Consider the following 67,536-nt stretch of genomic DNA (forward strand, 5'->3'; position numbering starts at 1 on the left):
TTGATTCAGAATGGTCAGATAAGTTCATGCAGCACATACCTTCAAAATCCTCACAACCATGTCCATGGGCCAATAATAAAAAGTCAATTGCTGCTCGGTTTTGTAAAGATGCATGTCTTATACTATCTGTGTCTGTGGCAAGTGAAGATATCACATCTGAAATTATATTTAATTGCTTAGCCGCCCAACATGCCAAATGATGCATATCTGCAAATGCTTTCCCCGCAACTATACTTGATACAAATAGTGCCACCAAAAATCTTGCTGTGTGATTCCATATTCTTAAAGTGGAATCGCAATTCAGGCCTAATTGCCCAATGGATCGTTTGTTCCTGCGGAGGCTGTCCTTCATGTCCTGGACTAAATGCCTTTTGGAGGCTGCAAACAGGGAAAATTTACTTAAATAACATGGTCCTCCAAAGGGTTTGGAAGGAATTCCTGGCCATGCACGGTCTCCACATATCAAGAAATATCCTGGGGGTAGAGCTTTAGGTATTTTATCATTGTATTGTAACATTGGAGATGATCTTAAGCAGTAAGCGGTTATATTATGATACCATGTCTTCCCACTAGTTACCTTGGTCTCAGGGACTTTGCTTGACCATTTATTAAAAGTTATACAGATCTGATTAGTTTTGTCAGATCCCAGGAGTTGGAGTTCTTGCATTGGGATAGTGGAATAATTTAAGTTTTTTATTATTACACCCATTTGGGCTGATGCAACTGTCCAATCGGTCCCTCGAGCTCTCTTGACCATTTTGATCACTGTGGTAAGATTTAGAATCGAGTCATTCCTTACCCATTCCTGAAGATGAAAGGGATTCAAGTATGGTATACCAATTAGGCACGTTTGAAAGGGATTTCCCACCTGTGCCAAGGTCAGACAAAAATCAGTAATCCCAGTCTTGTTTGCCCATGTGAGCCAGACATTCATATTCAACCCCAGTATTGAAGTTTCTTTTTCTATGGCTTGGACCATGGTACAGATATAAAGGATTAATATCAATAATTGCTTCATTTTAACTATTCTACTTAAGTATATATGTCTATTATAACTGGGCCAAGCTTCATACAATATGTGCAGCACTTGCACTACACTACCCTTATAGGTAGTAAGTGATACCCGGATTTATTTGGATTACAATTGCAACATTGTGTTGACGCCCATGGATCACTCTATCTTTTGCAAGTTAGTTTTAATTTCAGTCTGTTATTACCACTTGATGTGATTTTCCAGGGTGCCTTTGGAGCCTTCTTGACTCGAGTATGATGAATCCAGACGTTTTGTTCTCTAATTTTGATAGCTGCAATAGTTGTGAGTAGTACTTGGAACGGCCCTTTCCACCTCGGTTCAAGATCTTCTTCCCCTGTGGGTCTGAAAGATTTTATATACACATAACCTCCAGGTTGTATATTATGTACCGGACTGTCCAGTCCTCTGTTTCGAGTTCCAGCCACATATTTTTCAATTTTCCTGAGTTGTTTTTCTAACTCTATTATATAGTTATTCATAGACTCTTCTCCCACTTGGAGAGATGTTCCCTGTTGGACCCCATATGGTCTTCCATACAGAATTTCGAAAGGACTCAACCCGTCCCGAGCTCTTGGTTTAGTTCGAATTCTCAATAGAGCTAATGGAAGTGTCTGGGGCCAAGGTAGACTGGCCTCCTGACCCAATTTCACAATTTGTTATCTAATTAGATGGCTCATTTTCTCCACCTGACCACTTGATTGAGGGTGGTAGGGAGTATGAAGTTGCCAATCAATACCTAAATGTTTGTTAATTTGTTGTACCACTTTTGAAACAAAATGTGGTCCTTTGTCTGAAGATATAGTGGCTGGAACTCCATATTGTGGTATTATGTCCTGTAACAATATTTTTGTTACCTCCCGGGCTTGTGCGCTTCTAGTTGGAAAGGCTTCTGGCCAACCTGAAAAGGTGTCTGTTAGTACCAACAAATGTCATATAGGGGTCTTACCAGAACACCATAATCATGCATCCAAATTCTGGATCATCCAGTCATTCCCAGGAATGTCTGGAGCTCCTTGATGGTCAACAGTCGTGGAGTTTGACAAATGGCTTCTTTTCTAGCAGTTCCAAGTTCTCTCTGTCCTCCTGTTATTACATAACCTAGGGTTTGGATTAGTTGGGCCTTTTGTCTGGTTACCCAATAACCATTCAGTCCCAGAAAATTCAATAATCCCACCATTCACTGGACATATTCTTCCTTTGTTTCAGTAGCAATTGATGGGTCATCCACATATTGTAACAGAGTCCCCGTCTGAGTGGGTGGTTTCCATGATTCTAGTTCCAGTGCTAAGTGATTTAGAAAAATGGTTGGACTGTTTTAAAACCCTTGAGGTAATACTGTCCAAGTTAATTGCATTTTCCTTACTGTGTCAGGATTTTTCCATTCAAATGCAAAGGTTTTCTGGCTGGCTTCGTGGAGAGGGAGGCAAAAGAAGGCATCCTTTAAATCTAGAATGGTAAACCAAGTTAGCTCTGGTGTTAAGCATGTTAGCAAAGTGTATGGATTTGCTACTACAGGGTAAAGATCCTCAGTTATTTTGTTGACAGCTCGTAAGTCCTGTACCACTCGGTATGACCCGTCAGGTTTCTGAACAGGTAAAATAGGGGTATTGAAATCAGACTGGCACTCCTTTAACAGTCCCGATTGTAGGAAATTCTCAATAATTGAGTAAATTCCTTCTCTATCTTTCTTTTTCAAAGGTACTGTTTAATCCTGACTGGGTGTTTTTCCTCCTTGAGCTTAGTCTGTATAGGGGGTGAATTTTTGGCCCTTCCAGGTAGGTTTGTAGCCCATACCCCTGGGAATACCTGATCCAATACATCTTCCCTGACTTCTTCCACAACATGATTGGCAATTAAAACTAAACTTAACATCTCTATATATTGCTGATCATTTACTTCTAAAGTGATCTCTCCTCCTTTGAAAGTAATAATTGCTCCCAAGTGTTCAAGTAAGTCTCTCCCTAGGAGAGCTTTTGGGGAGTTAGGCATATATAAGAATTTATGAACGCCCCATTGCTTTCCCAATTGATATTTCAATGGTTTACAAAAATACGCCTTCTCACTTTGGCCAGTTGCCCCTTTTACCATAATATAATCATCCCGTAAAGGCATTAAGGCTTTGTTTAAAACGGAATATGTTGCGCCCCTATCGACCAAAAATTCCACTTCCTTCTCCATGTCCCCTAGCTTCATCATAACCAGTGGATCTGCTAGGGAAGATTCCTCTGGTCCCCATCATTCTTCCTTCACGTGCACGACCACACTTCCTTTAGTGGCCCTGTTTGGACGGCGGTTCTTTGTGTTTTCCAGACATTCGTTCTTCCAATGTCCAAACTTTTTACACAGTGCACACTGATCTTTACCCAGTTGGGGTTGTTGTCTTTGCTTTCTTCTTCCCCCTTCTTCCACTACTGCCACCAATCTCCGCATTCCTTGCTTATAACCTTCCTCCTGGTTACTGAATACTCGCCATGCTTCATCCAGCCAAATTTCTAAATTTCTTCCTTCCGCTGGTCGTAACTTTTGGAGTTTCCTCCTAATGTCCCCTGTAGATCATCCTAAAAATATACTAACTGCTGTATTCCTACCTCTGACCCCAGCATTACGGCGCATAGCATCCCTTAATCGATCTAAGAATTCCGATGGTGATTCTGAAGGGCCTTGTTTCACCGCATATAGTGCTGACCAGTTTATGGTCTTTGGTGTTGCTCTCTCAACACCTTTTACAATCCATTCTTGGTAAGTTTATAATTTTGCTAACTGTGCCGAGCAGTTTGGATCCCGGTTTGGATCCCACTTTGGATCCTGAAGTGGAAAAAATTCCCTTACATCTTCTTGTTTTACTTTATAATAGTCCTCAGTCCTCTCCTGCTGTTTTTAATATCAATTATTTTTCTGTTTCCGGCATTGCTTCTAATAGTAACTGCATATCACTCCAATCCAGATTATGGTGCTTTATAATGAACTGCAAATGTTTTGTAGCGCTTAAGGGATCTTTACGATAATCCTTTGCCACCTTTTTCCATGGTTCCAAGTCCAAGGTGGAGAAAGGTACTTTAATCAGCTTTGGAACTCCTTCAGGTCCTACCGCTTCCCAAAGAGGTGCTTGCAGGACATGTTTTTGCTGGTTTTGTCAGGTTCGTGAGGAGACCGGACTCCCCAGGGGAGTAATGGTGTCTTCTGAGTCCATGTCCACCTGTCTCTTTGGTGGAGGCTTAAACACATCTATTAATTCCTGGTGTTGGGGGAGGGGGGCATCATTCCATCCCAACACACCCAATCAGTTGCCAGCACCTATAATAAATGCTCGGAGCAATGTAGAGATATCCCAGCAGCTCCATCCAATGAGCCGGCTTCATTTGGAGCTCGGCTCAGATGCCTCTATACAAATGCCCGTAGCATGGGGAATAAACAAGAGGAATTAGAGATGTGTGCACGTCTACGGAGGTATGATATAATAGGCATCACAGAAAAAAGGTGGGATGGCTCCTATGACTGGAGTGTTGGAATGGAAGGTTACAGGCTTTTTAGAAAAGACAGGCCTGGCAGGCAGGGAGGGGGAGTTGCCCTTTATGTTAGGGATAGGCTGGAGAGTATGGAACTCTGTCTGGGGACAGGTGAGCAGTCAACAGAGAGTTTGTGGGTCAGGGTTAAAGGGAATATAGCTATGGGAGACATTAATGTGGAGATCTGTTACAGACTGCCTGATCAAGGAGAACCTGTGGATTAAGCGCTCCATAGACAGATAGCAAAAGCCTCACACTCACAGGCCCTTGTTCTCATGGGTGACTTCAACCACCCTGACATCTGTTGGAAGGACGGTACGGCCTGGCACAAGCAATCCAAGAGGTTCCTCGATTGTGTGGAAGACAACTTCCTTCTGCAAGTAATAGAGGAGCCGACAAGTAGAGGTGCCATGCTTGACCTCATGCTCACCAACAGGGAAGGGCTCGTCGAAAATGTGATGCTCCAGGGCAGCCTTCAATGCAGCGATCACGAGGTGTTCGAATTTGAGACCTTCAGGACAGTGAGAAGAGTGTGCAGCAAGCTCACTGCCCTGGACTTCAAGAGAGCAGACTTTGGCCTCTTCAGGAACCTGCTCAGTAAGGTTCCATGGGATATAGCCCTAGAGGGCAGGGGGGCCTAAAACTGATGGTAGATATTCAAGACTCACCTGCCACAAGCTCAGAAGTGTTGCATCCCAACTAGAAGGAAGTTCAGCAGGAGGGCCAGGAGACCTCCTTGGATGGATAAGGAGCTGCTGAGGAAAATTCAAATGAAAAAAGAGGCTCATAAAAAGTGGAAGCAAAGACAGGCGGCCCAGGAAGAGTACAAGGATGTTGTCCGGGAAGCTAGGGACCAGGTTAGGAAAGCCAAGGCCCAGTTAGAATTAAACTTTGCTAGGGATGTTAAGGATAACAGGAGTGGATTCTACAGGTACGTAGCCAATAAAAAACAGACTAGGGACAATGTAGGCCCCCTCTGGAAGCTCCTGGGAGAACCGGCTACACAGTATTTGGAGAAGGCTGAGGTTCTGAATTACTTCTTTGCCTCGGTCTTCACAGACAAAGGCTCTGAACGCATCACCCGTGTCTTGGAAGGCAGATGCAGGGACTGTGAGAATGAAGACCTTGGGCCAACAGTAGGAGAGGATCTGGTTCAAGACCATCTTAAAAACCTGAACGTGCACAAGTCCATGGGACCTGATGAAATGCATCCGCTGGTCCTGAAGGAGCTGGCAAATGAAGTTGCTAAGCCACTGTCCATTATATTTGAAAAATCATGGCAGTCAGGTGAAGTTCCTGATGACTGGAAAAAGGGAAATATAACCCCCATTTTCAAGAAGGGGAAAATGGATGACCAGGGAACTACAGACCAGTCAGTCTCACCTCTGTGCCTGGCAAAATCTTGGAGCAGATTCTCCTGGAAGGCATGCTGAGGTACATGAAAAACAACAAGGTGCTTGGTGACAACCAGCATGGCTTCACTAAGGGGAAATCCTGCCTGACCAATTTGGTGGCCTTCTATGATGGGGCTGCAGAACTGATGGACAGGGGTAGAGCAGTTGATGTCATCTACTTGGACTTGTGCAAAGCGTTCAACGTTGTCCCACATGACATCCTTGTGCCTAAATTGGAGAGACATCTGTTTGATAGATGGACCACTCGGTGGATAATTGGCTGGATGGCCGCACACAAAGAGTTGTGGTCAATGGCTCAATGTCTGGCTGGAGACCAGTAACGAGTGTTGTCCCTCAGGGATCGGTGTTGGGACCGGTCTTGTTTAACATCTTCGTCACTGACATGGACAGCGGGATTGAGTGCACCCTCAGCAAGTTTGCTGATGACACCAAGCTGTGTAGTTCAATTGATAGGCTGGAGGGAAGGAATGCCATCCAGAGGGACCTTGACATGCTTGTGAGGTGGGCTGATGCCAACCTCATGAAGTTTAACCATGCCAAGTGCAAGGTACTACACCTGGGTGGGGGCAATCCCAGGCACAGCTACAGGTTGGGCAGAGAAGAGATTCAGAGCAGCCCTGCGGAGAAAGTCTTCAGGGTGTTGGTTGATGAGAAAATGAACATGAGCCAGCAGTGTGCGCTAGCAGCCCAGAAAGCCAACTGTATCTTGGGCTGCATCAAAAGGAGCATGACCAGCAGGTCGAAGGAGGTGATCCTGCCCCTTTGCTCTGTTCTCATGAGACCTCACCTGGAGTATTGTGTGCAGTTCTGGTGTCCTCAACATAAAAAGGACACGGAACTGTTGGAATAAGTCCATTGTAAGCGTATTTTGCAGGTTTTGCCAAAATCTGCTGGTCTTCAGGAAATGATGGATGCATGTTCTAAAGTGGGCACAGCAGAGGAAAAGGCTGGATACATGGCTACTGCCTTCGCCAATGCTGTTAAACCCCTTCTACAACAAAGTCAGGGTGATCGTGGGGGTACTAAAGGTATGAGATGTTATAACTGTGGATGGATGGGACCTTTAAAAAAAAACAAACCCAAACAACAAAAAAAAACAAAAAAACCAAAACAGTGTACTGTAAAGAAAATTAGTTCCACACCCCCCCCCCCAGGGTGTTGTTACTGGTTTTGCAGATAAATGTATTAAATGTGACAAATTTGGCCACAAGACAATTGAATGTCCTTGCTTTGCAACCTGGCATGCATTCAATGATACCTCAGGGTTGGGATTTAATAATAATTGATTTAAAAGACTTTTTTTTCACAATTCCTCTACACCCAAGCGATTGTGAAAAATTCGCTTTGTCTGTCCCTGCAATTAACAAAGGAGAGCCTGCTAAGAGATATGAATGGGTTGTTTTACCTCAAAGTATGAAAAATTCTCCTGTTATTTGTCAACTGTATGTTGCCTGGGCATTGCAACCGATCCGACAAAAACTGCAAAAATGTGTTATCTATCACTATATGGATGATATCCTAATTGCAGGCAAAGATTTAAATAAGGACCATCTGCTCTGCCTGCTACAATCAGAATTAGCAAAAGCAAGACCGGTAATTGCACCAGACAAGGTGCAACGTGAAGCCCCTTGGAAACATCTCGGGTGGCTCATTTCCAGAACTGAAATTAGGCCTCAAAAAGTTAAAATTACCACACAGATAAAAACCCTGTCTGACCTGAAGAAATTGATGGGTGATATCCAATGAGTCTGCCCTTTGTGTGGAATCACAAATGATGATCTGAATGATCTCATGCCCCTTTTAAAGGGTGAGTCAAAGGCAGAACAAAAAAGAGTTCCATCAAAAGCTAAGTATGAGGCCTTAGATCACATCATGACAAAAATCATTACTTCGCATTCTTCTCGATGGAATCCAGATTTACAGGTTATTCTCTTTATTGTCAACAGTGAGTATCATCCATTTAGTCTACTAGCACAGTGGAATCTTCAAAAGACTGATCCTTTATGCATTTTAGAATGGATTTCCCTGCCTTATCAATTACGTAAAACTGTAACTACTCGGTTAGAAGTATTTGCTCTTTTGATTGTACGAGGTCGTTCACGCTTCAGGAAATTATAGGCTGTGATCCATCACAAATTTGTTTGCCACTTCCCAGGGTATGGTTAGACTGGGCACAACAATCTAGCTCTGCTCTGATAGGTTTTGTTGGTCCTCTTAATATGCATTTTCCACCGCATAAGATATTTACAATGCTAAAGAATAATCAGTTTGAAGTTGTTACCTTTTACTCTAGTAAACCTGTTGTAGGATTAACTGTCTTTACAGATGCAAGCAAAATCAATCACACAGCCAGATATGTTTGGCAAACAGATGATGGCTAGAAAGAGCAGAACATACTTGGTCATTTTTCCAATTCACTACAAACACTAGAGCTAAGTGCTGTTATTGCAGTATTTCTGCGATGGCCTGACACCCCTCTTAATATTGTCTGTGATTATTTATATGTTGTAGGCATTGTTCAACGTAGAGAAAGGGCAATTTTACAAGAAGTCGCTAATCACAGGTTGTGGATCTTGTTAAAAACCTTATTACATCTTGTGAATATTCGTAAATGTACATATTTTATTATCCCCAGCATGGGCAGGACCCTCTGTAAATATCTTTCAACAAGCTCGAGCATCCCATGCCTTCTTCCATCAATCAGCAAAAATGTTAGTTTGACAGTTTGGACTGTCCCTAACAGGTGTCTGAGGCATTGTGCAATCTTGTCCCGATTGTCAAGGCCAAGCATTAGGTATAGGCCTTGGAGTCAACCCTCAAGGCCTCCAGCCTCTTCAACTTTGGCAAATGGATGTGACTCATGTACCCTCTTTTGGGAAATTGAAATATGTCCATGATACTATTGACACTATTCTCTTACAGGACAAGCTATCATTGAACAAACACATCAAACTTCGAAACAGTTGTTGGAAAAACAAAAAACAGGGAAGAAGGACTTACACCGGTAGCAAGGATACAGAAAGCTATATATGTTATGAAATTTTTGAGATTGACAGGAGACTTTAATGAGCCCCCTGCTATAATACATGGTCAGGCATTAGGTTCAGGTTATATGACTAAAACTCCGGGTATTCTGGTCCAGTACAAGGATTTGGAAACCAGCATTTTGAAAGGTCCTGCAGAAGTAAAATTAACTGATCGAGGTTATATGTGTGTAATTACAGATTCTGGTCTGCGGTGGGTGCCAGCTTGATGGGTGAAACCCTGGAAAGAATCAGCACTGCCCAAGGGGAGCCAGGACACCCCCCTTGTCAGTGATTGAATGATTTTAAATTTGAGCTTAGGACATCCGTTTTATGGATGTTTTCAGTCCTTCTTAAGGTGAAAGGGAGCAACCTTTTTTATGTTAAAGTAAAAACAAAACAAAACAAAACAGAAACAAACAACAAAAAACAAAAAACCACCCCCACCCCCCGAACCTCCAGGGAAGCGAGACCAGTGTGGGATACAGATGTATTGTGTGCGTTTCCGGTGGTGAGAAAGTCTCTTGTATGCTCTTATCAGGGGTATTGGGCAGACTGTGACAGACCGTGGACTTGAGACCGCATATACAACTCATTTAATACAGTCTCTCTGTGATACTCTGTCCTGGGTTCAGCAGTAGCAGTCATTTTTCTCCTTCTTGGTAGCTGGTGCAGTGCAGTGTTTTGACTTTCATCTCGGGAACAGAGCTGATAGTGATGTTTTGGTTTGGCCAAGGACTTTGTGAGCCTCATGCTCTGCCAGGGAGGAGGGGAAGCCGGGAGGAAGCAGAGACAGGACACCTGACCCAAGCTAGCCAAAGAGGTATTCCATACCGCAGCACGTCATGCCCAGGATGTAACTGGGAGTTAGCCAGAAGGGCTGGGAGACTGCAGGGTTGGAGGAGGTATGGGTTGGTGCTTGGTTGGGCTGGGGGGAGCGAGTTATCGGTTGGCTGGTGGTGAGGTGATGTATTCTCTTCCCTTGTTATTTCCTTTATCATTGTTATTATTGGTAGTAGCAGTAGTGATTTGTGTTATACCTTAGTTACTAAACTGTTCTTATCTCAACCCGTGGGAGTTGCATTCTTTTTGACTCTCCTCTCTTTCCCTCCGGGAGTAGGGGGAGGGAAAGAAGGGGGGGAGTGAGTGAACAAGTTACCTGACTGGGTTTAAGCCACAGCATACTCATGTACTAGAAGTTGGTAAATATAAGTATGTCCATGTTTCTATCGACCTTTGGAGACCTTTATAGATATTGCTGGCCACTTCTTCCAACATAGGCTGGCCACCTGTGTCGGAATGAGTGTGCCTTGGTCAGTATAAAAGCTCACTCCTCACACTATATGTACTGTTAAAAAGAAATCCTCCTTCTTTAGAATGGACTGATTCAGCAGAGGAGGCTTTTAGAAATTCAAAAACAGAACTGATGAGAGCTCCAGCTCTGGGACTTCCAGATGTAAACAAGCTCTTTTGGCTTATTAAAAACAAGAAATAGCCTTGGGGGTCCTCGCTCAGAAACTAGGACCCTTCAGAAGGGCAGTGACATATTTTTCAAAACAGCTGGATGAAGCGAGCAAAGGATGGCCCAGATGCCTAAGAGCTGTGGCGGCAGTTGTCATGAATATTGAAGAGGCTCGCAAATTCACCTTGGGACAAAAGATTACTGTGATAATGTCCCATGTTGTATCAGCAGTCCTAGAACAGAAAGGAGCCCACTCGTTATCTCCTTCACGTTTTTTTTTAAATACCAGGCCACCCTTGTGGAACAAGATGATATAGAAATTGTGCTCACTAATGTTGTGAATCCAGCATCCTTTTTGCAGGAACAATTGACAGAACCACTGACACATGACTGCTTGGCCACCATAGAGACTGTATATTCGAGCTGACTGGACTTGAAAGAAAAATCTCTGGAACATGCTGATTCTTGGTTTATTGATGGTAGTAGCTTCATGAAAAAGGTGAACAAAAGGCAGGATATGCCATTACCACCACTTCACAGGTAATAGAAGCTAAACCTTTACCCACGAACACCTCTGCCCAGAAGGCAGAAATAATAGCATTAATGAGAGCCCTGGAATTGGCTAAAGACAAAAGGATAAATATTTGGACTGATTCTAAATATGTATTTGGTGTGGTCCATGCACATGGTGCCATCTGGAAAGAACGAGGACTTTTCAACATATAAGGGAAACTGCTGCTCAGCTACCTGAGGAAGTAGTTATTATATATTGTAGAGGGCATCAACAAGGTGACCCTAATCAGAAAATTGGAAATCATTCGGCCGATTTTGAAGCCAAACGAGCATGTGAACAATCTAAAATCATGTCCTTAATCCCTGATGGCAAACTAACAATAGAGAAATCTCAACCTAGATATTCAAAAGAGGATAAAAAGTTGATTGAAGATCTGAAAAGACAGGAAAACAAAGAGGGTTGGGTTCAGATACCTGATGGGCAAATTGTAATTCCCTATAATCAACTCTGGAAGCTAGTTCAGGAGGAACATAATAAAACTCATTGGGTAGCAACTCTTTGTATACAAATTATAGGAAGGAACCTATATACCATAATTCAATTAGTGACAAAAAAATGTCAGCTCTGTCTTAAGAATAATCCTAAAACTGAAAATAGAAATCAAATTGGGACAATTGGTGTAGGAAGTTATCTGGGACAGCAGTGGCAAATAGATTTTTCTGAATTACTGAGAAAAGGAGGTTATTGATATTTGTTGGTGTTAAAAAGAATATTAGGGACAAGAGCTGGCCCCCACGGAGACCGGACCTGGGAGGAGAATGTGGAGGAAGCTGTGGGGGCTAACCAATACTGTTGTGCCAAGGAGGAGTGGCTGAATACCACTCCTATATATGTGTGAACTGCGTCACAAATAAAGTAGAAGTTGCTTATCACCCATATTGGGTTGGCCTGTCTGCTTCTCCTCGCCGCTTACAAATGGCGCCCGAACAGGGACGCGGACTACAGGGCCCTGGTCGCTGGGGACCCGGATTACAGGGCCCCGGTCGCTGGGGACCCGGATTACAGGGCCCCGGTCGACGGGGACCCGGATACAGGGCCCCGACTAGCGGGGACCCGGATACAGGGCCCCCCGACGGGGACCCGGATTACAGGGCCCCGGACCGGGGACCCGGACGGGGACCCAGATACAGGGCCCCGGTTTAACGGGGACCAGGGATACAGGGCTCCGGCCGACGGGGACCCAGGATACAGGGCCCCGGTCGACGGGGACCCGGATACAGGGCCCTGACTAGCAGGGACCCTGATACAGGGCCCTGGTCGATGGGGACCCGGATACAGGGCCCTGACTAGCAGGGACCCGGGATACAGGGCCCCGGTCGACGGGGACCCGGAACGGCGAGTGAGCGGCGCCGGCGGCAGCGGCCGGGAAGCGCGGGCAATGCTGCTGCGGTGGCGTGACGGACCCGGGTGCTTGGACTAACCGAAAGAATCCGCCGCTGGGGCGAACCAGACACTGCTGCGTCGGGAGGCCGATCCGGAGACCGAGGTTACAGGACGACCCAGAAGAAGACGATCCGGAAAAGGCTGGCCATGAAAATGGACCGAGAGGTAGCCCTGGACTTATTACAGTGCTTCTTATAAAAGCGGGGAACTGAGCCCTGAACTTTTTACAGTGCTTTTTATAAAAGCGGGGAATTGAGCCTGAGACTCTAAAGCAGCTAGCAGGTCTAGTGGCTAGGGAAGGCTAAGAGATTTTTTTTGCAGATCCTAATACAATATTTGAGGAGAGTGAGTGGCGAAAGTTTGGTGATGAACTATTTGACTCAGTGCTTAATGATTATAAAAAGGCAAAGAAACTCGGTAAACCACGGAGGGAAGTAATGAACTGTATAAAAAGATACAAGGCAGAAAAGAAAACTGCCGCGGTAGCAACGGAGAAACTAGGAACAGACGTCCCCGGTCGGTTGAAACCGGGGGAAGATTACAACTCGTTCCCCCCGTGGGAGTTGCATTCTTTTGATTCTCCTCTCCGTCCCTCCGAGAGCAGGGGGAGGGCAAGAAAGGGGGGGAAGTGAGCGAACGAATTACCTGACTGGGTTTAAACCACGACAACCACAGAGGGAAGTAATGAACTGCATAAAAAGATACAAGGCAGAAAAGAAAAACTAGGAACAGACGTCCCCGGTTAAACCGGGGGAAGATTATCCAGCGCGGGAGCACAGGGTTTCCCCCTCCCCCCTTCCTTTTCTCCCCCTCCATCAGAAGGTGCCGCGGAGGAGGTGTAACCCCCTGCTCCCCCACCACCCCAGTTCCGAAAGTAGGGACTTTGAAAAGGACAGAGAAAGTATATTAGAAGGTATACGCATGATAAATGTCGAGAAATCCGAAAGAAAAAAGGCGGTGCCTCGGCGCCGGATCGATTGCGGCGCCACTGTGAAGCACGCAGTAGAAAATAGGGATCATGCGCGAGCGGGAGATTTAAAGGAACCGCGAGCCTCTCCAACCCACTATGCCCTAGAGTGAAAAAATTTTTAACTCAGTCACGGAGGAGCCAGGTCTGCAGATGGCTACATACCGAACGAGAGACATCTGATAAGAAAGACACAGCTGCGAGCAACGGAGACCCCGAGTTCGGCGCAGGATCAGCCCCCGAATCCCCTGAATCCGAGCCAGATTTATATCCTCTGCTTCCAGACCCTGACTCTTTGTCTCCCGGGTCGGTCTGCTCAGACTTACTGGCCCTGGAGACGCTCAGTTGTAACAATGGGTAACCAAATATGTGAACATTACTGGGGAATTTTCTGCAATGGGCATCTTTGCATATCCTGTGTTTACTACACAGCAGGGGGCTAAAGAGTGGGAAGCTCTTGATCTCAAAATAGTTAAGGAGGCCTGACAAACAGTGACCACGTATGCGTTAAAATCCTCTTATACTCAAGCTGTATATGTTATGATTTTTTCTTGCAATTGACAGGGGGAGCCCATACAGTTTCTCTGTGATACTCATGTACTAGAAGTTGGTAAATATAAGTATGTCCAGGTTTCTATCAACCCTTGGAGACCTCTGTAGATACTGCTGGCCACTTCTTCCAGCACAGGCTGGCCACCTGTGTCGGAATGAGTGTGCATTTTGGTCAGTATAAAAGCCCAAGCCTCATGCGATGTGGGGGAGGCAGAGCCTCTGCGGGGATGCCCGCTAAGGTTGAGCCTGCCACCTCGCACTGCAGTGATGCTTCTCGGAGCTGGTTTGCTGTTAGTCTCCACAGGGTCCTTGTGCCACGTTCTGTACGTGGGACTGTAGTGGGAGTAATTTTGGCTTTTGCAGGGACAAAAAAAAAAAAAAAAAAAAAAAAAAAAAAAAAAAAAGGGGGGAGAGAGAGAGTAATGATGTTACATTTAACTTTAACCTGTCTACTTCTGAAGAACTGATAACCTGGGGGAGGGGGTATATTTGTGTCCTCCTGCCTACAGGTCCATGGTGACTGTCTGCAAAGTTTGTGAAGCCCTGCCATGAGCTGGACAGACGAATGGATAAACCTGATGCCTCAGCTACAGGAGCTGACCGTGATTACCCCAAGCAGAATGAGATAGAGGAAGAGAAAGAACAAATAACTGCAAAACATCACTTGGGGACAACTGAAAAGTAACATCCTGAATATGTGTGCTTGTAAAGTAGCTATTATTAGAGGTTGTGATTTTGTGTATAAAACCACCTGTATTTACTAGCTAGTTGCTAATAAGAAACTGCACCTTGTATTGTATAGATTTGTCACTTGTAAAAGAGATGTTAGAGTATGGAAATTTGCAGTAGCTGCTAGAAAATGCTAAGGCAAAAGCTAGAAAAATTTTAATACAATGGTAGTGTTATAAAGCAGGTGATGGAACAAATTAAGAGGGGGGAGAATTCCACTGGTAAGAAATTTCTTTGGCTAGTCCTTCACTGCCATCAGCATCTTCAACATGCTGCTGCACCCTGTAATAGTTACTCTGCTAATGTAAATGTGTGTGTGCCTTGCTGTAGTAGCGACTTGTTACTGGATAAAACAAAAGGGGGAAGATGTGGAGACAGTGTTCTCACAGGAGAATGCATAATTGGTACATAAACTTTGAATAGTCCTGAAAGATACAGCAAGGCCATGAGAGGCCTGAAGAAGCTTAAGCAAGCAAGATAAGAGGCTGGAATTCACCAAGTTAATGAGAACTGTGGACTGTTGGCAAGCTTTCAAGGTTGAGTTCTCACACCTGTGTTTAACCAATTATATGTTAGTCACTAAGGGTCTTCAAAACATGTATCCAATCATAATATGCCAAATCACTGTAAGTGCTTCAGCCAGGGCCTTGGCTCAACTAAGCAGACTGGGTTGCTGAGTTGCTAAGCAGACAATTCTACATCGAAGGCAATTCCTGATTTGTTTTAATGTTGACTCTGTAAGACATGCAACACTGCAGAACCTTTTGTTGTTGGAACAGGGACATGGATGTGAAGAGTTTGATGGAATGTGTTGTATGAGTCTCTCTGATTATGCTAATTCGATGCACGCACAGCTGAGAACCCTGGCTCAGCTTACCCAGCAATAGTAAATGAGCAATATCCTAAGAATAACTAGATGGTTGTCTTCACGGGGCATTACAGGTTGAGTCAAACACTGTTGTTTGAAGTATTGCACTTATGTATCATTGTTAGGTTAATCATCGTAGCTATTAGACTTGTTTATAGTTGTGTGATAAAACAGGTGAACAGAATAACCCATAATGCCTTGCTTGCACAAAGAAAAAGGGGGGAATTGTCCTCCCTGGCAGAGCATGAGCCTCACAAAGTCCTTGGTCAGGGTAAACATCACTTAGCAACAACTGAAAACATTGGTTTCACTAACACTGTTCCCAGGCTAGAAGTCAAAACACAGCACTGCACCAGCTACCATGAAGGAGAAACATGACTGCTACTGCTGAACCCAGGACATTGTAAAAGGTCCATAACTGATTATGAGGATTGGAAAAGGCATAACGTTAGACAAGTCAAAAGTGCTAAATACTTTGCCAGAACTCCTGAGTAAAATGGATTTATATAGCAAAAGAATTTGCAAAGGTAAAAGAAAAGGGGGGACTTGATATAAGGAATGCAAGTGCCTGGAAAACATAGGGTTAAAATACTTTTAACTTAACTTTGGTCTAAGATAGAGAACAATGTTTGCGCTGTAAGTCTGTGGTGTGATAACAGAATTTAGTCTTACTAAAAAGCGCGAATTATTTCTTTCCATCCTTCTAATGAGTGAATTATTTCTTACCATCCTTCTATTTATCAGGTAGTTTGGAGACAGTGACTCACGAACATCTGCTAGCTTAGGATACTCCTTGTCTACCCATCCTGTTCTGCTTGCAATAGATTTTGTACAAAGGTCACACTGTTCTAAATCTTTGCCAGCTATCAGAAACTTACAGATATTACTAGTTTCAGCTAGTTTTGTGATTACTGGGGAATCCAACTGTGCCAAAGGTGAAAAGTGCACCCTGAGGAAGACTGCTTACTTCATCTTGAAGACCCCTGCACACGACCATAGGAGAGCAGTGCACAAGCGCCAAAAGGGAGGAGACTTATGTTAACGCATACCTAAACTAATTGTAGTATCCCTGCTGCTCTCTCAGGAACCTACTGAATATGCATGTTTGTGTGTAATAAATATCTGCTTGCTTAATCCCTCAGTGTGCAAGTTAGGAGTAGGGACTATTAGTACAGCTCAGCCAGATCCCTTAATTTTGGCTTTGGAAAAGGACAGGGAAAAACAGAAAGCTAAGCTGGAGAGATGTTGTTCAGCCTGTGATACTGGGGAAAAATGTTTAAAGTTAAAAACAAAACAAAACAAAAAACCCAAAACATTATTGACTTTGTCCCTCAATAAAACTTGGTTATCTCTATTAGAGGAGTGAGTTTGTATTTCACAAATGGGGCCTCATCTGGGATAAAGCCTGCCTTGCTTCTGTGGGCCTAGGGGAATTCGAGCAAAGGGTGCGCCCTGCCGATTTCGGCAGTTTGCTCAGTTTCTTCTGGTCTCATCGGTGCTTGCAGGTTATATCCTGGGCAAAGAAAGGGACTCATAAAGCAAAAGCAGGGAAGGGCTCCCAGGGAAACCGTGGTCACCTGTAACTCATGTGCAAAAAGACCCGGACAAGAGAACGGGCTGTAAGTATTGTTCAGTTAGGCGGGAATATGAGGGTGATCGGTGTGTGAATGAGACACAGACTGGGCAGCCTGGATCTGTGAAGACACGGACCGGGTAGCTGGGATCTGTGAAGTGAGTGCGGAGTCTTTCTAACTGCAGTTCCAATCTCCCGTGAGGGAATTGGCCGTTGAAGAGACGAAGTGAACGAGTAACTGAAGAAAGACCAAAAGCCCCCCCAGGGTATAAGTACAGGACAAGGGGCAGGTAAACCAAGTTCCAGGAAAGAAAGGGAGCAAGGAAATGCTGGCCGAAATACCTCCAGACAGTCCACTGGGGGTTATGTTAGCTAACAGGGAATATGGTTCAGGTAGAAAAGGAAAGGACAAGATAAAGAAATTCAACAGGAGGAGCTACAAGACTAGGGGTGTCAGGGGCTCTACGTTCTGGGGAATATCAGGTAGAGGGGATACCTATAAGTTGTAAGGAGACGTCCTACGTGAGGTAAAAAGCATGGGTGTGTTGCAGAATGACTCTAAGAGCAGGACCATAGAGTTCTGGAGGACTGTGCAAGCAAGGCAGGGGGTGGCCCCCACAGGTGGCTGGAGACCGGACCTGGGAGGAGAATGTGGAGGAAGCTGTGGGGGCTAACCAATACTGTTATGCCAAGGAGTGGCTGAATACCACTCCTATATATATGTGTGAACTGCGTCACAAATAAAGTAGAAGTTGCTTATTACCCATATTCGGTTGGCTTGTCTGCTTCTCCTCACCACTTACATGGGTGCTCACCCCAAGGGTAGGTTTGGTACAAGGGTAACTGTACTAAAGGCTTTATGAACCTTTGGTATGCAAACAATGGCTTGAGATTTATGTGTTACCAATTATTGGCTTAGACGACATTCTTTGTGAAGTGGGTGATTGAGAGACGGGCCCTTGTGTGAATGAGTATTTTGTGTGAGTGAGACATGGCATAGCTACGAAGCAAGTGTGGAGTCCTGATCCATGGTTCCGTGTTCTCCATGAGGAGAGCAGCCAGAGACAGACAAAGTGTATATGTTCTTTGAAATTGAACCTGTTGTTGAGTTTTGGTGTCCTGTCCACTGTACTGTTGTGTGTAAACCAATTTTTGTCTTTGAATGTTTTGTTTGTGAGGATAAAGTGTGAGGGAATTTGATCAGGACTTTTGGTGTGTTAGTTGCCTGGAAAATTGGCCTGATTGGGACCGGATTGAACGTTTGGGTGAATTGGTATGAGTAATTTGTGGAAATTTGTGAGAACTAAAGAACCAGTAGAGCAATATAGGGATTAACTGTCAAAGCAGTGTTCAAGCTCCCTGGTGCAGGGCTCAAACTAATCCTTGCCCTATCTGTCATCACCGTAGTTTGTATATCTGAGCTAAGTGTCCTGCTTCTTCAAAATGTATGATCTCTTTTGGTGGGAGACAAGAGGTTTATTTACAGAACTGTTTGGAATGTAGGTGTATCCATTCTGGGTGCAGCACTCTGTTATACATATTACTCTAGGTAAAATGTCATTGTTGTAGGGCTAAACATAACATATCATATATCTTTAAAGGATTACAATGGGAGGACAAGAGAGTGGGGGAATTCTCAGAAAGAGCCCATTAGGTTGCATTTTAGCTCATTGGAAAGATATAGGGGGGGCCACCGGGAGAAAGTGTGAATAAGAAAACTGATCAAATATTGTAATCAATGGTGGCCTTTATATAAACTGGAAGATGGGGAAAAGTGGCCCTTCAACAGAACTTTTGAACTATAATACATTGTTACAATTGATGTTGTTCTTAAAGTGACAAGGAAAATGGGATGAAGTGATGTATGCAGATGTTTTTCACTTTAAGAAATGACCTGCCATGACAGATGGAATACGAAATTAATATAGCTCAGGCAAATCCCTTAATTTTGGCTTTGGAAAAGGACAGGGAAAAACAGAGAGCTAAGATGGAGAGATGTTGTTCAGCCTGTGATACTGGGGAAAGGTGTTTAAAGTTAAAAACAAAACAAAACAAAACAAACAAAACAAACAAACACAAACCCAGAGTAATCAGGAAGATAGGTTGGAAAATTATGTATCACAGGTACCTCCAAGACACGCACCCTCTGCATCTGTCCTATCTGATATTGATAAGGAGGAAGAGATTGCTGTCACTGGCAACAAGCAGCAGATCCACATTCAGTTAAGAAAGGGTTAAAACTGAAGCACTGTTGCAGAGGCAGGCATCTGCAGCCCCTGCAGAGCAGGGTGAACAACTGTGAGAAAAAAAAAAGGAAAACCAAGGGGGAAAGGAGGGGAGCTCACGCAGCTCCTGTGTTTGAGCATGGGATGAGTGCTGGGACAGGCAGAGAAGTGGGAACAGACATGTTGACCAATGGGACTGAGGGCTTGCTGGACCCTCAGTGGACAAACCCTTTTATTTGCATGAAGCGATATTAATTAATAACTATGATTTAACATTAATGGTGGACAAAAGTCTAAACCCTGCTCAGTTCTTATGTGGGGAACAAAAAGAAGGTTTAACCCATAACTGTTTAGAAGTTATACAATACCAGACCAAGATTCAGGAGGATTTAATGGAACAGGCTCTCCTGGAGGGTGAAAGAACATAGGTGGACAGATCTTCTAGATGTCTACAGAGAAAAAGGATGTCAGGGTATGCGCTAGTTAACGAGAAAAGATGCAAACCATTGAAAAAGGGAAACTACCCTCAAATTGGTCTGCTCAAACGTGTGAACTATACGCTCTGAAAAGAGCCTTAGAATACCTAGCGCATAGGAAGGGAACTATTTATACTGACTCAAAATATGCATTTGGTGTAGTGCACACCTTTGGGAAAATTTGGGAAGAACAGGGACTTTTAAATCCAAAAGGGAAGGGGTTGATTCATGGAGGGCTTATCCTGGAAGTCTTGGAAGCATTAAAATTACCTGAAGAAATAGCTGTAGTGCATGCTAGGGGACATCAGAGAGGAATGACACCCGAAATAAGGGGAAATAATCTAGCAGACCAAGAAGCTAGAGATGCAGCAGAAAATGGAATTGAGAGAGTCATGTTGGTTCTGTTACCTGAGGAAGAGGAATTGGAGATTCCAAAATTCAGTGAGTCAGAAGAGAAAGAGTTGAGTAAAATAGGAGGAAAACAGGATCGACAGGGGAAATGGAAACTCCCTGATGGGAGGCAACTCCTTAATAAACCACTGACCAGGGAGATATTAGAAAACATACATCAAAAGACTCATTGGGGCACACAAGCCTCATGATCACTTTTTAAGGGAGTATGGATGTATTGGAATTTTTGGGTTATCAAAACAAATAACTGATAAATGCATGACTTGCCAAAGAGTGAATAAAAAGGTTATAAGAAAAACTACCTCTGGGGGACGTGAATTAGTGATGCAGCCATTTCAAAGCATCCAAACAGATTTCACTGAACTCCCTCCTGTGCAGAGGTGGAAGTCCCTATTAGTAATAGTAGATCACTTAACTCATTGGGTGGAAGCAGTTCCGGTTGTCAGGGCTACAGCAAATATAGTATCAAAAACTCTTTTGGAACTAATTATCTCTAGATATGGGATGATTAGCAGAATTGACTCAGATAGGGGAACACATTTTACATCAGAAACTGTACAAGTAACCCAAGCCTTGGGGATAAAATGGGAATTGCACACACCATGGCATCCTGAAAGCTTGGGAGGAGTGGAAAAATTAATCAAAACTTGAAATAAACATTAACTAAACTAATGATTGAGACCCAAGTGTCCTAGGTCAAGTGTTTGCCTTTAGCACTGTTAAGAGTTCGAACACAACCCAGATCGGATTTAGGGATATCTCCTTATGAAATGATGTTTGGATTACCTTTTATGACAACCCAAAAGGAGACCTTATGCTACTTATGAAGGAGGAGAGATGAGTATCAGAAGATATATCACCACAATAGTTCAGACTCTGGAACATCTAAGATCAAAAGGATGGATTCCCCAGATGATGCCTCTAGACTTTAAAATTCCTAACATTAATCCCGGGGAGTGATTATTGATTAAGACCTGGAGAGAGCAATCTTTAACTCCACAATGGGAAGGTCCCTTTCAGGTATTGCTGACAACGGACCTGTGGTCTGGACTGGAGAAAGAGGATGGACCCACGCCAGCAGAATTAAAGGACCTGTGGAAGAACCTACAGAGTGGACTGTTATATCTATGCCAGGTGACACCAAACTGACTCTCAAGAAGAGTACTATGTAGCAATATATAGGTAATAACTAGCGAATACAGGGAGACAAAAGGTTAAGAGTGAGCTTATATGACTGGTTTCAAATTCCCTTGTGGGATACTTTGAGGAAACTCTGGCTCTCTTCCTGGGGAGGTAATATTCCCCAATTTGGGGCATCTGTGCAAGTTAGGAGGAGCAATCCCCCTTCCACCCGGCGCCGTAATAAACATACCTGCTTTATAACTCTCTTTGAGTTGTGTGATAAACGCATAAATGTATTGGCTTTCGCAAATCATAGGTGTTGCTATGTGGAGATAACTATGAGTTTGCAAAGCTAGCTAAAGACAAAAGATTAGACAACAAGTTGAAAATGGCCAGAACTCTTGAGCAAAATGGAGTCACACAGCAAAAGAATTTGTAAAGGTAAAAGAAAAGGGGAGAGGGGCTTGATATAAGAAAAGCTGGTGCCTGGAATACATAGGGTTAAAGTATTTTTAGCCTAACTTAGGTTGAAGATAAAGAACAATGTTTGTGTTGTAAGTCTGTGGAATTTAGTGGCCCCACTAAACATGAATGAATTACTTCACACCATCCTTCTATTTATCAGTTAGTTTAGAGACAGTGCCTCCCAAACATCTGCTAGCTTGGGATACTCCTTGTCTGCCCATCCTGCAAGAAATTTTGCAGGAAGGTCACACTGTTCTAAATCTTTGCCAGCTATCAGAAGAATTACAGATATGGCTGGTTTCAGCTAGTTTTGTGATTACTGGGGCATCCAACTGTGCCAAAGGTGAAAAGTACACCATGAGGAAGACTGCTTACTTCATCTTGAAGACCCCTGCTCACATGAGGAAGACTGCTTACTTTATCCTCAAGACCCCTGCCCACAGTCACCAGAGAGCAGTGCGCAGGCGCCAAGAGGAGGAGAATCGTGATAATAAGTTCCTGGAGCTAGTTATAATATTCCCCACCTATATGTGGGAATATGAATATGTATATGGCTAATGCAATAGTGAAAGTATATAAACCTATAACAAATGCTAATCAGTGCACCTCTGGCTATGGCCATGCGTCCAGCGCTGTTGCTTTTGCTTTATTGACTTTGTCCCTCAATAAAACCCTGTTATCTCTATTAGAGGAGTGAGCTTGTATTTCACAGCTGTAGTCTGATTTCGTGCTTCACTACAGCTGGCGAAAGGCCCCGAGGGGCAGGGGCAGGGGCGAGGGGAGGGCAGGGCAGGGCAGGGCAGGGCAGCAACCGCCAGCTACAACAGCTCCCCCAACCTGGGCATCTCAAAATTTCACCACCACATTCTCGCTGCTCCAGCATGCCACCATCTTGGGCCGCCCCAATACAGGCGGGGCTAGCGGCAGTGCGCCTGCGTACAACTGTGCGCCGCGCGGGGGATGACGGGAAATGTAGTCCTATTGCGCTCACTCCCCACACATCCCCAGTCCCGGTGCACTTGGTGGGTCCTTACGATGTGGGTGGCTCTAGTGCGGCCCGACTTCCTCTGAGCGCCTAGTTGCAGCGACTTTCGCGTGGTTACGGCCCCGCTGCAGGCCCACGGGGTGAGCGGGGTCGAGGGCTGTGCTCCGCGGGGCAACGCCCACCCGGAGCGCGGTGTCTCTATGACCCGCGTGGCCTCAGCGGCGAGCGCAGACCCAGATGGCAGTGGCTGGCAGCAGCGTAGGGGTTAAAGGCGGTGGGCCGGGGAAGGAGGCGGGAGCATGCGTATTACCGGTCTCTATTGTCTCCGGTGCGACGTCGAGCACCAAGGTGGTTGTTGGCCGTTAGCAGCGAGGCCGTACCTAGCGGAGCGGGGCCCTGCGCCCGCGCTGCCACATGGGCAGCAGCTGATTGTCGCCCGGCTGCTTGGCCGCGCCCCGGGCAGGAGCGAGGCGGGTGGAGCGACCCGGCTGGCGTCCACACACATCTCACTTCCCTCGCCGTCTCGGTTTCCCCTTCATCTACGGGGGCCCGGAGCCCTCGGCGGTCCTTTCCGGGAGTGACGGCGGCGGCGGCGGCCTCGGAGCGCCCTCGCCCCTGCGGGCTCGGCGCGGGGAGGATGTCTGGGGCGAGGATGGGTTTTCGCCCGTAGTTGCCCGTGCCTCCCCTGCTTCCTTCTGCCCTTTCTCGTTTCCCGGGGGCGGCGCGGCCCCGTTCCTCACGGGGGGGCTGTCGCTCGCCTTCCTCCGGCCCTGCGGTGCCCATATGGGGGGTAAGCAGAGCACGGCGGCCCGTTCGCGAGGCCCCTTCCCGGGGGTGTCGACGGATGACAGTGCCGTGCCGCCGCCGGGAGGTGGGGGGGGGGCGTCCCCCTTCGGCCATTACCGGGCGGCCGGCGGCGGCGCCATGGGGCTGCGCAGCCGCTCAGTCAGCTCGGTGGCTGGTATGGGCATGGACCCCGCAGCGGCCGGCGCCGTCCCCTTCGGGTTGTACGCGGCTGCGGCAGGGGAAGCCGGGCGGGCTCCGGGCGGCGGCGGCGGTCCGGTCTCCGACTCCACGTACGCCCATGGCAACGGTTACCAGGAAACGGGAGGCGGTCACCATAGAGACGGGATGCTGTACCTGGGCGCCAGGGCCTCGCTGGCCGACGCGCTGCCCCTCCACATCGCACCGCGGTGGTTCAGCTCGCACAGTGGTGAGTGCTGGCTCCCCGGAGCGTTCCCTACGGCTTCCTTTCCTTCAATGGGTGCCCGGGTGTGGCAGTGGGCATAGTTCGCCTGGGACCAGGATGGGAGAGGGGCTGCTCCGTTTTGGCCGGCTGGTCAACGCCCCTTGTGCTAAGCCTGAAGGAAGGACCTTCATCCTCTCCCTGGTGCTGGGGATGGTGTCTGTGTCAAGGTCGAGGGAGGAAGCTTTCTGGAAGGGAGGTGGCTTGGCTCTGGGATGTGAAGCAGTGGATATCCTACACACATCCTCCCCACTTTGCCCTGGGGGAAAGTGGTCTGAGGGTGCTGTAGCTTGAGCACTGGGTTTTGAAGACCAGGCTGAGCTCATCATGCTGCTTCTGAAGGTGTTTGGGGAGTGCCAGTCAGGTGTAGTGGTTCCCACACCTTAGAAGCTGGGAAAGGGGTAGAGGAAGCCTTTGAAAGTAAGGTGTGGGATTCCCCCCCCCCCCTTTATTTTCATCTGATAAAGGGCCAGGGTGAGGCTGAAGTGGGTTTTCTCATTGAAGCCAGCTGGCACTGTTGTGGTGCTGTGGAGGAAGCAGAGGAGGAACTGCCTGCCTCTTTAGTGGGGCTGGGGAGCTTGCAGGAAACATGTCAGGTCAAGGGAATTGTAAGGTTGTCCCCATCTTCACCCTCCGGGCTGGACCCTTCTGTGGGTCCTGGTGTCTGGAGAAGGAGCTCTGGCTGTGAGTAGGGTTGTGTCACTGACCTAGTTTTGGCTGGGTACAGGGAGCAAGATGGGAGGTCCTCCCTTTCCCTCCTTGATACAAGGGAAGTAATTTCAGGGATGTCTCCTTGTGTTTCCTGGAATAGTCTGGGATTTTTCTCCTACCCATCCCCTTTGCAAACACTGTACGTTCTCTTTGCATGACATGATCTGGGAATTTCATAATACCACTTGGGACAATGCTTCATCAGTTGAAACTGAACCAGTGGACAAGAACAAAGTGCAAAATGAGGCATGTGGGGGCCCATTTTCCTCCTTTCATCTTGGGATTTTTCCCCATTACCCAGTCTCCAGAGGCTGCTCTTCTCAGTTAGATGAAAGCTCTGTGTCTTGCATTACATCCTCAATGGTAGAACACCCTGGGCCCTCTTCCTATTGATCTGGATAAGCCGGGTTCTTGCAGTCCTTTCTGGCAGATGGAGAGTGCTGGCTGGCGTGTGAAAACAAGTGCTTCTGCAAACTTTCTTGCTCCGTGACCTTGTGCAGGCTGTGCTGCTGCTCTGGGTTTTAAACACAGAAAGAAACTAAGGTACAGCATCATTCCAGGTATTTCACAAGCCTCTGTATGAACGAGTGCCATGGGGCCTTCTGCTGTGCCTGGTGCTGGAGGGAGGAGGGTTTTGTTACAGAAACACCCTGGAGCTAATCTGCATGTAGAGGTAGTCCTTTTGAGAGTATCAGTTACATTAAATGATAGTTCTCAAGCTGCAATGCTGAGAGGCAAAGACCTGCTCATAAAAATAAACTAGCTGCAAAATGGAGTAAGCTTTTTCTGATAGCTCGAGTGAGTTAGTGCAGTGCTGCTAAGTTAAAGCCAATGCCTTGGAAGATTGCAGCATGAGCTGTGGGAAGTGCTGCAGGAACTGAGTTTCTCTGCTGCCTCTTTTGAGGCCCTCTGAGAATGTTTGAGCTGTGCTGAAGCAGCAGTGAGAGCAGTTCAGTCCGTGCTGAAGCCTCTCTTGGTGGTGGTTCTTCCTCATTGCTAACTAATAGTAAAAGGAGCAGAGGATGCTTAAAAACCATCCCGAAAACCATAGCAGCTGGTTAACCTATAGCAGGGTAGGCAGGAGTTACTTTTTTCTTCCCCCTTGTCTCCTCATCAACCTGCTCCTTTCATGGTGTTGAGCCACTCCATTAGCCACTGGAAAGTGCTGAAGCATCAGTGCTCCAGTAAATGGAGAGGAGTTTTGACATTGCTGTGCCTGACTGTCCCTGCTCCTTTTGAAATATGACTCAAGGGTGGGAATGAGGGAGATCACCAACACACTGAACCCACTCAGCAGGATGTGTGCCTGGGGATCCCTGGGGTCTGCCTGAATTGCTGTACTGCCTCAATAGAGGACCCCCCCCCCAAACTCTGTGACTAACAGGTCTGTAGAGTGGATCCTTGCCCTGCCTGCCCCTTTCCTCCTGCCTCTGCACAGGTTGGAGACTTGGACAGTGCCAGTGGGGAAGGTTGTGCACATAGGCTTGCTCTTCCAGGAGTACTTGGGTTTGGGGGTAGAGCCAGGAGCCTCAAAGTGCAGCTTGGGCTCTGTGGGGACCCCAGTGGGACAGCAAGGAGCCCTGGCTTAACAGCAGTGATAAAATGCTGCTGTTGCAGCAGCATGTCTGTGATAACAGGAGCATGCAGATAGGCTTGGCACCTTGCTGCTCCCTCTATCTGCGATGCTGAGCCTATCAGCAGGGACCCTGAGGAGTGAGATGGGGTGGGCTTGAGATCTTTTCCTTGGCTGGTCTTGACTCCTTTCCCCCCTCTGCAGTTGAAGGCTTGCAGAAGAGCCAGGCATGCCCAGAGAGGGAGAGACAAGTGCTGGGAAGCCTGTGCAGGGGGAGGTTGTGAAGTGGTCCCCAGGGCCAGCATGTGCTGCAGCATCACTGTAGGGAGCTGTGTGTCATGACAGTCAGCAAGAAGAGCCCACTGCTGAATCCTCCAGGCTCTGCCACAGCTGCTGGGGTGCAGGGACAGCAGGAGCAGTTGTGTACTGATGGCCTTTGCCCTTCCAGGGTGAGGGAAGGAAAGCTACTGCTCTTAGGAATGGCAAAGTTTAAATGTCTTTCAAATGGTGTGGGTGAGGGGGCTCTGACCTTTGTGGTGAAGCTTGTCCCTCTCTCTAAGGCAACAGCACATCCTTGGGTAAGTGGATCCTGCTTCCTGATGGGGATTTTCCAAGGCGTGTCTGGATCCACACAAGCAATGTAACTGCTCCAGCACCACCTGAAGCTGCTCTGGGATTTCCCTTTCTGCCCAGGGTTTGAGATCCGCTTCCTGCTTATGCAGGTGGAAGATGACAAAACAGCTTTTGCAACTTTGGAGTTAGCTTGTAGTGCTTGACCCTGTCTCTGTAGCTTCATGACCATTAGGACTTCTCAGCAAAGCCAAGGCTATCAGGAAGAAGGGATTAAAAGGAGATGTGGTTTAATGCTGCATGCCTCCAGCTTTGTATGGTTCTCTTGGTATCACTCATGCTACTCATCTTCATCAGAGGATCTCAGGGAGTTTGCAGAAGCTGTAAATAGCTTAAAGTTTATCCGGAATTCCCCCTCATCACCCAAAGCCCTCGAGTGTTTGAAGCTCTAATAAATCCATATCTCCTCATATGCTGGCTAGCCCAGGGAAATGCCTAGCTCATCCTTGTGTGCTGTGCTGTCAAGAATGTTGTAAGCTTTCCATGCGCTGACAAAACAGGCTGTTTGTCCTGGATGCTGGCAGCAGCAAGGTCAGGAGGTCTCCTTTGCCAAAGCAGCTGCTACTTTCTCAGCAGCACCTTTCCTGGAGCAGGAGGACCCCACCTGGGGAAGATCAAAGGGTGGCTGGTGCAGAGATGGCAGCCAGGCTGTTGGGTTGGGTCCTCCTCCAGGCAGCTTTAGAGAGGGAAACGAGCTGGAAGTGCTCTTTAATCTGCTTCTGGAGTAAGGGATGTGAAATAGGGATCACTTGTTGGAGGATGAGCTGAAAGTCTGTGTAAATACCTGTGCTGGGCCGCCCTGGTTTCTGCCTGGCTGGGGAGAGGCATGTCTGTGGTGAACCCTTGTTGTTCTCTGCCAGCTTCAATCCTGAGCCTTTTCTCATTTGGCAATCCTCACTCCTGGGCTAGTCCTGCCATTGCAGTCTCCACCAGAACCAGAAGCCTTAATTCTAGCTGGCTAGTCAGTGAGTCCACTTTAAGCCCTGACTTTCCTGACACCAACTTTTCAACATGTAGAAATTGTATGTGCTTCCCTCGCCCCTTATGGGTGCTAGGCCAGGGGAAGTGCACCCCAAGGTCTGCAGGAACTTGCCATTATAAATCTATTTTTGCCAGTGGAAATTTCCGAAGGAGGCTGTCCTCAAGCTGTTTTTTTGAGGGTTTGGCTCTAGTGATTGCCTGGCAGCTGGGTTGGGCACCCACAGCATTGCCAGGCCTGTGGATCATAGAATCATAGAATGGCTAGGGTTGGAAAGTATCTGCCTCCCCCACATCGCATGAGGCTTGGGCTTTTATACTGACCAAAATGCACACTCATTCCGACACAGGTGGCCAGCCTGTGTTGGAAGAAGTGGCCAGCAATGTCTATAAAGGTCTCCAAGGGTTGATAGAAACATGGACATACTTATATTTACCAACTTCTAGTACATGAGCATCACAGAGAGACTCTATCAAATGAGTTGTATATGGGGTTCCAAGTCCACGGTCCGTCACAGTCTGCCTGATACCCCTGATAAGAGCATACGAGAGACCTTCCCACCGTGGGTCTTGATCCAGCACATACACCACCAGGAAAGCACATAATACGTCTGCATCCACCACTGGTCTCACTTCTCCCTTTACAGCTGTGCATTTAATATGAGGATCTGGGGGATATAAATTAGGCTCCTTTTCCAGATGAATAGGCTCCAGGTCAAAAGGACCATCCAGGTCAGCATCAGAATTATCAGGCATCAGAACCTCAGGAGCAGCAACAGCAGTCTGATGAACATGCACAGGCTCCTTCTCGGGGTCAATAGGGCCTGAATCAAAAAGATTGTCTTCATCTCTGTCCTCAGTCTTCACAGCTGTGGCGGCAACTGGCAGAGGTTGGGGGGGGGAGGGGGTAGGGGAACGACAACTGGGCTCCACGATCTCATTTTTTGACTTTAACGTCTCTAAAATAGATCTCCAAATGACTAACAAATTTTTCACAGTGTCATTGCCTTTTGTAACTGCATCCCACAATTTAACTCCTGCCCCATTCCACAAAGCGACCTCAAATATGGTAGACTTATCAATCTCTGAATAATGCATCATCAACCATTTCAACATTAAATATAAGTCTGTCTCTTTAAAGGTTACTCCCTTCACCTTAAGGACTGAAAACATCCATAAAACAGCGGCTTCTTCCTTAGTGATTTTTTTCCCAAGTCCCAAGCTCAAAGGCTTCATTAACCCCCTGGATCAGCTCTTTTTCTTTACTCCAGAGCAATAGTCTTTGACAGATTATTGTCATACTCTATCCCTCTCGCCGAGAGGATATGCTGGAAAAGCTTAAGGATGACCATTTCTTCTTTACTTAATTGATTCCCCATCCTAATCCTCTTCCAGACCCGTTGGGTGTTACCTTATTTGCACTGCGCAGTGTCTTCTGGGCTCACAAGGCTCCATTCTGAGGCATCTACCTCCTGATCCTGGTCCTGCTGGATCGAACCCAGCCGATGTCCCTGCGGCTCCGCGTTTTCCACTTTCTTCGGTGCCACGCACTTTAATTCCTTCAGTTTCGATATGAAAAATAGGGGGGTGCCCCACATTGGGCGCCAGTTGCCGCAGAAAATATATGGACTCAGTCAGAGACCAATGTGATCAGACAAAAGCCATTTATTGCAAAGCCTTAACTCCTTATATACTATTTCTTACATGTACTTACAGTGATTTGGTATATTATGATTGGATACATGTCTTGAAGACCCTTAGTGACTAACATATAATTGGTTAAGCACAGGTTTGAGAACTTGACCTCGAAAGCTTGCTAACAGTCCACAGTTCTCGTAACTCAGTGAATTCCAGCTTCTTCTTATCTTGCTTGCTTAAGCTTCCTCAAGCCTCTCATGGCCTTGCTGTATCTTTCGGGATTATTCAGAGTTCATGTACCAATTATCCATTCTCCTGTGAGAACACTGTCTCCACACCTTGCCCAGCATTTTATTTTCTGGGGCTGCTGGCTTTAAGGAGTTTCCACATCCTCTGTGCCTCTCTGCCTGTTGCTGCCTCAAAAGGCAGCTGGATTCATTCTCCCGTTGACTTTCTCCATGGTTTCTCTGATTGTGGCTCAGTAGCTCAGTGGTAGTGTTGGGGGCACTACTCTGCATTGCAGCTTGGTGTGGTGGGTGTTTGGGGACTGGATTTTTTGGAGTAGTCTTTGTCACCAGCGATGGAAAACCCACAGTTCCTCCTGCAGCCAGGGTAATTGCAGTAATCCATTTGGGAGCTTTCCCTACATAGTGATGGAACTGCATTTCATCAACAGTGCTGCAGGGAAATTGGATTCACCTTTCAATCCATCCATTCATCCAAGGCCTGTACATCGGTGGCTGGGGAAAATGAAGGGGGAGAGTTGATGGCTCAAATTACTGTCCGCAGGGAGGTCGAGTCAGTGTGGACTGAGGTCAGTTTTGCGGCCTGATGTCTGTTAAGTTCTTGAGCAGGATGGGGTGAGGCTGACCACCCTGCCTGAGCTGCCTTGGCCTTCCAGGTTATCCCTACCCAGATCTTGCTGCTTTGAGCTGTTGTCCATCTGCTTATTTATTGCAGTGTTGATTTCATAGCCCTTTAAGTCTGCTGTTTGCCTGGATCTTACCTTTCCAAGGGTGGTTGTAGACACCTTTGACTTCTTTTTGCTTACTATATGAAGCAGACAGCACCCTTGTGGCTGGTTCTGGGTGAGTATTTCATGGGGAACTCTGCTTCCCACGGCCCTGCCCAGCTTTGGAAGTGGGGGTACACTGTGCTCCCCTGGGTGTTGCATTGGTGGTTTTTCTTTCTCCTGGAGAAGAGAGGGCTTGAAATCCCACAGCTGGGATTTTTGTCATCTGCAGCCCCACTGTTTCCTTCCTGCTCCCAACAGCCGCTGGCTATGGGACAGCTCAGCCCTTCCTGTGTTTGAGGGTGGCATGTGTTGAAGCGAAGGGGGGAAGCAGGAGCAGAGGAGATGGGACAGCCAGGCAGGGTTGTTCCTGCCTGTGGCATGGTGTGCAGCCCACCTTTCCTTGCTAGCAGGATCTGGCATGGGTGTACGTCTATGGCTGGAGAAGGGGAGCTCATGCTGACTGGCTGGGCAGTTTGGTGCTGTTGAGCATCCCTCCCCTCCTGTACCATGCACAGCAGAGGTGCTTGATCATCCTGCAGGTCTGCACCCCACCTTTTCCCTCCCTGCTGTCCTGGTAGCTGGGAGCATTCACTGGGCATCCCTTAGCAATTCCAGACCCTCCTGTGGAGCAGGGAGATGCTCTTTGCCATGCATCTCTTCCTACCATGCCAGGGGCAGCTGAGGTTAGGGTTTGCTTTGCAGTGTGCTCCTGCCTAGGGCTTTTTCCCAATGATGTCTTTCTGCAGAAAAAAACAGTGTTAATTGGCCACAGGTGTTTCCCAGCCATGTGCTGCCTGTGGCTGTAGCTCTGTGTGCATTTTGTCTCTGTTTGCTGCCTGCTACTTAAAAGTTGCCCTTTCTCTACCCTGAAAAGCAGTGCCTTGTGCTTCCCACACACCCCAGGGGCTGGGAGTCTTGCTGCCCAGGGAGGAGGTGTCTCAGAAGCTGGATGGGATTGTTTCCTGGCAGGAGGGGGTACATGGGTGAGATCAGTGCTGTGCTCTGCTCCCTCTGCCAGCATCACAAAGCCGGGGCATGTCATCGTGTCTCTCCAGAGTGTCCTTTCATCCTCCCCACCGAGATGAGCTGAAGCTGAGGCATGATGGAGCCTTGGCAGTATCAAGGCATGAGTGTTTTGCTTTGGAAAAACCCAGGGTTCAGGAGGGAGAGAGCTAGGGAGCTGCTGTGTCACCCCACATCCTCAGATCTGGTTGTGTTTGGGAGTAGCTTAGGTCAGTCTTTTGCACTTGAGCCTTCTGGAAAGCAGGAGTTCCTCTGGCAGCTTGGCAGCAGCTGGAGCCCACAGCAGGGACTCCGTGGATGCCTCCCAACGATGGCTTAGGAGTGACTCACACCTGGTCCCCACATGACATTTCCTCACTGCTCCCTCCCAGCCAAAGCATTCCAACTCTCCCTTTCAGCTCTGCTTTCCAAGTCTCCACATCCCACTTTGCTGCTGGAAGATCCCCTGTGATCCTTCATTTGGACTCCCAGGACACCCCCCACCGCCCCCATTGCCCTGTTGGCTCTGTGCATCTTGCAGATGCTGCTGCTGCCTGCAGCAGGGCTTGTGGTTGGGCTTCCTCCTTTGTGCAGTAGTCAGGAAGGAAGAAGCAGGTGCATAGGCAAACCCTTTGGAAATTCCCAGGTGTCTACAGGATACCTCTTCTCTTTCGGCAGTGAATTTGAAACCCGGAGACTCCCTCGAGAGGTAGGGAATTTAGTGCCAGGACATCCTTGCTGCTCTTGTGTGCTATGAGATGGCCTCAGGCTGGTTTTGTGACTAGCAGGAGCCCTGAATGAGCTAGAAACTCAGTAAATTCAAGCCCTGCAGCCCCATGTCAGGAGTCTAAAGTGTTAATGCCTTTGCTGGGCTGTTGCCTGGGATCCCTCTGCTTAACTTTGCTTTTCTCTGGGATGCTAAAATTAGCTTTGGGCTACACTTCCTTATGAAGCCTGTTCCCAGCAACCGGGGGTGTATTTCTGCAGTAAAGTAGGACTGGCAGGCAGGGTGAGGTTGCCTTTCTCATCCAGGTCTGGAGGATCTGATTCTGTAGCATAGACTGGGCTATAGGAGGGAGATGCTCCTTACCTGTAGAATAGGTAGCAAGTGCTTTGTTGACAGACAGAGCATAGTCCTTCGTGTGACAGGTTCTTGGTGTGACTGTGGGCTGCCTCCTGGCCCCATTGCAAGAAAAAATCACCAGCTGCATTTCTCAGAGGCAGGTAGAGCATCATTTCCATGGTGGGTGATGCTCTCAGAAGATGATACTGTCCTGGGTTCAGCAGTAGCAGTCATTTTTCTCCTTCTTAGTAGCTGGTGCAGTGCTGTGTTTTTGACTTTCAGGGTGGGAACAGCGCTGATAACACTGATGTTTTTAGTTACTGTTCAAATGCTTAGTCTGACCAAGGACTTTCTGAGTCTCATGCTCTGCCAGGGAGGAGAGGAAGCTGGGAGGAAGCAGAGACAGGACACCTGACCCAAACTAGCCAAAGAGGTATTCCATACCACAGCATGTCATGCCCAAACTGGGGGGAGTTACGTGGAGCGGACAGACCGCTGCTTGGATTGGGCTGGGTATCGGTTGGTGGGTGGTGAGTGGTTGTATTCTCTTCCCTTGTTATTTCCCTTATTATTATTAATGGTGGTAGCAGTAGTGGTTTTGTGTTATGCCTTAGTTACTGGATTGTTCTTATCTCAACCCATGGGAGTTACATTCTTTTGATTCTCCTCCCCATCCCTCCGGGAGCAGGGGGGGAGTGAGAGAGCGGCTGCATGGTTCTGAGTTACGGCTGGGCTTAAACCACGACAATATGTATGCAATGTAATGAATATGTATATTTGATGCCTATATAATCACTCTTTGGTGCTCAGAGAGACACGCTTGGAGGAACTATCCCCCACGTCTCCCAGCGCCGCAATAAAGAATAACTTCTTGTCAACTTAAACCTTGTAGACGACTTCTTAGAGTTTTTTCTACGAATCAGTACGTAGTGAATAAAAGACAGACTAGGAACAACACAGGCCCCCTCCGGAAGCTATCAGGAGAACTGGCTACCCTGGATTTGGAGAAGGCTGAGGTTCTGAATGACTTCTTTGCCTCAGTCTTCACTGGCAAATGTTCTAACCACACCACACAATTCTTGGAAGGCAGATGCAGGGACTGTGAGAATGAAGACCTTAGGCCCACTGTGGAAGAGGATCTGGTTCGAGATCATCTTAAGAACCTGAATGTGCACAAGTCCATGGGACCTGATGAAATCCACCCACGGGTCCTGAAGGAGCTGGCAAATGAAGTTGCTAAGCCACTGGCCATCATATTTGAAAAATCATGGTAGTCAGGTGAAGTTCCTGACGACTGGAAAAAGTTCAAGGTCGTACACCTGGGTCAGAGCAATCCCAGGCACAGCTACAGGTTGGGCAGAGAAGAGATTCAGAGCAGCCCCCCTGCAGAGAAGGACTTGGGGGTGTTGATTGATGAGAAAATGAAGAAGAAAATGAGCCAGCAGCATGTGCTTGCAGCCCAGAAAGCCAACCGTATCCTGGGCTGCATCAAAAGGAGTGTGACTAGCTGGTCAAAGGAGGCGGCCCTGCCCCTCTACTCTGCTCTCGTGAGACCTCACTTGGAGTATTGTGTGCATTTCTGGTGTCCTCAACATAAAAAGGACATGGAACTGTTGGAACAAGTCCAGAAGAGGGCCACGAGGATGATCAGGAGGCTGGAGCCCCTCCCATATGAAGACAGGCTGAGAAAGTTGGGGCTGCTCGGCCTGGAGAAGAGAAGGCTGCATGGAGACCTCATAGCAGCCTTCCAGTATCTGAAGGGGGCCTATAGGGATGCTGGAGATGGACTCTTCATTAGGGACTGTAGTGATAGGACAAGGGGTAATGGGTTCAAACTTAAACAGGGGAGATTTAGATTGAATATAAGGAAGAAGTTCTTTACTGTAAGAGTATTGAGGCACTGGAATGGGTTGCCCAGAGAAGTTGTGAATGCTCCATCCCTGGCGGTGTTCAAGGCCAGGTTGGACGAGGCCTTGGGTGACATGGTTAATGTGGGGTGTCCTTGCACATGCCAGGGGGGCTGGAACTAGATGATCTTAAGGTCTTTTCCAACCCTAACTATTCTATGGTAACTTTCTCACTTTTTATTCACACATGCACACTCCTTTCTTCCTCTTTTTAACTCCTCAGAACAAAAACCAACCCACACTCCGACAGCAGAAAGCGTCCATGCTGTGGCAATGCCATCAGTTTTTCAAAACTGGATGCCTCTTAGGAGGTACTTTGGCTGTGGTTTCCCCCATGCTTCATTTAGAGGGTCGTGCCAGTGAAGACCTGGGAACAGCTCAACCTTTCCTGAGGGACAGTTCCACACAGGGGTGGTGACAGTAGTATCCTGAAGGTTCCCATTGGGGAATTTGGCAGGGCTTGGAAACTGCTGCTTCTCAGGACATTTTGCTTTGCTTGGTGTCTATCTGGTTGCAGACCTCTCCAACTCACAGCACATGGAAGTGTAGGCTGGCAGCAGTGGCTCTCACTACAGGAGAGCAGGACTTCATGGGACAACTGAGCTTAGTTTTACTGCTTCTCTACTATACTTAATTTCGTTCAACTAACCCATTTCTTCTTCTCTGGTGAGGTCTGGTGATGGAACATGTAGCACAAGGCTGCAGTCTTTTCTCTCTTTCCATGGGGCCCTGCAGCCAGCTTCACCCTGAGGCTCCCTGGCTGCAGGGTTCTCCCAGCAACGGGATGCAAGGGAAGGCAGAGGCAGAAGGCATGGCTGATGGGCCCTGACTGCTCATCATCAGCTGGGAATAAATGTAAAATACATTGCACATGACACAAATAACGCTTTTATTGTGCTGAATCTTGCAGAACTGAAACAGAAGGTATTTTTTCAGTTGAGTGTGCAGTAATGTGCTGTACTGGGTTCAGCAGTAGCAGTCATTTTTCTCCTCCTTAGTAGCTGGTGCAGTGCTGTGTTTTTGACTTTCAGCGTGGGAACAGCGCTGATAACACTGATGTTTTTGTTACTGCTCAAATGTTTAGTCTGATCAAGGACTTTCTGAGTCTCAAGCTCTGCCAGGGAGGAGAGGAAGCTGGGAGGAAGCAGAGACAGGGCACCTGACCCAAACTAGCCAAAGAGGTATTCCATACCACAGTACATCATGGCCGCCTGGTTGGTCAACATGAGGGGATCTGCCAACAGGGCTGGTCCAGCCTAGTCGGAAATTTTACATACTGTAGAGGGGGACAAAGTTTTTGTGGTGCACATAAAGAATTTGCTAGGGAAGACAGTCTGGGTTATTCCTGCTTCAGGTAAAGGCAAACCCACTCATGGGATTGCTTTTGCTCAGGGACCCAGATATATTTGGTGGGTAATGTGGGAAGATGGGGAAGTCTGATGTATACCTCAAGGGGGTTTGATTTTAGGGGAAAACAGCCAATGAACTCAGTTGTATGTTGTTGCCTGCTATGTAATACTTTTAGAGCCCACCAACTAGATGTCTTCAGGTCACCAGCAACTAGCCAAAGAGATATTCCATACTACAGCATGTCATGCCCGTATATAAACTGGGGGCAGTTACCTGAAAGGGCTAGATTACTGCCGGGGTTGGGCTGGGTATCGGTTGGTGGGTGGTGACCAGTTGTATTCTCTCCCCTTATTATTTCCCTTACCATTATTATTATTGGTGGTAACAGTAGTGGTTTTGTGTTATACCTTAGTTACTGGACTGTTCTTATTTCAACCCATGGGAGTTACATTCTTTCAGTTCTCTTCCCAATCCCTCTGGGAGCAGGGGGAGGAGGGGGGGGAGTGAGTGAGCGACTGCGTGGTTCTTAGTTACTGGCTGAGTTTAAACCACGACAGTTCTTTGTGGCACCAAAAGCAGGGCCCAAAGTGTTGAGGTAACGTAAGATCTGAACAGAGTGTGTCTAATCATATTTGTGATAAGCATTCATTTTTTCGGATTAATAGTCACTCCTCACAATGCTGATTTATTGGTTCTCAAATTTGTTGCTCTTGATCTCACAGTTTCAGCACGTTGTACCTTACTTACAGCCAGTATTTGCTGTGTTAGTGTTTATCGGCTGGGGGGCCTGGTCTAAGGTTCTTGTTTCACTGTACTTTATGGTAATGACTTGTAATACAATAGACTCATTGATCATGAAACTGGTCTGACTTGCGCTCCCAGTGTGACCATCACCTCTACACTTGGGAGGTATACAATGGAAGTTTTTAGCAATTACACTTCTTTTGTTTTCTCCTCCGTGGTCAACCTATGAAGGAGACATTCCCTTACACCCCCAGCTCCCCTACCAGAGTATTTATAGCATCGTTTGAGAGTTTTGAAGGTTTTGATTGGCCTTTGAATACCTTTGAGACCTGCCTACTGATTGTGATGATTATTCCATGAAAGCTGTAGCTTCAGTCTCTGGTGAGCAGGTTCCCAGATGGAGTGGAAGAGCTGATTTTACTTCAGTTCCTGTGATAAAGAAGACTAATCCCTGTCTACAAGACTTAAGTGAACAATCTTGTGATGACTATTAGAGGGGCCCTGCCTCCAGCCAGGGTGAGTTAGGGGGCAATCGGATATCCTGGACTGTGTGGATCAGATGGCCTGGCACATCAGTCCCACAGAAGTATAAGGCTCTAGTAGATACCAGTGCATAGTGTACCCTAATGCCATTAAGCTATCAAGGAGTGGAACCAATCTGTATTTCTGGAGTGACAGGAGGATCCCAGGAGTTGACTGTACTGGAGGCTGAAATCAGCCTGACTGGGCGGAAATGGCAAAAGCACCCCATTGTGACTGGTCCAGAGGCTCCATGCATCCTTGGCATAGACTACCTCAGGAGAGGGTACTTCAAAGACCCAAAAGGGTACCAGTGGGCTTTTGGTATTGGGCTTTGGAGACAGAGGAAATTGAGCAGCTGTCCACCTTGCCTGGTCTCTCAGAGGATCCTTCTGTTGTAGGGTTGCTGAAAGTTGAAGAACAACAAGTGCCAATCACGACCACAGCAGTGCACCGGCGGCAATATTGCACCAACCGAGGCTCCCTGATTCCCATCCATCAGCTGATCCATAGACTGGAGAGCCAAGGAGTTATCAGCAGGACCTGCTCACCCTTTAATAGCCCCATATGGCCAGTGCGAAAGTCTAACGGGGGGTGGAGACTAACAGTAGACTATCATGGCCTGAATGAAGTCAGGATGGTGTCCTTGAGTGCTGCCATACCGAACATGCTAGAACTTCAGTATGAACTGAAGTCAAAGGCAGCCAAGTGGTATGCCACGACTGATATTGCCAATGCATTTTTCTCAATTCCTTTGGCAGCGCAATGCAGGCCACAGTTCACTTTTACTTGGAAGGGCATCCAGTACACTTGGAACCGACTGCCCCAGGGGTGGAAACACAGCCCTACCATTTGCCATGGACTGGTCCAGACTACCCTGGAACAGGGGTATGCTCCAGAACACCTGCAATACATTGATGACATTATCATGTGGGGTAATGCAGTGGAAGAAGTCTTTGAGAAAGGGAGGTAAATAATCCAAATCCTGCTGAAAGCTGGTTTTGCCATAAAATGGAGTAAGGTCAAGGGACCTGCACAGGAGATTCAATTTTGGGGAATAAAATGGCAAGATGGACGTCGCCAGATCCCCACAGATGTGATGAACAAGATAACAGCAATGTCTCCACCAACTAACAAGAAAGAAACACAAGCTTTCTTAGGTGTTGTGGGGTTTCTGGAGAATTCACACTCCAAATTACAGTTCGATTGTATGCCCTCACTATCATGTGACCCGGAAGAAGAATGATTTCAAATGGGGCCCTGAGCCACAAGAAGCCTTTGAACAAATTAAATGCCTGAGAGTTCATGCAGCTGCCCTTGGACCAGTCCAGACTGGCCCCGATGTGAAAAATGTACTCTGCTGCAGCTGGGGTCACTAGAAAAATGTGGAGTGAATTCATTTTCCAGGAAAAGTCAGGTCTGAATATCTTGGCTCTGCAGGTTTCCTTCACTTGGCTGGTGAGGAGGACAACTCCATGATCCCTCTTGGGGCTGTGCTGGAGCTCATGAGGGGTAAAGGAAGGGGAGGACTCAGAGTCCCTTCACTTCACCTAACCCCTCGTACTTCTGTGCTTCAGATTGACCAACTGGACACATAGGTGGGGTCTTTCTGTCCTTTTCGATCACTAGTATATTATTTTAAAGGTGATTCATCTCTTCCAGCTTCCACCTGATGCCAGTTCAGCTGGTGAGGTCAGGGAAGCTGCAGAAGGAGTTGGGATGCTCTGGGTTTGCTCAGCAAGGAGGAGACACCAAGACTGTACTTTAGTTGCATGCTTGGACTAAATATTCCCCGTCTTCTTCTTGTGCTCGGGCACATTCTGACTTGGTGTAAGCTATCTCCCTTGGCCAGGGGCCCAGGATGCCCTCTGGACGCATGGAGATGTGCTGTGCAGCTTAAGTGGACATCAGGCAGCCTGGGGCTTATCCCTGAGTCCCCTGGTGATCAGGTTGTCCCATGGGGTGGTGGCATGGAGGGAGGGACCCCTCCTGAGGTAGGCATATTCTGGGGATGCTACTATGCGCAGGACTTCTGGTTTATCCCACTGTGGTAGCAGGGTCCTGGGCAACTGGCTATGACTTTGGTGAGTGCTACTCTGTACGTGGTGGGTTGCTTGTGCTTGGGCTGCTGCTTCCCCCTGCCTTCAGGGTACATCATCCCTCACCAGCATTTTCTTCCCATTGCTGGAGGCACACCAAGCTAGCAGAGGGTTTGGTGATTGAATGTGGACATGTCATGTACCTTTTCCTGTGGTCAGGGATGTGTTTGCAGTTCCCATGGATACCATCCTACCCATCCCCAAGGGGAGCAGCCACTTCCACTTGCAGGATGTAGTGTGGCTTCTCTAAGATGCACAGGTTGCTGTGGGCATTACTTGTAGGCACAAGTGATGGGAATTTCCTGTCCCAGCTGTGTTTGAGATGTTTACAGGTGGGTTGGAAAGGTGTCTTGACCCTACCACCACCACCAAAGCTCTGGCAGCCTGTGTGGCAGTGCTTTTGCCACTGTGAGAATTAACTGCAGGGCTTTTTCAGCTTGCATAGGACCTGCTGGAGGTTTTCAGAGGTTCCCAGCTCTGCTTCACCCAGCTCTCTAAAATTAACCATGTAACCTTCCTAAAAATATTCAGAGGGTAGTAGCCCCTGGAAAGCACCAGTGCTGCTTGCTCTCAGCTTCTAGACCAAGCCATCAGAGAGATGAGATTACCTGCTAACCTGTCTCTCAAAGCCCTGGGAAGCTCTTGGCTTTCTTGAAGTCTTGTGCAGGATATGAGTCCAGGTCTGGATCTGAACCTGCCTTTCTGGGCCAGCCTGTTTCCCATCTTCTTCCTCACTTGCTCCTGGTGAGAGCTGGTGCCTGCCTGCACATCTCTGTGACATGTGGTGACATTGCCAGCTTCAGGTTTAATGTGCTGCAGGCAGGAGCATCACCAGCTGCCCAGGGTGCCTTGGGAAGGAGGAAGGGTCCATGGCCTTTCCCTGGAGCATCCCTAAGCCTCCCCATGGATGTGGGAGGCACAGGCGAGGAGAAGTAGCTGGGCCCTTTGTCTTTTTTTTTTTTTTCATGCATGTGAGAGGAGGGTGAAAAGGGCTTGAGGAGGAGGGAGAGAGCAGAATTTTCCATGAGCAGCTGTCAAAATGTAATCTTCATTGCTTGGACTGGCATCTTAGGCAGAATAAATTAACGTGGATTTTGGGGAATGTGGAAAATCCCATAGCCTGGAGGAGGGCCGGCCATGGGGGGAGTAGCTCTTTCATCTGCAGGACCAGCTCTGGGCCCCAGCACCTGCCTGAGCCACAGAGGTATGCTCCGTGGTGCTGGGCTCCACTGTTGGGTGTCCCCTGGCCTCAGTGGGTTTTCCATCCACAACATTCCCCCAAAGGTCACCCAGAGAAGGGGTGAAGGAGTCAAACCCCCTTCCCTGCCTCCCCTTTCCCAGGCTCCAGTGCCTGCCATGGAGGGGGATGCAGGCAGTTACTTTTGCAATGCCAAGTATTTGTGCTGACAGCTGGGGTGCAGGGTGCCCCCTGCCCCAGGGGTCTTTCCACGCTGGCTCCTCACTCCTGCTTGGACCCAGGAATTTATGGAATTGCATTTTCACCCCGCTGCTCTGTCCTGTGAAATGCAGATCCAGGAAAGTGTGTGCACTTGGCTCAGCCCCCAGACCCATGCAGCAGCTAGCATCTGTGCCTGGAGCACATCACACATGTGGTGGGGTTTGAGCCTGGGCCTCTGCATCTGCACAATGTCCCCACATCCTTATCACAGGGGTATGGTGGCACTGGAGGTCCCTGTTCCCGTGCCAGCTGCTCTGGGAGCACTGAGGAGCATGATAGGTGTTCATGCTGGCTATTTATAACTGTGCTAAAGCTACCCCAGCTAGCAAAGAGGCCTGGAGACATGGCAACAGCGCTCACCAGAACCTGTAAAGGGTCCTGCACTTTCCCTGGCTCCTGCTGCTTCATGCCCTGGGCTGGGTGGTCTCATTCAGGACCCTCTCCCTTTGCCCTGGTTGCACATCTCACTGGATCCCTTTGGATGCTGCTGAAGCTGGTAGATCTGGTGCAGCCATTTAAAATAACACGTTGGCACAGAAAAGAGGGGGGACACACAGAGAAAATGAGGTCTTCCCTTGTGCACGGGGGATGGTACCTCACCTCTGCAAATGCCTTATCCTGACACCAATCTGGCAGTTGGAACACCTTTCCCAAAGGGAGCCCTTTGCAGCCACCCTGTGCCAGGGGCTTGCCACTGGAAACCAGTCCCCAGAGCTTCCCTGGTGCTGGGAGACCATCCTCCTTCAACCAGGATAGATTCAGCTGGAGACAGGCAGGCTGCCAGGGGAGCTGAGTGACAGGAAAGGTGTCTTGCAAGGGGAGGCTAGTTGGATCTTGCAGGAGGCAGGCTGGGAGGCTATCTGAGCCTGCTCTATAAATACACCAGGTGGATAAACACTTGGGAGAAGGAAAAATAGCACCCAACTATTTCAGCTAATGGGCACTGCTGCCACAAGGTATAAATCAGTCAGGAGTAAAATTAGGCTGGAGAGAAGGCAAGTCGGGGCTGCTGCCCATGAGGCTCCAGCTGCTGGTGTTGCCCTTTCATCTAGGCCTTGGTGCAAACAAGGCTGGACTCGCATCAGAGACCCTGTGGCAGGGATGTGTCCCTGCAGTGACACCCTGCCAGAGGGTCTCCCTGTTTTAGCAGGTCCCTTTAGAGCCAGTCTCCTGCTATCCATGATGCTCATCCTTGCTGTGCCCTCCCTGGGAATAACCACCCTCCAGAGGGGCAGGAGTTGGCATCCCTGTCCTAGGAGCTGGGAAGTAACTGCTCTCTCATTAGTAGCAATGATAAATACAGATTATCTTGACTGTTTGCATGGCAGAGGTCTGACCTGCCTACCCTTAAAGCCACCCACACTTTCTCCTTTCCAAGAAGCAAAAAATATGCACTTGCCATGTCCATGTGGTAGTAAACAAGAACCTGATTCATCCTTAGATAATTTGTGTACATTCCTCTACTTTCCTGAGAAGCCTTTGCATATATATGAAGAAAGCTCTTAAGCTTCACTGCAGTCAAATCTGATCTGCTTTTAGAAGTCAGGTCCTTAAATTACCCTCTCTGCAGGCAGGGAGTTGATAGATATTCTGGTGCAAACCCATGGTGGCATGCATGTGTTTAGCTGCGGCAGCTTGAGCCCCACTGCACTGGGCAGTGATAAACTGTGTGGCCTTGAGTTAGCCACAGTGGGACAACAAGAGTCCTGGGTGGGTGACCTGCAGGACTGGTTGGAGTTTTACTCTCTAAGAGTTTGGGGTTTAGTAAGCCTGGGTTTGGGGCAGCCTGGCTTGGTGGCACTGGGGATGATGCCATGGCAGTCTGTATGGCTCGAGCTTGTGGTGGCACTGGTGGGATACCCTGGCACCAGATGGGCTCCATCTTCATGCCCAAGCAAGGATGCAGAGCAGATCTGGCCAGCTTCATCCAAGAATCTGAGTTGCCAGGCAGTGCCAAAATCAAGCTGGGACACTAGCCTGCAGGGTCCCCTGCTCCTGGAGCTGGTGGCTGGCATTGGAGGGCTAAGCACCCACCTCACTCCTGCCAAAAGCTGTAGAAAGCAGCAATGTGGGCTCATGGCTCTGGCCTGCCAGTTCTCTGCTGCAGCCCTACAGCAAACCCTCCTTCCTTGCAGCTTTCCTGGCTTGCTGTGGCAGCAGGGACATCACCATCCAGGCACAGAGATGTGCCCCTGCCCTTGCCAGCTGCGGGTCCTGTGTGCCCTGGCTGCTCTTGCCCTTTGAGGCCTGGCAGCAGCTGGTGACCACTGTGCTCTGCCTTGGCATGCTCCCCGTGCCCTCTGCACAGCAGGCATGGGGATGACCAGCACGCCGGCTCAGGCAGCTATCCCCTCTCAGGTGGCTATCTCCCATGCTGGCACTGCTGGCAGCCAGCACAGGATGACCAGGTGCCCAGTGGGCACTGCATGGGGTCTGTGCCACCGTGCAGGCAGCAGGTGAGGGGCTGCCTGCTGCTGGGATATGGCATAGACTCTTCTGTTTCCCTCACTAAGGGCTCTTTCCACTCTCCCTCCAGGTTTCAAGTGCCCCATTTGCTCCAAATCAGTGGCTTCTGATGAGATGGAAATGCACTTTATCATGTGTCTGAGCAAACCTCGCCTCTCCTACAATGGTAAGAGCCAGGTTCTGCAAGGGACACAGTGTCCTGCTGGCTTGGGATGGCTCCAGGCAGGCTGGAGACACCGCAGGCTGCATGAGCAGGCCGTTTGGATGGGCTTGCCGAAGGGCTGTGCTCCAGTGGGATGGTGCAGCTCACAGTCCTTGCTCAGCTCTGCTCTCCTGACATGGCTCAACCCCGCTGCTTGCACCTTTGGGGGACAGCCCACTCCCTGTGTTGCAGTGTGCTGTGCCAGAGGGATCTGTCCTGTCCGGGTGTCCTGCCTGGGGTAGAGGACATGTGTCCTCCTGGGTTGCCCCTCAGAAGGGTCATTGCTTTCCTCCCCTTGCTGGCAGTGAAGCTTACTAGGCTGAGCACTGCTCCTGCATCTCCCATCCTCTTGATGCTCACCGCCTACTCAGTGGTGCCTTTTTGGAAGCCAGCCCCATCCCGGCTGCCTCCACAGAGGTGGCCATGGGCTTCCCTCCATCCCGGGAATGGGAATGCCTCCACAGTGGACCACATCTCACCGTTGCCCTCTCCTCCCAGATGACGTGCTGACCAAGGACTCTGGTGAGTGTGTGATCTGCCTGGAGGAGCTGCTGCAGGGGGATACGATAGCCAGGCTGCCCTGCCTCTGCATCTATCACAAAAGGTACTGCATAGGGACCAGGGGACACAGCCAGGTGGGTGGCAGGGGGACAGTTGGGGACATCCTGAGGTTCAGCAGCATGGTGGTGACACACTTTCCTCTCTGCAGCTGTATAGACTCATGGTTTGAAGTGAACAGGTCTTGCCCGGAGCATCCTTCCAATTGACCTACTGGGCGTGCTTGCTGATTTCTCTCTAAGGTGAGCCTGCGGTGGGCTGGACAAATGAGATTTTCCTGTGCTGGGTTTAAATCCTGGGCTGGGAGGGTGAAATGAGCTGGCTGTGGCTCCTAGAATCATAGAATTAACTAGGTTGGAAAAGACCTTTAAGATCATCAAGTCGAACCATTACCCCAGGACTGCCAAGACCACTGATAAACCATATCACTGCAGGCTTCATCTACATGTTTTTTTAACACTTCCAGGGGTGGTGATTCCACCACTGCCCTGGGCAGCCTGTTTCAATATCTGATCACCCTCTCGGTGAAGAAATTGTTCCTAATATCCAATCTAAACCTCCCCTGGCACAGCTTGAGGCTGTTACCTCTTGTCCTGCTCCTCACCTGGGATCATCTCTCTCTGCCTTTTCAGGGCACCTTGCTATACCTGCTGTACCTCCTCTCCCCATCCCCCCTGCCCCTCCTGGAGTTTTGGGCTGACTTTAATTCCTCAAGAAGACAGAAATAAAACTTGAACCCACTTGGGACAACAGCGATTTTTTAAATTTGTTATTATTATAATATTTTAATTTGGTTTGTTGGATTTTATTGTATTTTTGCCCTTTTTCTGTTTTATTATTATTATTATTATTATTATTTAAACAATTTAAAATAAAGAACCATCCAGGAGAAGACAAGTGTGAGACCAGTGGAGCAACCCACTCTCCCCTCCACAGTTGCTGGTCACCAGGAGAGCTCTTCCTGCCAGTGAGGCCCCAGGGACACCCTCTGCCAAAACCCTGCCATGATGTTTGGCTTTTCACTCCAAAACAAAAGGGGGAACTGTTGGGGTAAAACAGCTGGCCAACCAGAACACATGGCATTCCTCATCGGTAACCCCCACCTGGACCTGCCCATGGGCTCTGCTCGGTGGTTTTGCACTGACTCAACAGGAATTTTCTCCTCTTTCTCGTCTCCCCTTTGGAGATCTCCACCCCAGGCCCAGCAGCTTGAGATGGGGAACTGGGGAACTCTGCCCCATGCTGGGAACGGGGACACTGCTCCCCTCTGCTGAGCCGCAGGGGTCTGTCTATCAAGTGTTGACAATGAGTAACAAAAAAAAAAAAAAGAAGAAAAAAAAATGGTAAAAAAAAAACCACCAACCACAACTGAAGCTTTGTGTTGACTGTCGCATTCTTCGATTTGAGCTTTCCTGCCCCAGTGATGTTTACAGACTGGTCACTTTAACTCAGCTATAACCACTCAGAGACTGGAGAGCCGCAGCATCCCACTGCCCCTCTGTCACCCCTTGCTGGGCTCCTCTTGCCAAAACTCCTTCCTTGCCATCTCCTTGGAGTTGAACCCTTTTGAGGAGGGGATGGGGAAGGTCCCCAATGGCCTCTCCCTGGCCACCCCAGCCATGGCAGTGGCTTTGCCAGAGGTGCCAAGATGGAGTCAGTTCCTGACAGTGATCCCTCAGGCACGGTGGGTATGTTTTTGCTGGCGAGGCCTACCCTGCTGGTGGCTGTGCCCCTGCAGGAAACTTTTCTGTATTTATATATTAAAAAATAGGAGAAAAAAACCCAAAACCTTCAAAGAGTTCAGAGCTTGGGGGGGGGGGCTTCATTAGTCAAGGTGTTTTGATATGGTATTAAAACAATGTTCAATAAATAGTCACTGTTATTTTATTTCAGTGGCTTTCTTGGTGAAGCAGAGGGTGCTGGTGCCCCTTTCTCCATAGCTACCTTGGTGTGGGGATGGCAAACACAGCCTGGAAAGCTCTCAACCCCACAGCTCTGGGGAATGGGCTAAAGTGGGACCCCACCAATTCCCCCACCCTGAGGGTATGCACTGCTTGGGGCAGGGAAACCCTGGGGACAGGTTGGGGTGTCCCGTCCCCCCAAAAGACATCACAGTGCACGGAGGCTGCAGGTGCAAAGGGGTTTATTGAGGGTCTCTGACCCACAGGGGTGGGGATGGGGGATTTGGGGGAACACAAGGGGTGCCAGCCTGGTGCTGGTGCCACCCTCAGAGCACCTTTCTGGGGCTCATGAGGTTGTGGGGGTCCAGTGCATCCTTGATGCTGCAGGGTATCCAGCCCCTCTTGCCCCAGCTCCTCCAGCAGCAGCACCCACTTGTCCAGCCCCACGCTGTGCTCCCTGGTGCAGGTCTTCCCCCACCACCAACACTCATCCACATCCATGAGACACCCCCCAGGACCCAGTCCTAGGCTCTGGGAACCCTCACCCTGGTGACACCAAGGTCCCCCAATCCCTGGTCCTGGGCATGAATCCTTTGCTTCAGGACACACCTGGTTCCCCATCCCAGATAGTGGACACCATCACTCACCCCAGAGCCATGTCATGGCCCCCCAGATCTGTCCTTCATGCGAGAACACTCCTGGCTCCCCATCTCTTGTCCCTGAGCACCATGGAACACATCCCTAGGCGCTTTGTCACCAGGGCCACACCAGCCTCATCCCACGCTGGTGCTGTGCCTACCCATCTTCCTCTGCTGCTTGGCCAAGCTGTGCCAGGAGCAGTGGAGCTCCAGGAACAGCATGGGGACCACTGGCAGCTTTATGCTGTTGAAGCAGCCGCAGGCACTCACCATCACCTCATCCAGGAACTCTGGCTAGAAGGAGATAGCATGAGCCCTGCCACCAGCACCCAGACCCCCAGCCTGAGCACCATCCCCTGGCACCCACCAATGTGTGCCTCAAGCGTGATAGTCTGCAGGACCTGCATGGTACAATCCATGACTGCCTGCATGCTGGGGAAGACAGTGGCGGTGCTAGCCTCAGGCAGCGGGTGCAGGTGCAGCATGGCCTCTGTGAGGAAGCCCAGGGTGCCCTTGGAGCCCATGAACAGCGAGGTCAGGTTGTAGCCAGCCATCTGCTTCCTGCATGGGGTTGGTGAGTGAGTTCCAGTTCAGCCCCAACCAAGCCCAGACCCCCCTGGTGCCCTCCTGGGCTGGCACCTGGCACCCGCAGTGTGGAGGAGACACCTGTCTGACAGTACCACATGCAGGTTCAGCACGTTGTGGTGCATGGTGCCAAAACACACCATGTTGATGCCTGAGGTGCCCGTGGCTGTCATGCCACATAGCGAGGCATTCGCACCAGGGTCTGTGAGCAGGGGATGGGAAAGGTGGCTTGGCATGAGGACGGGGCTATGGGACATCCCCATGAGACCCCATGCTGTGCCTGGCCCGGTGCCAGCTGCAGTGCACCCCTGGGACCATGGGGACAGCATGGGATTATGGCACCCACTCCCCCATGGACACCTCTGGGACCACAGCATCTCAGTGGGGACCCCCATCACCCTTGGGATCAAAGCACACCCATGGTTACCCCCAGCAACTCTGTGATGACATCATGCCCAGTCCCATGAGCACCTGAGACTGTGGCAACCCCAGCCCTATGAATACCTCTAGTGCACCCCTGGCCTCATAGGTACACCCAGCACCCCCAGTGCCACCACACTCAGCCCCAGACACCCCCCTGTCTGCTCCCTGGTGCCCATGGTACCAACAGGGAACCAGAGCCCAGTGCCCTGTAAGTGGCTGTTGAGGGCCTTGCAGGTGACACCGGGCTCCACTGCCACGGGGAAGTCCTCAAAGCTCAGCTCCCTGGCATTCATGCAGCTCAGGTCAAAGCAGATGCGGCCCTGCCATGGGGCACCACAAAGGCTGGGCATGGGCAGCACCGGCAGCCCCAGGCAGGGGCTGGGCAGGGATCGGGGGAATCTGTACCTGCATGGTCTGTACCTGCCTATGCTGAAGGGCACCACTGGCACACAGTAGCAGCAGCAGTGTGCAGCCAGCTCCTGTACCTGCCCTACCGCATGTGGCCACACCATGGCGTCTGGGGGGGACAGCTGGGGGCAGGGGCACCACCACTGCCACCTACCCCCCTCCACAACCTCCCCACCATGGCCCTTCTTCTTCTTCCCAACTCTCTCCTCTATGTCCCTTCTTCCTTGCCCCAGACCCTTCCCCCCATTGCCCTTCCCCTCCATGGACCCTCTCCCAGCCCAGACCCTTCTCCTCCATATGTTCATTTCCCTCCACATGGCCCTTCCCCAACCCAGACTCTTCCTCTCCCAAGACCCTTCCCTTCCCCACAGCTCTTTCCCTTTGAAGGGCCCTTCCTCTTCCCAGTGGCCCATCCACAGGACTCTTCCTCTCCCAAGACCCTTCCCCTCCCCATAGCTCTTCCCCTCTCCTCTCGGGTATCCCGGCCCCCATCCTGCGTCCTTGCCAGCAGCACCACTCCTATTGCTTGCACCTCTAGCCGGGGCACTGGGGACTCCACAGAGACTGATGGGGACTGACAGGGATCCTGGGGAACAGCTCTGTGGGTCCCAGGCTGGCAGGTCCCTGGGGTACGGCTCCCAGCTCTTGGGGCACAGGGAGCAGGAACACAGAAGAGACTCATGGGGACCCCAGGGAGCAAGAGCACAGGTCCTGGGCTGATGGGGACCTGGGGAACAAACCCCAACCCCAGGGACAGATGGGTGGCAGTCATCCCAGGGACCAAGGACACTGTCCTAGTTTCCATTACTGTAGTGTCCATTTTCTTCCTAGTATCTGGTACAGTTGATGGACGCAGGCCGGGGTCTGGGACACCTGAGCAGTTGTGAGGACACCCAGTGTGGCTGTTTTGGGCAGAGCAGGGCAGGGGCCTGGCAGCTCCTGGGGGAGGCTCTGGCTGGGAGGGAGGGATGGACAGACCCGTTTCCCAGGACTGCAGCCCTGTCAGCCAGAGCCACCTTAACGTGGCAGTGGCAGCAGGAGGGACTGGGCAGGGTCCCACTCCTGGCCTTGGGCCAAGCCACCATGTGATGGGCTGGGGGGGGGGGGGGGGGCAGTGGGAGTCCAGTGTGATCGAACTGCCCTCAGCTGTGGGTCCTGGATCTATGGCCCCGAGTCAGACCCTCCTTCCACCCCCCGCATTGTCCACTGCCCCCTGACTTCGTGGAGGCCCTGAAGGCTGTGGTCAGGGCCCCAAGGTATCCACAGCCATGGCTGCAAGGGAGCAGCATGGGCATGAGGAGTCCATGTACAATGTGGGTGTGTGGGCGCCAAGGACCCTGGGGAAGGAATGGGAAGGAACATGGGAGAGGAAGGGTCTGGGTTGGGGAAGGGCCAGGGGAAAGGAAATGGTCATATAGAGGGGAAGAGTCTGGGAAGAGGAAAGGCCATAGTGGGGAGATTGTGGAGAGGGGTTAGCGGCAGCAGTGCCCCTGTCTCCCCCAGATGCTGTGGGAGGGCCGCATGCAGTGAGGAAGGTACAGGAGCTGGCTGTGCTCTGCTACTGCTGCCACATGCCCATGGTGCCCTTCAGCACAGGCACAGGCCTGGAGGGCATCATCAACACCATGCAGGTACAGGCCCCCCCCAGCCCCTGCCCAGGGCTGCTGGTGCCAACCATGCCCAGTCTCTATGGTGCCCCATGGCAGGTCTGTGTCTGCTTTGACCTGAGCCTCAATGGCTTCTTGGTGGCGGTGGAGCCTGGCATCACCCAGAAGGCCCTCAACAGCCACCTGCAGGGCACACAGCTCTGGTTTCCTGCTGGTACCATGGTGCATCAGAGGTCCAGCTACAATCTGACTGATCAATTGTGGGCTCCAAGGGCATCCTGGGCTTCATCATGGAGGACACACTGCACCTGCACCCAGTGGCTGAGGCTACCACCACCACCTTCCCCAACACCCATAGAATCATATAACAGTTTGGGTTGCAAGAGCCCTTCAATGTCTTGCACAATTCAGGTTCTGCAGGTCTCCATGCCCATGGCCTGCAGCATTTGGTGCTGATGGCCAATGAAGTTCCTAGATGAGATGACGGTGTCTAGCTGGGTGTGCTGGTGGTGGCAACAGTTCTAGAGCTCCACAGCCCCTGGCACAGACTGCAGGCACTGGGGCTTGGGAAGCTTAGCCAAGAGAGACTAGACATCCTGAGCCCCACAAACCCATGAACAGGTGCAAGATGCATGGAGGTAGTCCCAGTGCCAGTAGCAACCCCCTGAAGTCAGGGCTGGGTGGCCCCAGTGTCCCCCTTCATTTTCACCCCTAACCTTCTCATCCCCTCTCCTTTGTACCTGCAGCCTCTATGCACAGCATATCCCCCAGCAGGCAAATGCAGATACCCACAGGCTGGAGGGGTCCAGGCAAAACTTTATGCTGCTGAGGGCAGGGGGCTAAGTTTTGGAGGCTGCAACTCCATAGCTCTGGGAATCAGCAGAAGCTTCCCCTGCATTTAAAAGGCACCAATTCCAGTTTGTATTCAGTTACAGCTGGTACAGGAGCAACCCCCAAGATGTGAGAACATGTAGGTCAGACCCTTTCTGCTCCAGGCCCTGTTACCCCCCTGGGGATCCTTATCCAGAGCCCCGGTGCACAGTAGAACCTGTCCCACCACATCCAGTAGCCTCCACACCATTAAGATCTGGCCACTTGGGAGGCCCCACAGTAGCAGAGCAACCAGCAGCATCATCCCAAATTGTCAGGCACATCCTCATCCTGATTCAACAGGGACACAGCCCCACAACCTCAAGGCTGGTGGTTTTGTATGGAGATGCAGGGACGAGCAGGCACAAATCCACCTCCCAGGCTTTGCTTCATTATGGGCATGGCTCCAAAACCAATCCTGGCTTCTGGCCAGAGGGAGGAAAAAGAGAAAAGGAGATAACGACTGCAGCCCCTCACCCCTCTAGCAGCAGAGCCCCAAACACCCAGTGCACATGGGGAGTCTCTATGTACATCTGCTTATACAAGGTAAAGAGGGCTGTCATGGAGGGGGATATATTTCTGGGGACAGGGTGGGGGCAGCAGCCTTGCACCATCACATGGCTGCCAGCTGGCCCAGCACCATCATGAACTGCTGCATGCTGTTGGCAAGGTCCTTGACACATTCCACCATATTGTTCAAGGCAGCAGGAGAAGGGTAGTGGAGGGTGGCTGCCTTGGTGGTCACCACAATCTCCTTGAGCATCTCACAGAGGAGGCTGCTGTAGTGCATCACCTTGTGCTGGACATCCTGGGCCTTGGCCTGGCAGGACAGCGTGTCCCCAATGAAAATGAGCTTGTGGGAACTGAGGATGATGAATTTGCTGTGGGCCACAAGGATCCTGGGAGGTTGGTTGGCGCTGACAGCAGTGAAGAAGGCACCAACAGCATTGGTGAGCATGGTGAGGTTGGCCTTGCACTGCCCCAGGTAGAAGAGAAGGAGCTGGCAGTCAGCAGGACACTGTGCTGGGCCACAGTGCTGAGGGGGGTGGGGCTCCAGATGCTTCAACTGCAGGAAGGATGGGTGTGAAGCAGAGCAGCCATCAAGCCAGTGCCTGCTCCCCTCCCTGGAGCCACCAGCATGGCTGACAGTGGCCACCAGCCCCAGGTGACAGCTGTGCCCCAGGGAAGCAGCAAGGAACAGTGCCAGTCCCAGGACAGCTGTGCCAGACTCCTCTCCACAGTGCTGGTGTGGGAGGTGAGCCAGAACCCACCACAGGGACAACCATGCAAGAGGGGGCCATGGTCTAGGCCAAGGAGGGTACAAGCAGAGCAGGACCCAAGGCCCCTGCCTGCCATGAGAGCTGTGCCCAGCAGCACCTGCCTGCCCCAGCACCATTACTTGCTGGTGCTCCAGCTGGTCCTTGCTCTGCCAGATGATGTTGCCTTTCTCCAGCAGCTCTTTCTGGGTCTTCTCAAACAACTCCTTGCCCTGCAGGGAAAGAAGGGGCATGACATGGAGTTCAGCAACACCAGCCTTGCCAGGACCAAGTCCTCCCCTGCCCTGGGACACCCCTGGTCCCCATAGTGCTCAAGCCATAGTGTAAAACCAAGATGTGGGTGGCAGAAGCACCATGTCAGTCAGATCCAATCCCCCCATGTCAGGGACCATTGGCACAAACCCCCCTATAGAGAGCATCCCCACTGCCTGCACTCACCTGGAGATGGACATAGTCATAATCCTCCATCAGGTCACTCTTGCTGTTCTCATAGGGACTGTCAGGAGACTCCTGGACCAGCAGCTTGGGTGGGGAGGGCAGGGACCATGACAGGATGCTGCTAGCCTTGTTGGAAGGATGAGGGGGCCTGTGGCTGCCGCTCTCCACTACCGGTTTTGTCTGTTTGAAGAGGGGGGAGGCATTGCCATGCAGAAAGGAGGCCAACTGCTTAGTGTCATTGGGAATGCTGTGCAAGTGCATGATAAAGTGCTCCAAGTCATCCGTGCCCAGCTTACTGCTGGCCAAGGTGCTCAGGGCCCAGTGGCAAGCATCCAGCGTTGGCTGTGCCACACCAGAGTCTGGTAGACCTCCTCCATCTTCTGCAGCTGCTTGCTGAGCTTGGTGTAGAGGAAACAGTCAGAGGCCTGGGCAGCATTGCCCACTGCCCTCTGGGCAAACTCTAGCAGGTCCCTGAGGGCTGTCTGGACACCCTCAGCTGCCCACAGATGCTGGTGGTGTTGGCCTCCATGTGCTCAAGGCTGCACCAGTTGGCACTGATGAAGGACATGAGGTAGGAGATGGCACCGCCAACACTGTGCTGGAGCTTGGTCAGTGTCTCCATGGTGGCATCCACATCCAGGGACAACTCCTTGCCAGCTCCCTTGGCCAGCTCCTTCATGGGCACTACATGCAGCAAGGATATGGAGATGTTGCTGTGGGTGCTACCTGTGCTGGAGATTGAGAGGCGCTTGGCATTGGCACCCTTGGCCTCACAGTCCACTTGTGGTGGAACATCATAGATGTACTCGCCCTCTGTGTCCAGGGAGCCATTGTCTGGGCCATGCAGGTCCCAGGGCAAGTCATGGGAGAGGACCAACCTCCCCAGCTTCCTGAGGCTGGGGGTTACATCATAGGTCTCTTGAGAGAGCAGTGGATTAGAGGAACCTTTCCCAGCTGCCAGTGGTACATCATAGATGTCCTCTGGCAAACAGGGCTCCTGCTGGGCCAGGAGCAGGTGGTGGGAGGGGTCAAAGGCTTTCTGCTTGGCAAAGGAAGGGGGCACATCATAGGCCTCCTCCCACGCTGGACCACCCAGCATGTCCTTGCTCACTGAGGGGGGGACATTGTACACCTGCAAGGGCAGTGGCAGGCAGAGTCAGCATTACTAGGAGAACCAGCTTGGGTCACACCTGGATAGGAGGCATGCTGTGCTGTACATCACCACCAGCTCCAGGGATGCAAGATAGTCCTGGGTGAGCACCAGGACAGAACCACCCCAAGGGTGCTCCTGCCCCAGGGAGGTTGGCACAGCCCTGCTGCAGCACCCCAGCCTCCCACATCCTCTGTGGGGTGGGAACCAAAGTCCTAGAGCAGCCCAGGAAGGATGAGACCTTGCAAGATCATCCAGTCCAACCTCATCCCGTAGATAAGATTATCTAGGACCCTGTTTCCTCACATCTTGAAAGCTTTCAGTGCCGTGGAGGCCACCAGATCCCTGGGGAAGATGTTCCACAATTGTTTTTACTGTAAAATGTGCCTCTTGTATGGAGAAGCTTGGACCTCCCCAGCAGCACTTACAAGTTGGTGCAGGTTCTCCTCCACGCTGGGAGGGGGCGCACATCATAGATCTCCTGCCCCAGGTCCTGCCCATTGGGACCCTTCACTGCCATAGGTGGGGTGTCATAGCCCTGGAGGGGAGGACGACACAGGGCTATGTGTCAGGGATGGTGTGAGTACCAGCCTCCTCCCAGAGACCACTGGGAAGGACAGAGGTGCCCAAAACAGCACCAAGGCTCACAATGTGCCCAGCTTTGTGTGTCATTCGTCCAGATTTGGATCCCACACTGTGACAGAGCATCTCCCTGCCCCCCAAACAGCCTCACCTCCTGGCTGAACTGGCTCAGGACCTCCCCTTGGACAGGCACCACATTGTAGATCTCCTGGGAGCCCATGGAGAGGAGGTAACAAGGGAAATAATACTCATCCTGCTCGCCCTTTGGGGAGTCATAGGCATACACTTGCCCCATATGGGTGGGCACCAGCACCTGGCATGAGGGAAAGGGATGAGGTGGGCACCACCGAGCATCCCCAGCCTACCTCCCACCCCACATCACCCCTCCGAAAAGCAGCAATGAGTTAGAAAGATGGGTCTGGGACTGTCTGGCACCGGGAAACCGGTGCCCACGGGAGGGCGCTGCCTGGCCGGGCTGCGCTGCCAGGACCGGGATGATCTCACTATTTCTTGCGGCGAGCACCAGCAAGAGACAAAGCCCAGCGGCACGTCCGCAGCGTGCAGGAGTGAACGGCCGATGTGGGCACCGAGCCACGGGCAGGGATCTGCCAGCTCCTGGCGTGTACAGCAGGTCCCTGCCCATGACTCAGTGCCTCCCACCTTGCTGTACAATGGGACTCGAGAGCAGCACAGAACCAAACCCAGAGGGTCAGGGCACCCCGGGGCAAGAAAGGCTGAGCCACTGGCAGAGGTGCCAAGCTAGTCCTCCATTTTAGGATGCTCCCCATGCACTGGCCGTGATCTGGCAGCCCCACAGACCCTCACCGGCTGCTTCCCGGGGGGCGAGCGAGAGCAGCAATCCCAGAAAACATAACGCTGAAAGCACCTCACTCCTCCAGAATTGTGTACCCGGGAAGGGGCAGATCCAGGAAGAGTGTGGTGTCCAGGGTGCAGCCATTAGGCTAACATGGACAGGGTTCCTGTGCTGGGGACAGGCTGGTGGCTCACCCTTGCCAATAAACCAAGCACCAGCAGGTGATGCAGAGGGTTGACCAATGTACAGGGGGGTGGTACAGGGGGGTTGTACAGGGGGGTTAGAGGAATTCGGTTGCTTGAACAAAAGTATAGTCTGTTGTAAATGCCTACTAAGCAGAACAAAGACACCTGGTTCTATTGATAAGGAAAAGCAGACACCTGATTCTACTGATAAGCAGCTATTGATAAGGAAAAGCAGACGCCTGAATCTACTGATAAGGGGGAGAAGCAGATGGTTTATGGCTGGGACACTGACCAAACCCTAAGGCCATATGTGAAGACTAAAAGGTGAAAAGTTTAAGAGGAAGACTCATTTACTTCATCTTGAAGACCCCTACCGGCTTGACTCCACAACTCGTTAAAGTTGTAAAGTAGGTATGCTTTTTATTCAGCGCTGAGACGCAGGGGGATAATTCCTGTTTACCTCAGTGTTGTTTCCCTCTACATTTATTTTCTAAACTTATATATTCATAAGGGGTCTGCTTTTCCTTATCAATAGCTGCTTATCAGTAGAATCAGGCCTCTGCTTTTCTTTATCAATAGAACCATGTGTCTGCTTTTCCTTATCAATGGTTAGTGCCTTTTTTCTGCATAGTAGGTATGACAGGTACAGACAATACTTTTGTTTAAGCAAGCAAATTCCTCTAACCCCCCTCTACACCCCCCCGTACAACCCCCCTGTACATTGGTTAACCCTGTATCAATCCCCCCTTTTTCTATAAAATTATTAAATTCTTCTACTATATTATTTATGACAGCTATCCATGTTCCTTCTAAATTGATTTAAAAGGCCTTGTTTCAATATACATTGTTATTTAACCATTCATCCAATCTGCCTCCAATAATTATGCATAAGCAATTTTTGCAGTTTAGCAATCATTAAAATGGTCAGATAAGTTCATGCAGCACATAGAAATAAGATCCTATAACAAAGGCTTATGTGCTTCTAGTTGGAAATGGTCCCTGAACCATTCAGTAACTCTTTTTCTCAGGTTATTTAATTTTCCATTCATCCAGAAAATTTTGTTATACCACTCAATATTAAAACAATAATATTCTAAGCTCTTGCAGGAGAGATTTTCCTGCAACTTTTTCCGCATTTCCTTAGCATGAATTTATGATTTCACAAATGGTCAAAATGCAATAGGGTTAAACATTGCTTGAACACATTCCCTTCAGGAATCAAATCCCACATACCATCTATAACAATTCTGAATAGTGTTACATCCCCTGTGTTTTAGTTGGAAAGTCTCCTATTCTGGTTCCAACCTGAAAAGGTGTCTTCTGATTAACAACAAATGCACACACCCCCATCACTTTTTCTTAACACTTTAGTAAAATTCTCCTTTCAACAAGATTATTATATATCACATTACCAAATTATGACTTATGAAATTCATTTCCTGAAGTTTCTACTTGATATTTAAATTTCATTTCATCTTTTTTCAATTTTCATAATTTATCATAGATCGTTTACAATTTCAGGAAGAAAATTTTATTATACCACAAGCAATCAATATTAAAGCAATTAATATTAATATTTCATAATTTCATATGCAGGTTGCCTTCAATCCATGTCTTCTCTGGTTCTGGTGCTTTCTTTATTCTTGCAGGCAGGTTGTTCCTTCATCTTCACTGCTGTAAAGGTGGCCAATATTGTCTGATAACAGTCCACTCCACTACTCCTGTAGAGGATCTCCTGGAAAATTCTTAACATAAACCCAGTCTCTGGATCTAAAAGGGTGAGTCGGGTAATCCATTTCCTCTCACTCTTGTCCTTAGTATTCTCTTATTTCTTCTAATTGTTTTCCCAGATTGACCAGAAATTTAAGGAGATAAACTTCTCCCACTTCCAGAAGACCTTCTCCTTTAAACTGGGACTGATATGATCTTCCATATAAAATTTTTACATAGGATAGCCTCTTCTTTCGACTGAGGTTTAGTAGTTGCCCTTGTAACTATTTTGCACTAAAGGGCGAGCCTTGGTCGGAAGAAAGTGCCTCTGGTACTCCAAAACCTACAAGGGGATGCTTCTTGCCACCCTAAAAAAGTATTTCGTTAACACCAAAAATTGGTAAAAAATTATTTGTCTAATTGAACTATGATATATAGATTCCTTCCTTCAATTTGTTCATCTAAGTATTTATACAAAGACTTGCTATCTCGATGAGTTTTATTATGTTCCTCCTGAACTAGCGTCCAGAATTGGTTATAGGGGATTATAATTCTCCCATCAGGTATCTGAACCCAATCTTCTTTGTTTTCCTCTCCTCCTCTGAGATCTTCAATAAATTTTCTATCCTCCTTTGATTTTCTAGGTTTTGATTTTTCAATTGTTAGTTTGCCGTCAGGGATTAAGGGAATGAGTTTAGATTGTTAAAATCAGCCAAATTTCACCCTGTTGATATCCTTGACAATACATAAGTAGCTGGAAACTTCCTCAGGTTGAACAGCATTTGCGCTGATGCAACTGTCCAGTCGGTTCCATGAGCATCCTTTGCTTTCTTCATTCAGCTGTTTTGAAAAATTAACCACTTTGATAACTGTGCTAGGATTTTAGAAGAAGTTGCTGGATTGAAAAAAAAAACTAGTGGGTCTTTCTGTTTCAGGAATGCTGATAACCAGGACATAGTACAGTAATTTTTGAAAATCAAAGGGGCCTCTTCAATAATGATATGGTAGCTCTTGGGCATCCGGGCCATCCTTTGCTTTCTTCATTCAGCTGGAAAAATACACCACTGTTTGAAAGGTTATTCCCTTTCTTCCTGAATATGCCAAAAGGTTAGACAAAATCAGTAATCTCTCAGTCTTGTTTGCCCTGTGAGCCAAAGAGAGACATTCGTATTTGAAACCCAGTAGTCTGAAGTTGGAGCACCTCTTTTTCTATGGCTTCTCTGGAGTTTTCTCTATGGTACAGGTATAGGGTGATTAATATCAATAATCGCTCCACTCCTTCTTTTAACTATTCTCCTTAACTATATATGCCTTCTTGCACATTAAAATTGCAACATCATATTGACACCCATGAATCACTCTATTTTTTTTTAACTGTTTTCCCAGATTGACCAGAAATTTTAGGAGATAAACTTCTCCCACTTCCAGAAGACTTTTAAACTGGGACCGATATGAGTCTTCCACATAAAATTTTTACATAGGATAGCCTCTGGTACTCCAAAACCTACAAGGGAATGCTTCTGGCCACCCTAAAAAAAGCATTTGTTAACACCAACAAATATTGGTAAAAAAAAATTATTTGTCTAATTGAACCATTATATATAGATTCCTTCCTTCAATTTGTTCATATATATAAAGACTTGCTATCTCAATGAGTTTTATTATGTTCCTCCTGAACTAGCGTCCAGAGTTGGTTATAGGGGATTATAATTCTCCCATCAGGTATCTGAACCCAATCTTCTTTGTTTTCCTCTCCTCCTCTGAGATCTTCAATAAATTTTCTATCCTCCTTTGATTTTCTAGGTTTAGATTTCTCAATTGTTAGTTTGCCGTCAGGGATTAAGGGAATGAGTTTAGATTGTTAAAATCAGCCAAATTTCATCTTGTTGATATCCTTGACAACACATAAGAGCTACTTCCTCAGGTAGCTGAACAGCTCTCAGTAGTCATAGCATGTTTATTCTGTTTTTCCTGTGTGTTCAAAGCTCCTCGTTCTTTCCAGATGGCACCATGTGCATGGAACACACCAAATGCATATTTAGAACCAGTGGGCTTCTTTCTGTTCCAGGAATGCTGATACAACACAGGACACTAGTACAGTAATTTTTGTCCCAAGGTAAATAAGCGGGCCTCTTCAATATTGATGATAACTGCTGTCACAGCTCGTAGGCATCTGGGCCATCCTTTGCTTGCTTCATTCAGCTGTTTTGAAAAATACACCACTGTTCTCTTACAGGGTCCTAGTTTCTGAGTAAGGACCACCAAAGCTGTTCCCTGTTCTTCATAGGAATATAGCCAGAAGGGTTTAGTCACATCCAGAAGTCAGAGCTGCAGCTCTCATTAGCTCTGCTTTTAAATTTCTAAAGCCCTCCTCTGCTGAATCAGTCCATTCCAAAGAGAGAGGGGTTTCTTTTAACAGTTCATATAGGGGTCTTAGCCTTTTGTCTGGTTACCCAATAACCATTCAGTCCCAGAAAATTCAAAAATCCCACTGTCCACTGGATACATTCTTCCTTTGTTTCAGTAGCAATTAATAAGACATCCACATATTGTAACAGAGTCCCCGTCTGAGCGGGTGGTTTCCATGACTCTAATTCCTGTGCTAACTGGTTTCCAAAAATTGTTGGACTGTTTTAAACCCTTTAGGTAATACTGTCCAAGTTAATTGGGTTTTCCTTACTGTGTCAGGATGTTCCCATTCAAAAGCAAATAAATTCTGGTTTTCTTTGGCCAATGGTAAGCAAAAGAAAGAGTCCTTTAAATCCAAGACGGCAAATCATTTTTGATTCGATTTAGTCAATACGGATTAGCTGTTACTGAATATCCTCTACAAATTTGTTGATTCCTGAGATCTTGAACCAATCTGCAACTTTTCTTTACTGGCAAGATAGGAGTATTATATTCCAATTCACATTCAATTAAGAATTTATATTTTAAAATTTATTAATGATTTTTTTTTAATTCCCTTTCCTGCAATTTTAGGGGCTATTGTTTTATTCTAACTGGGCAGGCCACCCTTTTTATTTCTACTTTAACAGGTAAAGCATTTTTCTCTTTACCTGGAACTTCAGATGTCCATACTCCCAGATATACCTGGATTAAGGATTTTTTCTATTTCAGGGAGGTCCTCCTGTTTGCTTTTTCTGTTGAATTAAAGATAAACTCAAAACTGCAGTTAATTGATTTTTAACTCTTTAATTCCATTTTGCCTTCTTTAAATGTTGCTTCTTGTCCTAATAAGGATTTCCAAGAATTTAGTATGCATAAAAATTTTATGCATTCTTATTTGTTTTCCAATTTGTGCTTCTTTTTGCCTTTTTTTTTTTGTTTGTTTGTTTTGTTTTTTTCTTTTCCTTGGTGGCCAGTAGCTCCCACATCTGTAACAAATTCTTTTCCCTCTGAATTAATGCCGAATAAATTGCTCCTGTATCCACTAAAATTCCACTTTATTTCCCCTGGGCTCTAGTTTTAATTTAACCAGTGGATCTACTAGGGTAGATTCCCCAGGTCCCTTTTCAGTCTAGTTTCAATTCAGCCACCGGAGTCACTCCATGGCACTCTCCCCCCCAGGGCAGTGACAGTCTCACTTCCAACGTCCAAAACTCTCCACAGCACACACACACCGACCCGGTTCCATAGGAGAAGAACCCACTTCCCCCACCTTTGTCCGACATTCCTCCTTCACCAGTTTCAAAACATTCAACAACCCCTCAGTCCCGTCTATCAACATGTCTGTTCCCACTTGTTTGCCTGCCCCAGCACCCATCCCTTGCTCAAACACAGGAGCTGCGCGAGCTCCCCTCCTTTCCCAGTTTTCTCTTTTTCTCACGGCTGCTCACCCTGCTCTGCAGGGGTTACAGATGCCTGCCTCTGCAACAGCACTTCTGGGTTAATGTGAATGTGCTGCTTGTTGCCAGTGACAGAATCTCCTCCTCCTTATCAATATCTGATAGGACAGATATAGAGGATGCTCCTCTCAGAGGTAACTGTGATATATAATTTTTCCAATATCGCAGGCTGAACAACATCTCTCCTGCTTAGCTTTCTGGTTTTCTCTGTCCTTTTTCAAAGCCAAAATTAGGGATCTGGCAGAGCTATATTAATTTCACATTCTGTCTGCCACTCCGGGTGGTTTATTAAAATGAAAAACCTATCTGTATATAGTACTTCATCCCATTTTCCTGGCCACCTCAAACCCAACATTAATTGTAACAATGTATTATAATTCAAAGTTCCATTTTTAGGCCATTTCTCCTGATCACAGAATTGTAGAATTAACCAGGTTGGAGAGGACCTTTAAGATCAAGTCCAACCATTACCCCATTACTGCCAAAACCACCACTAAGCCATGTCATTAAAGGCCTCATCTCAATGTTTTTTGAACACTTCCAGGGACACTGATTCCACCACTTCCCTGGGCCACCTGTTCCAATGCTTGATCACCTTCTGGTGAAGAAATTTTTCCTAATACCCAGACTAAGCCTCCCCATGCCCAGCTGGAGACATGTCATTATGAGATTAAAATGTGGTGGTTTTGTTTGGGGTTTTTTTTTTTTGGTTGTTTTTTTTTAATATCTCTCCTACAATTCAACCATTTTCATTGCTTTATATAATTAAATTCACTAAGAGTTACCAGACAATGGGAGCTGTAGCCCCATTTTCTGGTCTGACAAATTTAAAATAAATAAATTATACATGTACACACTGCCATAAAGGATCCTCTGCCTTAGGCATCAAACATCCTTAAAGAACTGCCATCAAACCCTAACACATGACAGACAGAAGGAGGAATCCAAGTCAGGGAAAATTCCATATCAAATTGGAATAATGCTTAGCAGTCTCCAGAACAATCCAAGTCTGGAAAGGCAAATCAAACACATATAGATGATGACCATGGGAAAGAGTCATTTCATTGACACACTGTTCTCTTTCCATATCATTCCTGAATGTCTTATGGGTTTTTTATGGATATAATAAATAGGGGGCTAATACCTGTCCTCCGGTAATCAACTTCAGAAACTTCACACCAAAATCCCAATTAATACTTTCCCCAATCTCATAAACAATCACAAGCTTGGCAATTAATTTTTCAAAAGTAAGCTTTTTACACTCGCAACATTTTTACAGATAGGAACATCACAGTCTTCATAAAAAAAATATACCTGCACACAAGACTTGATATTCCATACGTATGCATCAAATACTCAACTTTATCCAGAAGTTTCCTATCAAATTTTACAAGTTAAAAATAACAGGTGTGTACATCATGCAAAATTACAGGAGTGGAGAATTTTAACTTTTAAGTTGGCAACAGTCTAACTAAAAACAGACATTGGTTACAATATTTTATCAACGTTTTCTTGTTTACCGAACCCCCAGAAGACCCTCCCAGTTCTTTCCAATGTGCCAAAATGTAACCCAATGGGCTTTTCTTCAGAATTCCCTTATTTCGACCGGCTCCCATTTCAAACAATCTTTTACAAATCTATAGCTCCTCTTTCCTAGTGCTCTGCAAATGCACTTAAAAATATGAGAGCACCTACACACAAGTTTTATGATATTCTCAGGGGTTCAGTAAAATAGTATCTCTGGGTTCTGCAGATCAGTTCCCCTGTTGTTAGATCATAGTTTCGGTTCCAGCAAAATTTACACTAGTATCCACGGCAGGTTCCACTGTTCAGAAGTTACTATGCACCCATACGTGAGGCTACAAGCCTCTGGTACTGAGTGTAAAGTCCAGATCTCAAGAATAGGACTAGATATTAGAGGTTATACTTCTCTTATACAGCCACTGGGGTGCAGAGAGGGAACTCTTCTTAAACCCCCATTAGCCACAGTTTACTTTTGTCTACTCCTCCCCCACTGCTTAAACACTAGTCTTTAACACTAGACAAACATATACACACACAAAGCACTTAGGAACAACACAAAACAAAGATGCCCGTCTCCGGCCGCTCTCCTCGCGGACAACATGGAACAGCGGATCAGGACTCTATTTTTTTATTTATTTTAAATTTGTCAGGCCAGAAAATGGGGCTACAGCTCCCATTGTCTGGTAACTCTTAGTGAATTTAATTATATAAAGCAATGAAAATGGTTGAATTATAGGAGAGAGATTTCAAAAAAAAAAAAAAAAAAATCACCACATTTTAATCTCATGTCTCAAGCTGGGCATGGGGAGGCTTAGTTTGGGTATTAGGAAAAATTTCTTCACCAGAAGGTGATCAAGCATTGGAACAGGTGGCCCAGGGAAGTGGTGGAATATGTGTCCCTGGAAGTGTTCAAAAAAACTTTGAGATGAGGCCTTTAATGGCATGGCTTAGTGGTGGTTTTGGCAGTCCTGGGGTAATGGTTGGACTTAATGATCTTAAAGGTCTTTTCCAACCCGGTTAATTCTACAATTCTGTGATCAGGAGAAATGGCCTAAAAATGGAACTTTGAATTATAATACATTGTTACAATTAATGTTGGGTTTGAGGTGGCCAGGAAAATGGGATGAAGTACTATATACACATAGGGATCTGGCAGAGCTATGTTAATTTCACATCCTGTCTGCCACTCCGGGTGGTTTCTTAAAGTGAAAAACCTAATTTTGGCTTTGGAAAAGGACAGAGAAAACCAGAAAGCTAAGCTGAAGAGATGTTGTTCAGCCTGTGATATTGGGAGATTGATGTTTAAAAGTTGAATCAGGAAAATAAATAGAAAAATTATATATCACAGATACCTCTGAGAGGAGCATCCTCTATATCTGTCCTATCAGATATTGATAAGGAGGAGGAGATTCTGTCACTGGCAACAAGCAACACATTCACATTAACCCAGAAGTGCTGTTGCAGAGGCAGGCATCTGTAATGAATGCCATGGAGTGACTCCAGTGGCTGAATTGAAACTAGACTGACAAAGGACCTGGGGAATCTGCCCTAGTAGATCGACTGATTAAATTAAAACTAGAGACCAGAGGAAATAAAGTGGAATTTTAGTGGATACAGGAGCAACTTATTCGGCGTTAATTCAGAGGGAAAAGAATTTGTTACAGATGTGGGAGCTACTGGCCACCAAGGAAAAGAAAAGAAAAAAAAACAAAACCAAAACAACAAAAAAAAAAAAGGCAAAAAGAGGCACAAATTGGAAAAAAGCAACATTTAAAGAAGGCAAAATGGAATTAAAGAGTTAAAAATCAATTAATTGCAGTTTTGAGTTTATCTTTAATTCAACAGAAAAAGCGAACAGGAGGACCTCCCTGAAATAGAAGAAATCCTTAATCCAGGTATACCTGAGAATATGGACATCTGAAGTTCCAGGTAAAGCGAAAAATGCTTTGCCTGTTAAAGTAGAAATAAAAAGGGGGGCCTGCCCAATTAGAATAAAACAATAGCCCCTAAAATTGCAGGAAAGGGAATTAAAAAAAAAAATCATGAATGTCAATTGGAATATAATACTCCTATCTTGCCAGTAAAGAAAAGTTGCAGATTGGTTCAAGATCTCAGAAATCAACAAATTTGTAGAGGATATTCAGTAATAGCTAATCCGTATTGACTAAATCGAATCAGAAAAGGTTTGCCGCCTTGGGTTTAAAGGACTCTTTCTTTTGCTTACCATTGGCCAGAGAAAACCAGAATTTATTTGCTTCCGAATGGGAACATCCTGACACAGTAAGGAAAACCCAATTAACGTGGACAGCATTATCTCAAATCAGTTAACACTGGAACTAGGATCATGAAACCACCCACTCAGACAGGGACTCTGTTACAATATGTGGATGACCTATTGCCACAGAAACAAAGGAAAAATGTGTCCAGTGAATGGTGGAATTATTGAATTTTCTGGGACTGAATGGTTATTGGGTAACCAGACAAAAGGCCCAACTAATCCAAACCCGAGTTTCCTACCTAGGATGACGGAGAAAACTTGGAACTGCTAGAAAAGAAACCATTTGTCAAACTCCACGACTGACAACCATCAAGGTGCTCCAGACGTTCCTGGGAATCACTGGGTGATGCAGACTTTGGATGCATGATTATGGTGTTCTGGTAAGACCCCTATATGAACTGTTAAAAGAAACCCCTCTCTCTTTGGAATGGACTGATTCAGCAGAGGAGGGCTTTAGAAATTTAAAAGCAGAGCTAATGAGAGCTGCAGCTCTGACTTCTGGATGTGACTAAACCCTTCTGGCTATATTCCTATGAAGAACAGGGAACAGCTTTGGTGGTCCTTACTCAGAAACTAGGACCCTGTAAGAGAACAGTGGTGTATTTTTCAAAACAGCTGAATGAAGCAAGCAAAGGATGGCCCAGATGCCTACGAGCTGTGACAGCAGTTATCATCAATATTGAAGAGGCCCGCTTATTTACCTTGGGACAAAAATTACTGTACTAGTGTCCTGTGTTGTATCAGCATTCCTGGAACAGAAAGAAGCCCACTGGTTCTAAATATGCATTTGGTGTGTTCCATGCACATGGTGCCATCTGGAAAGAACGAGGAGCTTTGAACACACAGGAAAAACAGAATAAACATGCTATGACTACTGAGAGCTGTTCAGCTACCTGAGGAAGTAGCTCTTATGTGTTGTCAAGGATATCAACAAGATGAAATTTGGCTGATTTTAACAATCTAAACTCATTCCCTTAATCCCTGACGGCAAACTAACAATTGAGAAATCTAAACCTAGAAAATCAAAGGAGGATAGAAAATTTATTGAAGATCTCAGAGGAGGAGAGGAAAACAAAGAAGATTGGGTTCAGATACCTGATGGGAGAATTATAATCCCCTATAACCAACTCTGGACGCTAGTTCAGGAGGAACATAATAAAACTCATTGAGATAGCAAGTCTTTATATATATGAACAAATTGAAGGAAGGAATCTATATATAATGGTTCAATTAGACAAATAATTTTTTTTTACCAATATTTGTTGGTGTTAACAAATGCTTTTTTTAGGGTGGCCAGAAGCATTCCCTTGTAGGTTTTGGAGTACCAGAGGCTATCCTATGTAAAAATTTTATGTGGAAGACCATATCGGTCCCAGTTTAAAGGAGAAAGTCTTCTGGAAGTGGGAGAAGTTTATCTCCTAAAATTTCTGGTCAATCTGATTTCCTGAAGGGACACTGACCAAACTCTAAGGCCACACGTGAAGACTAAAAAGGTGAAAAGTGCAAGAAGAGGAAGACTCATTTACTTCATCTTGAGCCCCCTGACCATGACCAGAGGGGGCACTGCGCAGGCGCAGAGGACCTTCTGGCTCATTATAATACGAAGCTGGGATAGGACATGAATATGTATAGGCGTGTTGTGCAATCCTATGAATATATATAACTTTAGAGAATAAATGTAGAGGGAAACAACACTGAGGCACGCATGACTTTGAGGAATTATCCCCGTGCGTCTCAGCGCTGAATAAAAAGCATACCTCCCTTACAACTTCAACGAGTTGTGGAGTCAATCCGCGCATCACTAGTATCCACAGCAGGTTCCACTGTTCAAAAGTTACTATGCACCCATATGTGAGGCTACAAGCCTCTGGTACTGAGTGTAAAGTCCAGGTCTCAAGAGTAGGACTAAAGATATTAGAGGTTATACTTCTCTTATGCAGCCATTGGGGCGCAGAGAGGGAACTCTTCTTAACCCGTCATTAGCAACAGTTTACTTTTGTCTACTCCTCCCCCAACGCTTAAACACTGTAATCTTTAACACTAACGACAGACATATACACACACAAAGCACTTAGGCACAACACAAAACAAAGACACTTCGTCCGGAACCGGATCAGGACTCCACACTCACTTCGTAGCTATGCTACGTCTCAGTCACACAGAAAAGCAAACACTCATGGGATCCCACACACCCACACTCTGGTTCTGCCTTACCCTTCTCCTGCTTCTTATGGTAGCAGGTCCATCCTGGTTCCCAGAATTTGAGATGCAGCGGAGACCTGGTGGGTTCACCTACCCTTCACCTGCTTACACTACGGTCATTAGCATATCCTTCCTGGCTCCCAAAACTTGGGATGCAGTGAAACCCAGACTCACCCGATCTGCCCTCAGGATCGCTAGCGGCCGCTCTATCTGTCGGCGAGTCCCCTGCTTGCAAGTCCTACCTGCCAGGGGAACTGTGCTGTGCGCCAGACGTCTCTGCGTGCCTTACCAGCAGCCCCGGGCCACGCGTATGCCTTACACGCCCCCTGACTTAAAATAAATTTCAAGCATACCGTTTTTCCGCAACCGGCACAGGTTGTTGTCTGTCCTTGCAGTGAGCGGACGAGGAGCAGAGCTCCTCCAGGCAAGCGGCCTGGGGCGCCTGGGATGTCCGCCCCTCAGCCGATCCTGCAGCCGAACAGAGACCTCCTGGCTGGCTCGCCAAATTGATGTGCGGATTGACTCCACAACTCGTTAAAGTTGTAAAGTAGGTATGCTTTTTATTCAGCGCTGAGATGCACGGGGATAATTCCTCAAAGTCATGCGTGCCTCAGTGTTGTTTCCCTCTACATTTATTCTCTAAAGTTATATATATTCATAAGGTTGCACAATATGCCTATACGTATTCATGTCCCATATCTGCTTCGTATTATAATGAATTAGAAGGTCCTTTGTGCCTGCGCAGTGCCCCTTCTTGTCATGGGCAGGGGTCTCAAGATGAAGTAACCGAGTCTTCCTCCTGTGGGTAGGGGTCTTCATGATGAAGTAAATGAGTCTTCCTCTTCATGAACTTTTCACCTTTTAGTCTTCACGTATGGCCTTAGGGTTTGGTCAGTGTCCCAGCCATAAACTATCTATCTGCTTTTCCCCCTTCAGGGGTCTGCTTTTCCTTATCAATAGCTGCTTATCAGTAGAATCAGGCCTCTGCTTTTCCTTGTCAATAGAACCAGGTGTCTGCTTTTCCTTATCAGTGGTTAGTGCCTTTGTTCTGCATAGTAAGCCTGATAGGTGCAGACAATACTTTTGTTTAAGCAAGTGAATTCCTCTAACCCCCCTGTACAACCCCCTTGTATAACCTCCTTGTACATTGGTTAACCCTGTATCATA

The 67,536-nt window shown here is 47.9% G+C and overlaps 3 protein-coding genes across 4 annotated transcripts; 1 reads left to right on the forward strand and 2 right to left on the reverse strand.

Moving 5' to 3' along the window:
* The first annotated feature begins 23,136 nt into the window (after positions 1-23,136).
* LOC130595017 (E3 ubiquitin-protein ligase ZNRF1-like) lies at positions 23,137-45,125 on the forward strand. 2 transcript variants are annotated; one of them, XM_057401363.1, is made up of 5 exons: positions 23,137-23,982; positions 43,240-43,335; positions 43,870-43,975; positions 44,081-44,171; positions 44,807-45,125. In XM_057401363.1, the coding sequence occupies exons 1-4, from the start codon at positions 23,553-23,555 to the stop codon at positions 44,136-44,138; spliced, it is 690 nt and encodes a 229-aa protein (XP_057257346.1). In that variant the 5' UTR covers positions 23,137-23,552; the 3' UTR covers positions 44,139-44,171; positions 44,807-45,125. The 2 variants fall into 2 exon arrangements, with proteins under 2 accessions (XP_057257346.1, XP_057257345.1); XM_057401362.1 differs by lacking the exon at positions 44,807-45,125 and adding an exon at positions 44,562-44,659.
* Positions 45,126-46,594: 1,469 nt separating this feature from the next.
* Positions 46,595-47,988, reverse strand: LOC130595014 (probable D-lactate dehydrogenase, mitochondrial). Its single transcript, XM_057401357.1, has 5 exons — positions 47,971-47,988; positions 47,658-47,796; positions 47,108-47,255; positions 46,836-47,029; positions 46,595-46,758 (listed from the first exon to the last, which is right to left on the reverse strand). The coding sequence occupies exons 1-5, from the start codon at positions 47,986-47,988 to the stop codon at positions 46,604-46,606; spliced, it is 654 nt and encodes a 217-aa protein (XP_057257340.1). The 3' UTR covers positions 46,595-46,603.
* Positions 47,989-50,974: 2,986 nt separating this feature from the next.
* LOC130595015 (breast cancer anti-estrogen resistance protein 1-like) lies at positions 50,975-60,247 on the reverse strand. Its single transcript, XM_057401358.1, is given in 9 exon segments — positions 50,975-51,427; positions 51,743-51,850; positions 52,077-52,414; positions 52,417-52,575; positions 52,578-53,208; positions 53,655-53,687; positions 53,690-53,764; positions 53,960-54,169; positions 60,179-60,247. Coding segments are annotated over 9 exon segments (2,076 nt in total).
* Between the last annotated feature and the right edge of the window lie 7,289 nt (positions 60,248-67,536).

Source organism: Pezoporus wallicus, unplaced genomic scaffold (assembly GCF_028554395.1).
Source record: "Pezoporus wallicus isolate ANWC-B61680 ecotype Strahan unplaced genomic scaffold, APGP_CSIRO_Pwel_v1 contig_2767, whole genome shotgun sequence".
NCBI lineage: Eukaryota > Metazoa > Chordata > Aves > Psittaciformes > Psittacidae > Pezoporus > Pezoporus wallicus.

What these genes read in the sequence shown, in the direction of transcription:
- LOC130595017 (XM_057401363.1), top strand. Translation starts at nt 23,553, where the DNA reads ATGGGGGGTAAGCAGAGCACGGCGGCCCGTTCGCGAGGCCCCTTCCCG. An exon ending in ACCTCGCCTCTCCTACAATG is followed by an intron (nt 43,336 to 43,869) that starts GTAAGAGCCAGG and finishes CTCTCCTCCCAG; the next exon opens with ATGACGTGCTGACCAAGGAC. An exon ending in CTCTGCATCTATCACAAAAG is followed by an intron (nt 43,976 to 44,080) that starts GTACTGCATAGG and finishes TCCTCTCTGCAG; the next exon opens with CTGTATAGACTCATGGTTTG.
- LOC130595014 (XM_057401357.1), bottom strand. An exon ending in CTCCACACTGCGGGTGCCAG is followed by an intron (nt 47,030 to 47,107) that starts GTGCCAGCCCAG and finishes AACCCCATGCAG; the next exon opens with GAAGCAGATGGCTGGCTACA. An exon ending in CACGCTTGAGGCACACATTG is followed by an intron (nt 46,759 to 46,835) that starts GTGGGTGCCAGG and finishes CCTTCTAGCCAG; the next exon opens with AGTTCCTGGATGAGGTGATG.